General features: G+C 44.9%; 1 long non-coding RNA gene across 2 annotated transcripts; it reads right to left on the reverse strand.

The window, feature by feature from the left end:
* Positions 1 to 29,111: 29,111 nt before the first annotated feature.
* On the reverse strand, positions 29,112 to 58,226 carry LOC130358326 (uncharacterized). Of its 2 annotated transcripts, none has more exons than XR_008889469.1 (3): positions 57,618 to 58,226; positions 47,190 to 47,265; positions 29,112 to 29,250 (listed from the first exon to the last, which is right to left on the reverse strand). It is a non-coding gene; the product is annotated as an uncharacterized LOC130358326 (long non-coding RNA). The 2 variants fall into 2 exon arrangements; XR_008889468.1 differs by lacking the exon at positions 57,618 to 58,226 and adding an exon at positions 57,182 to 57,289.
* Between the last annotated feature and the right edge of the window lie 13,863 nt (positions 58,227 to 72,089).

Consider the following 72,089-nt stretch of genomic DNA (forward strand, 5'->3'; position numbering starts at 1 on the left):
AACTTACAGCATTGTTTTAAAGGGGTATTCGGGTACTGAAAAATATATCCCCTAGTAGGGTAAGTGTCAAGTGTCTGATCATGGGGGGTCTGACAAGGTGATCTCTTGCCTGGCACCACACCATGCATGGGGAGAGCTGGGGCAGTGGGCAGGAGATTGTGGGGGTCCCAGTGGTAGGAACCCCCCCCCCCCCCCCCCCCCATCATTCGGACACTTATCTCCTATCCTGTGCATACAGGTTAAGTTGTTCAGTAGCGCAGTACCCCTATGTCAGCTCTATTTGCTGAACTTTGCCGCTCTCTAGGTTTGACTCTTGCCTGACCTGTTTTGTCTCAGATTTTGTACTGTAATGCCCTCTTGGTCCTGACCCTTTGGATTGCTCCTGATTACTCTTTTGTCTTCTGATTTGTCACCATTTTTGCTCATGTGTTATTGACATGGACTATTTGATGCTACTTGACACCTCTAAACTTGGTGACAGTTGCCAAGTTGGGGGTCACAGTTTAATTGTTAAAGTAGGAAGGGACAGTGGTTGGGGCTAGATACAGATCTGCTTTGGACCTCACAGTGGGATCCTCTTTCAGCAGAATAATACCCTGATCTCTCTTCAAAAGTTGTTCATGAATGAGGAACATGACAGAGAAATCAAGGTGTTGACATGGCCAGCAAATTCCCCAGATCTCAATCGGATTGGTCATCTGTGGGATGTCCTGGAAAAACAAGTCCGAGCCATGGAGGCCGTACCTCAGAACTTACAGGTTCTTCTGCTGACATCTTGGTGTAGACAACACAGGTCAGAGCCTAAACGCATAAGACTCCTTTAAAGGGGTACCCCACCCCTAAACATGTTATCCCCTATTCAAAGGATAGGGGATAACATGTCTGATAATGGGGGGGGGGGGGTTACGGCCGCATGCACCCCTGGCGATCTCTGGGCCGGCACTGTGGTGTTACTAACACGGAAGCCTAGCCATCACGCCCCCTCCCATAGACATGAAACACTATGATCAGACATGTTATCCCCTATTCGTTGGATAGGGGTTAACATGTTTAGGGGCAGAGTACCCTTTTAATGGAAATGTCTACCATGTCTATTAATGTAGCAATTCACTCTCAGCTACACTTCTGACCGTAATCCAAAAATATGTGGCAGAATACTTGAAAGGAGACATAAAAATGAAATTTTTTCCCCTAATAATATAATCAATATAAATCTACTCTGAGGGTTCTGCATTCTGTGACAAGGGAAACTATTACATGCCTCTGCGATGGCCGCCACTCCTTGGCTTTCTCCCACGTACCGATGCTCTATTGTAAGAGCAAACAAAGTGGTCCCTGTCGAGTTATAAAATGAAATCCTCAAACAGGTAATTGAAGCGGAGCCCTCGTGTTTTTCTCATCAGGTAGGACGACTTCTCGCCTAAATGAAGAGAAATCCCTGAAGCTTCAAGTTTTTATTATATCTTGATGAGAATTAAACAAGGAGAACTGTTTGAATTCACTTTAAGGAATAGTAAAGATAACAGAGATAAAACTAACTTCCGGAAGGGGAAGGATTCATTTTTGGATTTAAGGTGGGCCTTCAGCTATAGCTTTGTTGGAAGAGGTCCGCAGCTTAAAGGGGTACTCCGGTGGATTTATTTATTTTTTTAAATCAACTGGTGATAGAAAGTTAAAGAGATTTGTAAATTACTTCTATATAAAAATCCTAATCCTTCCAGTACTTATCAGCTGCTGTATGCTCCAGAGGAAGTTGTGTAGTTCTTTCCAATCTGACCACAGTGCTCTCTGCTGACACCTCTGTTCATGTCAGGAACTGTCCAGAGTAGGATCAAATCCCCATAGCAAACCTATCCTGTTCTGGACAGTTCCTGACACAGACAGAGGTGTCAGCAGAGAGCACTGTGGTCAGACTGGAAATAACTAAACAACTTCCTCTGGCGCATACAGCAGCTGATAAGTACTGGAAGGTTGAAGATCTTTAAATAGAATTAATTTACAAATCTGTTCAATTTTCTGACACCAGTTGATTACATTTTTTTCCCCGCTGGAGTACCCCGTTACAATGTGTAGCTTTCTAATATGTTCCTCGAAAATACAGCTCTCTGTCAGCTGTCTATTTTGGGGATTTTGTACTGTACTTCATCTTGGATGTACTTTAAGGTTGAGCAGTTGCTCAATACAACAATTCCCAGAATGCATTGCTTTCCCTCAGCTCTTCATTACAATCCTCCCACCCATAGGCGTGCGCAGCCTATTGCATTAGGGTGTGCACCCTAAAGCACAAACTCACGCCGCGCGCGTGCATATATGTATATGTACGTACACATACACACAATTAGTATAGTTACCCCACATTAGGTGCAGTATAGTCCCCCCACATTAGGTGCAGTATAAGTCCCGCCACATTAGGTGCAGTATAGTTCCCCCACATTAGGTGCAGTATAAGTCCCCGCACATTAGGTTGGCAGTACAGTTCCCCCACATTAGGTTGGCAGTACAGTTCCCCCACATTAGGTTGGCAGTACAGTTCGACCACATTAGGTTGGCAGTACAGTTCCCCCACATTAGGTTGGCAGTACAGTTCCCCCACATTCGGTTGGCAGTACAGTTCCCCCACATTAGGTGCAGTTCAGTTCCCCCACATTAGGTGCCACCTAATGTGGGGGAACTGTACTGCACCTAATGTGGGGGAACTGTACTGCACCTAATGTGGGGGAACTGTACTACACCTAATGAAGGGGAACTGTACTGCACCTAATGCGGGGGAACTGTACTGCACCTAATGCGGGGGAACTGTACTGCACTTAATGTGGGGGAACTGTACTGCACCTAATGTGGGGGAACTGTACTGCACAGTACAGTTCCCCTACATTAAGTGCAGTACAGTTCCCCCACATTAGGTGTAGTACAGTTCCCCACATTATGTGCAGTACAGTTCCCCTACATTAGGTGCAGTACAGTTCCCCCACATTAGGTGCAGTATAGTTTCCCCACATTAGGTGCAGTATAGTTTCCCCACATTAGGTGCAGTATAGTTTCCCCACATTAGGTGCAGTATAGTTTCCCCACATTAGGTGCAGTACAGTTTCCCCACATTAGGTGCAGTACAGTCCCCCCACATTAGGTGCAGTACAGTTCCCCCACATTAGGTGCAGTACAGTTCCCCCACATTAGGTGCAGTATAGTTCCCCCACATTAGGTGCAGTATAGTTCCACCACATTAGGTGCAGTATAGTTCCACCACATTAAGTGCAGTATAGTTCCCCCACATTAAGTGCAGTATAGTTCCCCCACATTAAGTGCAGTATAGTTCCCCCACATTAGGTGCAGTATAGCTCCCCCACATTAGGTGCAGTATAGCTCCCCCACATTAGGTGCAGTATAGCTCCCCACATTAGGTGCAGTATAGTTCCCCACATTAGGTGCTGTACAGTTCCCCCACATTAGGTGCAGTATAGTTCCCCCACATTAGGTGCAGTATAGTTCCCCACATTAGGTGCAGTATATCTTTCCACATTAGGTGCAGTACAGTTTCCCCACATTAGGTGCAGTATAGCTCCCCACATTAGGTGCAGTATAGTTCCCCCACATTAGGTGCAGTATAGTTCCCCCACATTAAGTGCAGTATAGTTCCCCCACATTAGGTGCAGTATAGTTCCACCACATTAAGTGCAGTATAGTTCCCCCACATTAAGTGCAGTATAGTTCCCCCACATTAAGTGCAGTATAGTTCCCCCACATTAGGTGCAGTATAGCTCCCCCACATTAGGTGCAGTATAGCTCCCCCACATTAGGTGCAGTATAGCTCCCCACATTAGGTGCAGTATAGTTCCCCACATTAGGTGCTGTACAGTTCCCCCACATTAGGTGCAGTATAGTTCCCCCACATTAGGTGCAGTATAGTTCCCCACATTAGGTGCAGTATATCTTTCCACATTAGGTGCAGTACAGTTTCCCCACATTAGGTGCAGTATAGCTCCCCACATTAGGTGCAGTATAGTTCCCCCACATTAGGTGCAGTATAGTTCCCCCACATTAAGTGCAGTATAGTTCCCCCACATTAGGTGCAGTATAGCTCCCCACATTAGGTGCAGTATAGTTCCCCACATTAGGTGCTGTACAGTTCCCCCACATTAGGTGCAGTATAGTTCCCCCACATTAGGTGCAGTATAGTTCCCCACATTAGGTGCAGTATATCTTTCCACATTAGGTGCAGTACAGTTTCCCCACATTAGGTGCAGTATAGCTCCCCACATTAGGTGCAGTATAGTTCCCCCACATTAGGTGCAGTATACTTTCCCCCACATTAGGTGCAGTATAGTTTTCCCCACATTAGGTGCAGTATAGTTTCCCCCACATTAGGTGCAGTATAGTTTCCCCCACATTAGTTGCAGCATAGTTTCCCCCACATTAGGTGCAGTATACTTTCCCCCACATTAGGTGCAGTATAGTTTCCCCCACATTAGTTGCAGCATAGTTTCCCCCACATTAGGTGCAGTATACTTTCCCCCACATTAGGTGCAGTATACTTTCCCCCACATTAGGTGCAGTATAGTTTTCCCCACATTAGGTGCAGTATAGTTTCCCCCACATTAGGTGCAGTATAGTTTCCCACATTAGGTGCAGTATAGTTTCCCACATTAGGTGCAGTATAGTTTCCCACATTAGGTGCAGTATAGTTTCCCCCACATTAGGTGCAGTATACTTTCCCCCACATTAGGTGCAGTATAGTTTCCCACATTAGGTGCAGTATAGTTTCCCCCACATTAGGTGCAGTATAGTTTCCCCCACATTAGGTGCAGTATAGTTTCCCCCACATTAGGTGCAGTATAGTTCCCCCACATTAGGTGCAGTATAGTTTCCTCCACATTAGGTGCAGTATAGTTTCCCCCACATTAGGTGCAGTATAGTTTCCCCCACATTAGGTGCAGTATAGTTTTCCCCACATTAGGTGCAGTATAGTTTCCCCCACATAGTTTCCCCCACACCAGCTCGTGTTGGTCACTTACCATTCCGGCCGGCGCGCATCCTCTTCCTTGAATCTCCGCTCCTCTGTTGCTATGGGCGCACGCACGGGACGTCAATGACGTCCCTGCGTGCGCTACTTCCCGGCGGCCCCTGTGTTTTGAAAGTTAACACGGGGGCCACTGTAGAAAGGTAACCGGGACATCCTTGTGTCCCGAAAAGATCTTTCGGGACACAGGGATGTCCCGAATGTGACGGGGGGGTCCTCTGCGGGCTGCTCATCGTGGCCTCGGATGCCTCCCTGGGCTTGATTAGGGTGTGCCTGGGCACACCCGGCACACCCCGTGCGCACGCCTATGCTCCCACCCTGCCTAGTCCCCTTCCAAAGCACTTTTACCAGTTCCCCACCCAGAGCTGTTGCAGAACATCTCATTTCATAGCGGACTATGGCACAGTGAGGTTGCAGCAACTGCTGTATCCATTCCCTGTCTGCTCCTCTGCCTGTGGCTTTACTCAGACAAGGCAGAATGCTGTAAACACAAAACATTCTCCCCAAATGTCCCAATAAAAATATATCTGTAACGGGTATATATTTGGGTGGGGGTTTTAGATCAGAGACAAGATCCAGCCATGCATCCTGAGTGCATTGTTTTGGAAGAAAAACGGGGGGTGGGGGAGCCAGGGAGATGAATGATGAGACAGCACCACACTGACAATGAGAGAGCTACACAACTTCCTGTCTGAAGTGAATCATGTAAAAACATGCTGAAGTCAGTAGATTTTGCAATAACACCATATTAGTAATATTATTATTATTATAATCTTATTTAAGTGCAAAATAAATGGTCCTTCCCACCGTGGTAGGACAAAAACAGATGTCTGTGTTTCTTGCAAAGCGCATCTATGCTAATAGCTTTACGCGTTTTGTGCAATACATTGAGCGCTAACTTTGAAGATGGTGCAGGCTACAACAATATTTACACTGTGGAACAACTCATCAAACAAAGGAACAGTAGATTAGTGATGAGTGGCAGGGGCCATATTCGAATTTGCAATATTTTGCAAATATATGGACGAATATTCATCATATGTTCGTGAAATTTGCATATTCGCTATGTTCGTTCCCTTTTTTTTCCCATGCGAAAATCGTAAGGAAATTTGTATTGTGCGCATGTGCGATTATATCTTTCAACTAACTAACACTATACCCTACACTAGAACCTATCTGCTAAACTAACCTACCCTATCTAAAGCTAAAAGAAGAGAGGGATCAGTGTCCTCTGGAAGTGCCCGTATTTGCGAATATTTCCACATTCGCATTTACAAAATATTCGCACTCCACACCGTAAATATTATTGGACCCTTCTTTGGACCTCAAGCTGAAAGCAGGGAGGGATGATCCCTTTTTTTTTTTTTACACAGTACATATCATTGTTGTGATGTGTACTTTGAAGAAAAAGAAAAACAAATATTAATCATTACGAATATATTGTGCTATATTCAAAATATTTGCAAAATCGCAAAGTGCCAATATTTGCGGAGGAAATTCGCATTTTTAATACTCGCGCTCAACACTACAATAGATTAGTTGCCCATAGCTACCAATCAGATTCCAAATGTAATTTTTTTAAAAGGCTTCTGAAACATGAAAGCTGAAATCTGATTGGTTGCTATGGGCAACTGATCTATTGTTCTTCTGCACAAGGTTTGATCAATCTTCCACATAATGATTACAATATATGACCAAAAGTATGTGGACCCCCTCCCATCACACCTACAGTTGAAACTGCCGCCATATTGAGCGTGGCTTTTTAGTATCTCTTTATCCCACCCCCACCCCATACAACTACTGCTGTTTTTTTCAGTCCAGACAAATTAGCAGCGATGCATACACTATCCTATGTGTATCGCTGCTCACTACAGTACCTTCTTGAGATGAGAGCTCTCATATCTTTTCCAGCAAATGATGACATCACTAAGGGGGCGAGGCTAGAGCTCAGGGACAAGATCCGGCCACACCTCCTGAGACAGCAGATGATGATGTGTTGTCTCCAGAGAGAGGGAGGAGCCAGGTAGCTGCTGAGACATCTTCACTAGTGTTGAGCACGAATATTCGAAATGCTAATCTTTACCGCGAATATCAGCACTTTCCCGATTTCGCAAGTATTTAAAATATAGTGATATATATTCGTAATGACGAATATTCATTATATATATATATATATATATATATGCAAATTTATGTAAATATGTATGCGAATATCGGCACTTCCAGACTGGACACTGATCCCTCCCTTCATTAAGGTGAGATATAATTGCGCATGCGCACTATGGGGGAGATTTATCAAAACCTGTGCAGAGGAAAACTTGCCCAGTTGCCCATAGCAACCAATCAGATCGCTTCTTTCATTTTTCACAGGCCTTCATAAAAATGAAAGAAGTGAGCTGATTGGTTGCTATGGGCAACTGGGCAAGTTTTCCTCTGCACAGGTTTTGATAAATCTCCCCCATGTGAATTTCATTATGAATTTTCACATGGAAAAAAAAGAGAACGAACATAGCGTATATGCGAATTTCGCAAACATAGGACGAATATTCGTCCATATATTCGTGAAATATTGTGAATTTGAATATGGCCCCTGCCGCTCATCACTAAACTTCACACTGACAATGAGAGGACTACATAACTTTTTGTCAGGAAAAAGGTGGGAGCTGAGGAGCTGGAGACAACAACACCGAACTGACGAGAGGACTACACAACTTTTTGTCCGGAGAGAGAGGGAGGAGCCGGGGACCTGGAGACGACACCACACTGACATTGAAAGGACTATTAGGGGGAGATTTATCAGAACCCGTGCAAAGGAAAAGTTGTCCAGTTGCCCATAGCAACCAATCAGATAATTTCTTTCATTTTGCAGAGGCCTTGTTAAAAATGAAAGAAGCGATTTGATTGGTTGCTATGGGCAACTGGGAAACTTTTCCTCTGGACAGGTTTTGATAAATCTCCCCCAATATCTATCCCATGTGCATCACTACTACATCTGAACGTTTGTGAGATAAGAGCTCTCATATCTGACCTAGCAAATGATGGTGCTAGTCCATAAGGTGAACTAATTAGACTCATAAATGGGGTACTCCACCCCTAGACATCTTATCCCCTATCCAAAGGATCTCCCTGCTGCACCCAGCGTTCATTCAGAGCGTTGGGTGCAGCGATGACTGACGATGCAGGGCGGAGGCTCGTGACGTCACGGCCAGGCCCCCTCAATGCAAGTCTATGGGAGGGGGCGTGACGGATGTCACGCCCCCTCCCATAGACTTGCATTGAGGGGGCATGGCTGTGATGTCACGAAAGGGACGTGACCGTGCCCGCATGACAAACCTCCGCCCGCATCTCCAGTCATCCGGCACGGAGCGAAGTTCGCTCCGTGCACCGGATGTCTGGGGTGCCGCAGCGAAGATCCCGCCGCTGGAGACCCCCGCGATCAGACTTCTTATCCCCTACCGCTTGGATAGGGGATAAGATGTCTAGGGGCGGAGTACCCCTTTAAGTCAGTTCACACTATGTGCAGTTTTGATGCATTTTCTTAATCAAAGTGCGTTTTTTAAGAGAAATATTGCCATGAGGAGAAAGCGATTTGACATATAATCCCAACAGAGATTTTTCTTTATGAAGATTGGAAGTCTTTAGGCTGTGTTTACATGTTGTGTTTTTAATGCATAATTATTTTTTTGCATTCGGGCTGTTTTTGCATGCTGGGAGTTGTGATTTTGCAACAGCTGGAGGCACCCTGATTTGGAAACACTGGCTTAGCCCCTTTCTTTTTACCTGGTAGCATGAAAGCACTATGCAAAAAAATAAACAAAGACCTAGCTGCTCACCTAATGTATGGTCTTTTTCATAGCAAACACTACAACCGAACATATAATTTCCTATGTACGCTATGTTTATAGCGCTGTTTATTTTTATATATCTTCTGAATGCAGCATACAGGGAAGGAAGCCCAACTGCAAAACGCTTGTTAATGTGGTGGGATGCAGGAGTCCTCCATATGAATGGCGTATTAGTAAGCCGCGCCATTCTTTACAGCCTGTTCATGGGGATCGAATAGCAATTAAAATGGAAGTTTAGAATCTCGGTTGCATTTATACCGATACATTGAGTCATGGTTTCTTGTCAGCCCCAGAAAAAAAATTAGTCTCCCAGGGTACAGGCTAATACCAACTTCATTCCCATCTGACCTAAAAACGCATAATGATCTCATGAAAATCTATGATCGCTTTTCTTAAGGCTCCGCAGTCTGCAGCACGTAAAGCCTGAGAAATGGATCCGGAAACACAGTGGCCACAGTCTCAAATTGCCGGCAAAAAAAAAAAAAAAAAGAACCCTGATGAAGTTGAGTTATAGAGACTATGGAGACATTGTTTACATGATGTGAAAAGATTGCGAGTTCCCAAGAACGGCTTCATTATCTGTAGAGTTAAGGTTTCCTGAATACCAGACGGTCCAACAGGGAAATTACTATAGAAAGTCGGATTTAATACTATTTTATATATGTTAACCCATGTGCTGCCTGAACAGTCTGTCATCAGACCCATATATATATCAGAAGTCCATAGGGGTCCTAGAGGCTATGGGGCCTAATACAATGAGGGAAAATACAATTTTAGCTGGGATATGACACATTAGGTGAAAAAATAAAGGCTAGATGGTTTTGAGAATAGTCCATCTATCAGAAGTACACTTATGGGGATTTAATAACCTCCTCTGGGTAGATCAGGAAAAAAAACCTTAAAGGGGTTATCCACCATAGGGTGATTTTAGTACGTACCTGCCAGAGAGTAATGGGCATGCCTAGGAAGGATCTGTGCTTGTCTTGGGGCTAAATGGCTATGTTGTCAGTCCACCATAATGCTGCTGATTTTTTTTCTGTGATATGGTATTTCCTGTTGGAGTTCCCTCCCTCCAACTACAAGTCCCAGGATCCCTTGTTTGTAAGTGTAAGGTCATTTTTTACCCTCCTACACATCAGCTGCCCACCCCATTGCAGTACATCTGCAGCCCTGTGGAGAATGATCTCACCCCACCCCCAACCCAATGGTCACTCCCCCCCATTAAAGCAGATAGGCTGCCTGATTAGTGATGTAATGTCTCGGGACGCACTGCAACTTAGGAGAATCTGAGACAACACTTGTTGGGGCAAAGATCACATAAGAATTTTGAGACCAGCCATCAAACACAGGTACAGACACTATATTATGAACTACACTAACTTTACAACCCATTAAGCATAGTCAAACAAAAAAAAAATCCTAGAATATCCCTTTCAGTGAAGTGTCACAATACCAACCCCATCTCCTAAATTGTCATGTGCCATAGGTTATTTTTCCAAGTGTCTAAACATCTATCTGAGTATCAAGAAACAGGCATAAATAACCTGCTACAGTGTAGTATTAGGAAGTGAAAGGGTTAAACATCTTGCTCTTTACTAGTAACCAGTGGGAAATTGTATCTGTAAGGATGCATGGAACATTGATCAAATGACTCTTATTGGTTTCTATGTAGAAACTGCTAGAAAGTCTAAGGGAGGAGTTTCACTAAGTCCAACCCAGAGGGCTGGAACCAGTAAGTCTAGCCATAGCCAGAGTAGTGTCTGTCTCCTGCTAGGTCATGTGAGAAGAAGGAGGATTAGGCCTAGTATAGTAACCCTACTAAACCACAGACCCCTGACACCTCTCCCAAGTGTACCCCGGGGGCAAGTACTACTATCTACTTTGCAGACCCTCAGTTACAAAAGTTTTAATGGCTCACATTGGGATCTACAGGGTTATCCAGCCACAAACCTTCTGTAGGTGCCCTGGACTACTCCACCCATCTTTTCATGGGCACCACATAGAGGCTTTTGTACCACAAAGAATACGTGATAAATATTTTCAATGTAAAAGTCCAATCACTAGGACCGTCACCAATCATGAGAATCGTGATCCTGAATGCTATGAGTATGAATGGAAAGGTATCTACCTATGAGCATGGCTGCTGCATTTTAATTGTACCTAAAGTTTCTGCAAACTTCTGATATATCATAGACACCTATCTGATGTTTAAAGGGGTACTCCACTGCTCAACATTTGGAAAAAACTGTTCTGAAGGCTGGAGTGGACGCCGGGAGCTCGTGATGTCATAGCCCCGCCCCCTCATGACAACACACCCGCCCCCTCAATGCAAGTCTATGGGAGGGGGCGTGACAGCCGTCACGCCCCCTCCCATAGACTTGCATTGAGGGGGCGGGGTGTGTTGTCATGAGGGGGCAGGGCTATGACATCACAAGCTCCCGGCACCGGCTCCAGCGTTCGGAACAGTTTGTTCCAAACGCTGAGCAGTGGAGTACCCCTTTAAATCGGTAGGGGTCTGGTTGCTGAGGCCCCCACTAGTGGGAAATAAGCGCTCAGCTGAGCGTGCTGCCCTTTTGTTTCTGCTCGGCTCTCCTTGGAAAGCTGAGCATGTGGTGTACAGAATAAATTAAAAGCCTCAGCACCTGGACTCCTACCCAATCCAAATCTTACAGAAAGTTTTATTAATCTTTTTAGGATTGTTGACGATAGCTTGTTGATAGAGCGCTCTACCCAGCTGACTGTCTATAGCAGTGCCATAGGGATGAAGCAGCTGTATCTATACTTGACCACCACTCTATACAAACAGAGGCATTTAGGACTCTCGTTCTCAGTATCGGTGGAAGGTTCCAGTTGCCAGACCTATATATTCACTTATTACCTATCCTGTATATAGAATAAGCTTTCTGTTGACTGATGTGTGACATAAAGAATTTAAGGGTACATGTCCCCTATTACTTATGTATACAGGGGACCTGAAGGGAATTCAATTACATGAGGCCTCTCTCTTCTCTGTATTACCTTCTCTTGATGGTTGTTCCAGACTCTTCTGGAGTTAGCTTATCTCTGCAAGAAATAGGGATCGGGAAGTATAAATTATCCATATCCAAACCATCTCTAGCCTAACATTATATGTTGGGTACATTCTGGAGGCCCCTATACACACTAAATGGTTAGGTGGTCTTGTTAAATTTTGTGGGATCTGCTGACTCATGTCTAAAGTGGATCAGGTCCTTAAAGAGTACCTGTCATGATCTTGTTAAATTTTATAATCCTCCCAGTTCACTGCCCCATCATGATAAACCACCCCCTGCCTTTATTTTTATTATTTTTTTTAGTTTTCTTTCTTGATATTGCTCTGTATTTTCTGCTCAGTCTCAGTCAGATTCACAGACTGGGAAGGGGCGTTCCCCAGCAGGTGTGACATCATCTAAAGCCATACAGGGGAGAACTTCCTCCCTCACTCTGCTACACACAGCCCAGAACAGTTCAGTGTGAGATGAGCTATGATTGGCTGCATACCCCCCATTTTTCAACATAGACATTTAGCAGTGTACTCGGTGCAGCAGAATCCCATTGAGAAAATTGTGGTAACATTACAATTTTACAATTACAAAGGATCACGATGAATTTATATAATATAGATGGGGATGGGGGGGGGGCTGTGGATTCCTAAGCCAAATTTCCTATATTTCTAAATACACAGAGGCTGCTCATATCTTTATTTGGATTTTGTAAAACCCATAGCATAATGAAAAATATAAAACCAGAAGGCAGAAGCCTAGATAAGAGTGTTATATACCAGCCAAGAATAACGCGCAGCCCCTTCACGGTGGCTATCGGTGCTCTGCTGTCCGTCACAAGGTTACATTCTGCGGATAGTATATCAATATGGGAGACGGGGAAAGATAGTATGGTTTTCATTGGATCATAATACGGTATTTCTAAAATTATGAAATCATTTGCTTCGGATAACACGAAAAACAGAGACAACAAAGCTTTCTTATGCATATATACAATATACAGACCTAGCAGAGGGCGAGAGTGTCCCATGTATATAGAGGCATCCCATGTGGTTACTATCGGGGCCCCTGGATGTAAATTCTCAGTCAGGATTGTTTGTATACCTTATTTTATTTTAAAAGTTGGTGGTGAGAACATAAACCCTCACTGGCCATGTTATGAGATAAACATGTTCAATTGCTTGTTAACCCAAATAGCTAATCAGCCAATGGCAGCAACTCAATGCATTTAGGCATGCAGACATGGTTAAGACAACTTACTTAAGTTCAACTGAACATCGGAACAGGGAAGAAAGAGTATTTAAGCAACTTTGAATGTGGCATGGTTGTTGGTGCCAGACAGGCTGAATTTTTAAGCCCAGCCATATCTAGGGTTTACAGAGAATGGTCCAAAAAAAGAAGAAAATATCCAATGAGTGGCAGTTGTGTGGAGGAAAGTGCCCTATTGATGTCAGAGATCAGAGGAGAATAGGCAGACTGGTTTGAGATGACAGGCAGTAGTAACTCAAATAACCAGTGGTTACAACCAAGGTCTGCAGAATACCATCTCTGAGTTGCTCGCGAATATTCACAATACAAATTTTATATTCGCGAATTTGCAAATATTCGCGAATATAGCGCTATATATTCGTAATTACGAATATATATATTTTTTTTTTCACAGTACACATCACAGTGATCATCCCTCTCTGCTTCCAGCTTGTGTGGTGTAAAGAAGGCTCTAATACTACTGTGTGAGACAGGTCAGCGAACTTTCGCAAATGGGGAAAATTCGCGTATGCAAAAATTAGCATATGTACATTTTCGCATATGCGAATTTTCGCTTATGGTAATTTTTTTATATGCTAATTTTCGCATATGCAAAAATAAAACGTGAATATCACGAATATGCGAATTTAGCGAATATATGACGAATATTTGTCAATATATTCGTGAAATATCGCAAATTCGAATATGGCCTATGCCGCTCAACACTATACACCAGGTGCCACCCCTGTCAGAACGGGAAACTGAAGCTACAATTCACACTGGTCACCAAAATTAGACAATAGAAGACTGGAAGAAAGTTGTCTGGTCTGATGAGTCTTCATTCCAGCTGTGACAATCAGATGACAGGGTCAGAATTTGGCATAAACAACATGAAAGCATGGATCCATTTGGCCTTGCATCAGCGGTTCAGGCTGGTGGTGGTGTAATGTTGTGGGTGATATTTTCTTGGCACACTTTAGGCCCTTTAGTACCAATTGATCTGTGATGTCCCAATATGGGATATAGTCAGGGCTCAAGTCCTCCAGGAACTCATGGGAACGGAGTTCCTGCACTTTTTCCAAAGCAGAAACGCAGTTCCCATGAGCAGGAGTCCTGCAGGACCAGCCCTTAAAGGTGTACTTCCGCCCCTAGACATCGTATCCCCTATCAAAAGGATAGGGGATAAGATGTCTGAATGCAGGGGGTCCCCAGTGGCGGTTCTGGCACCCCAGACATCCGGTGCATGGAGTGAACTTCGCTCCGTGCCGAATGACTGGCGAAGGGGGGCAGAGGCTCCTGACATCACGGCAATGCCCCTCAATGCAAATTTATGGGAGGGGGCGTGACGGCCGTCATGCCCCCTCCCATAGACTTGCATTGAGGTGCTGTGGCCGTGACGTCACGAGCCTCCGGCGCTGCACCCAACGCCATGTCCATCCCTTTAGGACCACAGTGGACCCATCTATATGGGACCAATCAGAGGCTGTGATGTGATTTGCTGCTGGTTTGCTAGCCTGTTGCGGTAAAGTTTCGTCTAAATGAAATTTAAATGGGTCATCCATAGAGATGAGCGAACTTACAGTAAATTTGATTCGTCACGAACTTCTCGGCTCGGCAGTTGATGACTTATCCTGCATAAATTAGTTCAACTTTCAGGTGCTCCGGTGGGCTGGAAAAGGTGGATACAGTCCTAGGAAAGAGTCTCCTAGGACTGTATCCACCTTTTCCAGCCCACCGGAGCACCTGAAAGCTGAACTCATTTATGCAGGAAAAGACATCAACTGCCGAGCCGAGAAGTTCGTGACGAATCGAATTTACTGTAAGTTCGCTCATCTCTAGTCATCCGGTTTTTCAGAATTGATGACAGATTTAGTCATCTTACTGGCAGACAGATGTAAATAAAAATTAAAATGAAAAATAAATCCCTTTTAGAAGGTGGGGATGAAAAATAGGAAAACTGCTGTGTCAGGAAGGGGTTAACAGGTTAAGCATCTAGCTAATATGCCACGGGTCCCACTGCCAAATGTATTGCCTTTTTTTTTTTTTTTTTTTTTTTATATTTTCTGCTGCGTCGTTCGATACATCAAATGTTTCAATCCCCAAAAGCCAAATGCTTGGTGTCCATACATCTCCAGTAAATGTATGTTCTCGTCCACCAATGTGAATGCAAGTCGAATGCAAGAAGAAAACAATTATGTGAAAAAATGGGTGAAATAAATTATAGTTAAGTACAAGCAATGCAATAAAACCTTACACATAGACATTGCAGTAAATCAGACAGAACACACTATAAAAATATGATGTGACCAGCGAAATGACAAAATAAACCCGTGTTAGAGGCCTATCCTACAGCCGAATGCCATAAATATAGGTAGCGTGGTCAGGTTACAGGGGAGCGCAATAGTAACTAATGGACAAATGTATATTTATAAGGCACTGGAGATGGGAGATGGAATATGCATTTTGAACTATGATCATTTTCACTATAATAGGATGAAAAGAGAAAGAACTGAACAGGGGAGTAACTATAGAGGGTACAAAGATTGAGGTCATCCCTGGGCCTTGGAGCCGGGGGAGTTTCAAAAAGTGCCCTGGGACCCTATTATAAATTTGGGGCCCAGGAGCTTTGAGATGATTCTAAAGTATCACTTTTAGGGTCACCATCTGACCGGTATTTTACCGGCACAGCTGGTATTTTGGCTACCCTGCCGGTATTTTTATATTAAAAATACGGGCAATGCAATGATAGGTATTTATTTAAGTAATTCTCAAACTCCCGGAATGTTGTACCATATACTATACCAGTGTTTCCCAACCAAAGCGCTTCCAGCTGTTGTAAAACTACAACTCCCAGCATGCCCGGACAGCCAACGGCTGTCCGGGCATGCTGGGAGTTGTAGTTTTGCAACAGCTGGAGGCACCCCTGGTTGGAAAAGACTGACCTATACTATATACGTCTATATAGTCCAACATGCTGGGAGTTGTAGTTTTAGTTTGGGGCAGCTGCTGAGCCACCGGCTGTATCAGGGCATGCTGGGAGTTGTAGTTTAGTAACTATCTGCAACTCCCGAATTTAATTAGCGATCAAAAAGACCCATGAAAACAAAAATGGTGCTACTAAAAACTACAGGTCAGAGCGCAAAAAATGAGCCTCATACAGGCCGTGTAAGGAAATATAAAAAAGGTATAGGGGTCAGAATAGGAAAACATTTCCCCCACATATGTATATCCTGTGATGTTACACGTATACACTGCTCAAAAAAATAAAGGGAACACTTAAACAACACAATGTAACTCCAAGTCAATGACACTTCTGTGAAATCACACTGTCCACTCAGGAAGAACACTGATTGACAATCAATTTCACATGCTGGTGTGCAAATGGAACAGACAACAGGTGGAAATTATAGGCAATTAGCAAAACACCCCCAATAAAGGAGTGATTCTGCAGTTGGTGACCATAGACCATTTCTCAGTTCCTATGCTTCCCGGCTGATGTTTTGGTCACTTTTGAATGCTGGCGATGCTTTCACTCTAGTCGTAGCATGAGAAGGAGTCTACAACCCACACAAGTGGCTCAGGTAGTGCAGCTCATCCAGGGTGACACATCAATGCGACCTGTGGCAAGAAGGTTTGCTTTGCCTGTCAGTGTAGTGTCCAGAGCATGGAGGCGCTACCAGGAGACAGACCAGTACATCAGGAGACGTGGAGGAGGCCGTAGCAGGGCAACAACCCAGCAGCAGGACCGCTACCTCTGCCTTTGTGCAAGGAGGAGCAGGAGGAGCACTGCCAGAGCCCTGCAAAATGACCTCCAGCAGACAACAAATGTGCATGTGTCCACTCAAATGGTCAGAAACAGACTCCATGAGGGTGGTATGAGAGCCCAATGTCCACAGGTGGGGGTAGTGCTTACAGCTCAACACAGTGCAGGATGTTTGGCATTTGCCAGAGAACACCAAGATTGGCAAATTGGCCACTGGAGCCCTGTGCTCTTCAGAGATGAAAGCAGGTTCACACTGAACACATGTGACTGGTCTGGAGTCTGGAGACGCCGTGGAGAATGTTCTGCTGCCTGCAACATCCTCCAGCATGACCGGTTTGGCGGTGGGTCAGTAATGGTGTGGGGTGGCATTTCTTTGGGGGGTCACACAGCCCACCATGTGCTTGCCAGAGGTAAACTGACTGCCATTAGGTACCGAGATGAGATCCTCAGACCCCTTGTGAGACCATATGCTGGTGCGGTTGGCCCTGGGTTACTCCTAATGCAAGATAATGCTAGACCTCATGTGGCTGGAGTGTGTCAGCAGTTCCTGCAAGAGGAAGGCATTGATGCTATGGACTGGCCTGCCCATTCCCCAGAATCCGATTGAGCATTAGTGTTAAGCTGCATAGGCCATATTCGAATTCGCGAATATTCACGAATATATGAATGAATATTCGTCATATATTCGCAAATATTCGCATATTCGTAATATTCTCGTTTTATTTTCGCATACGCGAATATTCATGTATGCGAAAATTTGCATATGCGAAAAATCAGCATATACAAAATTGGCATAAGCATAAATTCGCATATGCGAAAATTAGCATATGCTAATTTTCGCATATGCGAAAATGCGCACACCGGTCTCACACAGTAATATTAGAGCCTTCTTTACACCACACAAGCTGGAAGCAGAGAGGGATGATCACTGTGATGTGTACTGTGAAAAAAAAAAAATATTCGTAATTACGAATATATAGCGCTCTATTCGCGAATATTCGCAAATTCGCGAATATGCGATATTCACGAATAAAATTTGCATTGCGAATATTCGCGAGCAACACTATTGAGCACATCTGGGACATCATGTCTCGCTCCATTCACCAATGCCACGTTGCACCACAGACTGTCTAGGAGTTGGTGGATGCTTTAGTCCCGATCTGGGAGGACATCCCTCAGGAGACCGACCACCACCTCATCAGGAGCATGCCCAGGCATTGTAGGGAGGTCAAACGGGCACGTGGAGGCCACACACACTACTGAGCCTCATTGTGACTTGTTTTAAGGACATTACATAGAGTTAGATCAGCCTGTAGTGTGGTTTTCTACTTTGAGTGTGACTCCATATCCAGACCTCCATGGGTTGATAAATTTGATTCCCATTGATAATTTTTGTGGGATTTTGTTGTCCGCACATTCAACTATGTAAAGACGAAAGTATTTCATACAATTAGTTCATTCCGATCTGGGATGTGTTATCTTAGTGTTCCCTTTATTTTTTGAGCAGTGTATAATTAATTAAGAAAATTAGCATGGCCAGAATTTTTTGGCAAGAAAGGTAGCAACCCTAGCTTAAACTATGGACAATTTCGGCAGGACCACACTTAGTTGCCTTCCCATCAACATGTGGTAACCAAACTTTTTGCTTCTATCCCCTTATTGTCCAGCAAATGTGAAAAATACACAGAATTGAGGACTCCCAGAAATTATTTTATCACTATTGAGGTCCTGAACCACCAAAACCAAAGACTGAGGCATCATCTCACTGGCAACCAGAAACCAATGTGTAAAACCACTTGGGAACATAGACTAAGGCATTTAGTCAATGGAAAAAAGGAACCAAGTTGCTAACCTACTGAACATATTGACTAGAGTAGGAAAACTTGGACCAATATTCTGGAGCATGGCATAAAGTCACTGTAGACCTGGAACCAAGATTTTGAAACACTTAAAATATGGACTAAAATGTCATATAATTTGGAAAAAGAAATCCAGGACTTTATCCACTAAAACCATGGACTGAGACATAAAATCATTGGAAACCCATAATTGAAATTTTATGCCTGGACTGTCCGACATCAAACCACTGGAAACCAGGAATCAAGATAGGTAGGAAACAGTGCAGACCTGTACACTCCAAAAACCAGTTTCCTATCTACTTGAATCATTAACCCTAAATGGAAGCCCCTAACAAGCCAGAGGGTCAAAACCAAAGTTCTGCTCAGTACACAATCAGAAGGCAAAAGCAAGATCAGGTCAAGGGTAGAAATCAGGTCAGGTCTGAAATGCAGGGTACAGGTATAAGGACGGGCAAGCTGGTGACAAGTAAGAACCACAATCTTACAATCTCAGCTAGGGAGATTCCCATTTAAATAACCCACTGCTGGGTTGTGCCCTCACCTAGGGATAAGCTGTGCCGGCCCTGTCACACAGCAATAAGAAATGCTGCCAGATGTGCCTAGTGAGTACAAGAGGCAGCATTGAAACCAAGAAATGTGACATCAAATTGTTTTGGGGAAACCACTAAAACCATGGACTAAGGCAATGATTGGAAAGGACCAAAGTCTTAAACCACTAGATTACAATCAGGGATCTTTTTCAAGAGGGCTCAGTGGCTACATACAAACAATGGATCAGCCATACTGTTAAGATATAGCGTGCTTACATTGGGGGATGGATGATTTTGTAAACAATCCACCTCCTATGGAAAACGTATGCAGATCTGACAAAAAATGTTTATGTTCCAATCCCTTCTAACCACAGATAATGAGTCTGCCCTTGAATAACTAGTATCAGAATATTCAGAATAATAAAGTATATTTTTGTGCCCCCGATTCCCCTGTGGGAGGTTTTGTTAATTATTCTTTTGGTGCTAATATATCATAAAACTTTCTGGAAGCAATTTTCTATGTTGAAGTTGATTGCCTCTTAAGCAGCGGTGGGTCTGAAGGTCAATCAATAGCCTTTAGTATTGCGCTAGGATACAATTACTTTGCAGCCACTTTTGTTAACAAGGTTTAGAATGACTTGATGATATGTTTTATTCTCCACATAAGGACCTGAGACTGACATTATTTCTTGTTTGCTTTGGAAAGGTAGTCCTGTTAAGTGGATCCACAAATTAGATCAATTTGCACTATGAGCACAGTACACCTACGAAACCCTCCAGTGAGGGCAAATGAAAAAAAAAAAAAAAGAATATTGGTTTTGTTTAACTTGAATACTTTGCATTAACAAAGTTTATCTCAAATTCAAGTATATCTGTATATGTCAGATGCCTACCAATCCCTAGAATGATTGGGAAGAAGGTAGCTGGCTAGCTAAGTAGGTAAGGAGGTATATAATCAAGTAGCTAGGTAGATAGGTAGGCAGCTATGTAGGTATTGAGCCAGACGGCAAGGTATGTGGATAAATAGGTAGGTAGTTAAAGGGGTTATCCAGTAATAGGAAAACAGACAGACAGTTTTTGAAATAAATGAGCTCTGTCTTTCTTTTTCTGGATAACCCCTTTAATTAAGTATGGGGGTAGTTAAATAGAAAGCTATGTTAGTATGTAGCCAGATAGCTAGGTAAGTAGCTATGTAGATAGGTACATAGCTAGGTGCGTAAATAGGCAGGTAGGTAAATAGGTAGGTTGGTAGATAAGTAAGTAGATAAATTATAAGGTATAACATATATAGGCACAAATGGCTCTCACCTCTGAGGAATTATCCTTCCTGCACAGATGACCTGGAACAAGGCCAACCATAATCCTTCACAGAAACAAAAGGTCCAGCAGAGCAGAGTTTCTTAACCCCTTAATGACCACGGACGTATATTTACGTTCGTGGCCAGCCCTGTTATGTGAAGCGCCATCAGGAGCTGAGCACACTTCATACCTGGCAGGTCCTGGTTGCTATCAGCAACCAGGACCCACAGCTAATACCGGACATCGCTGATCAGGCTGACCCTTTAGAACCCTTTAGATGCCGCAATCAAAATTGATTGCGGCATCTAAAACGGGAGAAAACAGTTGCTGGTTAGCTCAGTGGGCTGTTCGGGACCGCCACTGTGAAATTGTGGCAAACAGCTGAGAGGACAGCGGGAGGCTCCTTACCTTGCTCCTTGCTGTCCGATTGGCATTCTATTGCTCCAAGCCTAGCCATGCAGTCTGGAGCAGAAGAGCATCGATAACACTGATCAATGCTATGCTGTGGCATAGCATTGGACAGTGTATGCAATCAAAGAATTGCATGTAATAGTCCCTTATGGGGACTAAAAAAAAGTGTTAAAAAAAAGCCCTTCAGTAAAAAAAAGTTTGAATCACCCCCCTTGGTATCCCAGCGTGCGTAAATGTCCGAACTATAAAAATATAATGTTAATTAAACCACATGGTCAATGGTTTCTCCGCAAATTTTGTGTTGAAATGATTGATGTCATTACAAAGTACAATTGGTGGTGCAAAAAATAAGCCCTCACATGCGTCTATAGATGCAAAATTGAAAGTGTTCTGATTTTTAGAAGGTGAGGTGGAAAATTCGAAAGTGCAAAAATGAAAATGGTCCTTAAGGGGTTAAAACTTAATCTTTATTTCTGTCTATATAAAATCACAGGAGTCCACACAACGCTGTTAGAACTGACATGTTTTGGTCTTCAGTGTCCTTATTTATAGATCTATCTAACATGTCAGATCTACCAGTGTTTTGTAGACTCCTGTATGGATGGAAATAAAGAATATGATTTAATGAACTCTTTTCTGCTGGAATTTTTTTTTCTGTGAAAAATAAGTAGGTAGGTAGGTAAACATGTGGATATGTAGGTTGATGTGGGTAGCTCTGTAGCCAGGTAGGTAGCAATGCAGATTGGTAGCCAGATAGGTAGTTAAGCAGGATGGTATCTCCACAATCCCCACAGGTGTTGTTGTGCCTGTCCCACACACTGCACTTTGAATATACAATAAAGTCGCTGACATATATTGTAATAAATAAGACGTCAGATTAGACTCTTTTACACCAGGCCAATCCCACTTTGGTAAAATAGGTGCCCCTGCCATAAAGAGGCAAAAAGTTGCACACTTTTGTGCAAATTAGGGCTTGTGCAAACCTAGACTTTCTAAACCTGCTGAAATACTGTACCAATACAGATACTATGTAGATAAAGCTGAATATGACCAATTATCACCATATAAGGCCCAAATAATATTGTCACGCCAGGAACGCTTCTACTTAATAGTTACTGAATAATACAGCTGTACTGTTACTGTATGAAACCATCATACACAGACCAATAACCACCACACAGTGACCATGTAATGGTAAGTATCAGTGTTATATAGAGGGTCTCCAGCCAATATAAGTGATTACAGTGCAGTTTTAGGCACCTCCCTTGCACCATTATTTTTAGTTATTTCCAAGATTTTGTCTATGCTGGAAGCTTCTCACCAAGTGGGGTCTATCGTGAATGCAGTTAATTTCTGTAACATTTTCTGGACATTGCTGACCTGGCCTAGTGTAGAGGATTCAGATACTGGTAGTTAAGGCGTGGTAGATTTTGTGAAATCATTTTAGTTGGGCTTTCTTATTGAATCAAAACTTGTTGCACCATTTTTTTACTGAGTTCCGAGCTGAAATTTTGTAAAGCAAGTATTTGCATATGCAATATTGACGCATTCTTTATTGGGATTTTAGGAAATTTCTGTTAAAATTACACAATTGCAGTTAAACAGGCTATTATTAGAGCGATTTTGTTAATGATGTTAATTTTACTTTAAAACATGTGCATTTGTAGAATGCAATAATAATATCTTATTATGTGTGATATGCATTTACCCGCCCACATTTTTTTTTTATTCGAAATTTCCACAAAATGTAAACATTTTGGGGTGAAATTAAAAAAAAAAGTGTCTCGAAAGCAAATTTTTTTTTTTTTTTATAGTATTGCACCTATTTTAGCATTGATGCTGGATTAAAGGGATTTTACTATACATTTATACATATACATATAATCTAAAATATCTACAAATTGGCATATACGCAACACTCGAGAATACTTCGGCCCCTTCTACTTATAATTACAACCCTTGTATAAAAAGTCTTTAGTTGTTAATTCTTCTAGAGTATTTAATGTGATTTCATCGTTTATTCCTCAGCGGGGGTTCTCCGGTTGCCAGGTTAGTTAAAATGTTTTCAGAGTTGTCAAACAGCAGGGAGAGTTCACAGCTTTATATAAATACTGCACGTCAAAGTCATGGTACTACCTCTACATGTAAAACTTAAAGAGGCTTTTGATATATTTTGCCAAAAAATGAAGGAAGCGATGAAGAAAGAAGTGTAGAAGAAAGGGAAGTAGGAACAGAAGCAGTGAAAGAAGCAGATGATAAGGAGGCCATGACACTGAGCCAAAAGTATGCGCCCCCTTTAAGGAGTACTCTGACGAAAATGTACCTATCTATTATCCACAGGATAGGTTATAAGCAGCTGGGGCCCACCACGATCTCCAGGATGGGACCTTGGCACTCTCAGTGAGGAGCACGTGTCATCTTCCGGGAGGGCCACCATCAGGGGGGGTACAACCCATACTCCTGTAAGGGGCCCGGAGCTTCAGGGAGGCCCGGCCGACCCTGTCTTTTTTTTTTTTTGCTTGTAAGTGAGTGACTGTGTCTGTCACTCACTGACTGCTGGGGGCCCGACACTGTACACTGCATGCTGATTGATTGACTGACTACATACAGTCAGAATGCAGCAGCGCTCCTCTGCCACACATACCTCCGGGGCCGGCGGCCACTGCCTCTTTAAATCTGCAGTGGCCGGTGCATTGCCATAGAATGTAATTTGCCATAGAATGAAATGTTCCGCCTTCATCACATCCTATTGGCTCACACTTGTCACGTGACATATTTAAACGTCACGCATCGTGCACAGCAGTCTCAGTTTGGCTATCACAGGGAGAGGATCTCCTCTCCCTGTGATAGCTGAGGCTGCACGGAGCTCACATGGGCTCCCCTCCCCATCGTCTGCCCACTCGCCGGTAAAAAATAAAAAAAAACAAGCACAGTTCACACTGCTGCTGTCCAACTTCCTCCAGCCACCGGCGCCGGTGTGAGCTGTATACAGTTTAGAGCAGGCCATGACCTCTGCCCCGAGCCGATGACATCAATCATCAGCGCCTGCCCTGTGGAGAAGATAGGACGCGACTCAACTGTTAAAGATGGCTGCGTGGGACATGGTGTGTATCTTTTTTTTTGTTATTTTTTGTACGTGGGGTCGGGGTGTATGTATGGGAACCACACACATCATGTTACACCAGTGTGCCCCCAGCTGTTGCAAAACTACACTCCCAGCATGCCCAAACGCTGTCAGGGCATGCTGGGAGTTGTAGTTTTGCAATAGCTGGAGGCACACTGGTAGGGAAATACTGTCCTAGCCTATTCAGAATACACATCATGTTACACCAGTGTTCCCCAACCAGTGTGCCTCCAGCTGTTGCAAAACTACAACTCCCAGCATGCCCTGACAGCCTTTGGGCATGCTGGGAGTGTAGTTTTGCAACATCTGGAGGCACACTGGTTGGGAAACACTGTGCTAGCATATTCAGCATACACATTATGTTAAACCAATGTTTTCCAACCAGTGTGCCTCCAGCTGTTGCAAAACTACACCTTCCAGCATGCCCAAAGGCTGTCAGGGCATGCTGGGAGTTGTAGTTTTGCAACAGCTGGAGACACACTGATTGGTAAACACTGTTCTAGCCAATTCAGTATTTCACAAACAAAGAGAAGTGCTTCCCAACCAGGGTGTCTCCAGCTGTATCAAAACTACAACTCCCAGCATGCCCAGACAGCGTTTGGCTGTCCGGGCATGCTGGGAGTTGTAGTTTTGCAACAGCTGGAGACACCCTGGTTGAGAAACACTGTATTACCCATGCTACTTTCTGAGAGTTTTATTCCACCGCCTGCTGCCTACCTACCTGAGTGTAATCCCACCTACGTATCCACCAGTCTTCCTGTCTTCCTACCTAGCTACCTACCTACCAGGCAACCTAGCTAACTACCTACCTACATGTCTTCATACCTACCTGGCAATCTATCTATCTACCTACCTGGCTATACCTACCTGTTTTTATACCTGACTACCTACCTGGCTATCTTTCTACCAAATTACCTGCCAACCAAGCTACCTAACTATTTGGCTACCTGGCTATCTTTCTACCAAACTACCTGCCAACCTAGCAACCTACCTATTTGGGTACCTGGCTATCTCCCTGGCAACCTAACTGCATACCTACCTGGCTGTCTTTCTTCCTTCCTACCTACCTACCTAACTAGCTAGCTACCTACCACACTACCCAGGGAAATGTTTTGCATCGAAGCCCTGTGGTTTCAAGCTACTCCCCTGGGGAGCAATATGAGGGGGGTAATATAGAAAGGGGAGCAATATCAGGGGGTAATATAAAAAGGTGGAGCATTATGAGCAGCATAATATACAATGGGGACAAAATGAGTGGGGATAATATACAATGGGGGCAATATGAGGAGATAACATACAATGGGGGCAATATGAGGGGGATCATATACAGTGAAGGGCAATGTGAGGGGCATAAAATACTATGGGGGCAATATGAGGGGCATCCCAGACTACAAGCTGTGTAAGGGGCCCCAAAATTTCTGATGGCAGCCCTGTCTACCGGTAGATGGCACACACTCTATTCATTTCTATGGAGCACCGATGATGTCTGAGTGCTGTACTCTGGTCTTTTTGGCGCTGCCATATAAATCAATGGAGTGCATGCCGGCTGCAGATGGAGCTCCTCACTCATCCTCCCGCGATCATCCCCTATCATGGGGAGACAGTAAACCTAGGCACTGGAAGGAACACTGGAAACACATGCATGGAGCATACGTTATAATCTGCACCACACTGCAAAGGCCAGGGTTTTTTATGGGCTGATTAGAAACAGCACTCTAAACTAGCCTTGAGCTGAGTAGTGATGTTTACTGATGAGTCACCTTTTCAAAAATACGGTTTTACTGGTTTGCAAAAAGTTCTGATTCTGACCAAACCAGTTCTGTCCGAACCCGTGCTTCACCAATAGCCCAAATACATGTTTATAACACTGTCTAGGAGCCCTAAAAGCCTTGTATAACACTGTATGGTGTATGGTCACCTAGGATGGTGTCTTTGGACCTCTAAGCTGTTTGTAAGGCAAAGTTAATTTCAAAGTTTTTGAAACATGTATGGCTATGGGTACATTGATGTTACCCGGTGGTAACTAACAGGTTGAATAAAACACACACTGCATTTTGATGTTGTTTAAAATATATATCCAAAAATGCTTGCTGCCTTCCAGTGTTTCTATGCACACAGGAGTATCGGTAGAAACAATGTTTTTTTTCTGAGTGGTCCAAAAATGATACCTTTTTTGAAGTAGCAACGGGTTTTGTGCCTGGAAACTAAAGGAGAAATGAGGTTTTACAAGCTGTGAAAAATTATTCCCATTTTGGGATGAAGCAAAACGATTGGTGTCCTAAAAAGTCCCCAAATATAACAACAACAACAAAAAAAAAACCTTTATGCAGCTTCTTCACATTAAATGAAACATGTAAAACATAAAACAACCTGGGACACTTAAACTTTCAGTGAAAACAGATTTTGCATTGACAGAACAGATGCATAACAATCTTAGCTACTTAACTTCAATTATTATATATGTAGCTCCTACTCTTATCTGTGTTGTTCACTGCCTCCTGTCCCTCATAGAGATCTTCACCTAACACCTGTTATCTCTAAAATGGCTGCTGGAGCTATGTGCATAGATTTAGAGAACTGTTTGAAAGGTCATGTCATTCTTCCTCTTTCTCCTTTCTGATGGGTAGCTGATATTATTTTAACAGGATCTGCCGAACTGAACCGTCCGAAGTTTGAGTTTTTGTCGAATAACTAACCTGTGAGACAACTGCCCTGAACAAACTAACAGACAAGGGAAGACTAGTTCCTTTTTTTGCTCCCTACTCACCAGCATACAATCTTGTCTATAAAAAATATGACTAAGAAGAGTCATAAAATGAGTCAAATCTAATATTGTTGTATGTACATCACATCTGCCAAGCTCTATAATCCTAATAAATTAGATGAAATTTGTGTGTTTGTCACCTTCTCATAAGGTTATGCTTTTTTTTTCAGTGCAGGGAGATAGAAAGTCAGGATGTTATCATTTATCTCTATGTCTCATACAGGGAAATTGTAGAACTTTATTGGAAAAATCAAGTACCGATTGCTGTAAAAACAAATAGATAATTAAGAAAAAAAAGTTAAAGAAGTCTCATGCCTGAAATTACAGAAAAACGTATCCCCTATCCTGCGGATAGGGGATACGTTTTTCAGTAATTTCAGGCATGAGACTTCTCTTTTAATGCAAAATGTTGGACCTACCCTAACAAAGGTCATAAATAACCCCACAGTATATATAGGCCCTATGATTATAAAACCTGCCCGTATTTACTACATAAACAGAAAACTATTTTAATATTAAAGGGGTTATCCAGGAATAGAAAACAAAATATTTAAAAAACCAACACCCGTCTGTCTACAGGTTGGGTGGGGTTCAGCAGCTCAGTTCCATTGAAGTGAATGGAGCCAAGTTGTAATACCACAAACAACCTGGAGACAAACGCGGAGCTGTTCCTGAAAGAAATTAGCTCTGGTTTTTCTATTCCTGGATAACCCCTTTCACTACATACTAGTAATGAATTCTGTAATTGTCTTTAAAATTATGTCTTATTTGAGTCTTTATTTGGAAAACTGAGCAAATATTAGAACCTGTATCATTGATTCCGTTGCCTTACATAGCGCATCAGATGAATGGCCCGAGAGTATTGCTTTCGATAGCCTCTGTATTCTCCACGGATCTCATTATCCAAATTGTTGAATTTGTGTTGACGTAAGGCTTCTTATAAAGCTCTCATTGAGGGAACAAGGCCCAATTACAAGAATTAGGCCTTCTTTTTAGCATTATTCTGAAGTACGGACTTCATCTCGCACATGTGTTTTTGTAATTCTGGCTTAAAAAAAGACATCAAATAAATATTTGTAGCGTCTGAACCAAGTTTATGTTTGTTCTTTGATGTTTTCCTATAGGAAATAATTATATGTAGAAAATTGGCATCTAATCATTTCCAATGTAAGATCACCTGGCTTATGATCTGCACAGACTCCCAATTTACTTTCTCAAAATTACGGCATAAACTATTGGTGAAACTTCACACTAACAAAATATAACCAATGACCCCCCACCCCCACCACCACCCCCCAAAAATATAAATAAAAATAATTTTTACTATTGTCAAATCTGTCATGGAGCTGTTAGTGTCTTCTACTTTAACACCTTGTTGTCTTCTCATTCTGTCAGTGGACAGCAAGGCTCTGTCTATGGCCTAGGCCTAGTGTTTGGCCTAGACCAGCTCAGTATCATTTTTACCCTGTAAAAATTTCCGTTTTACCTCCCTGTTGATGTTACCTCTCTGCTATCTGGAGTTTCAGAGGGTGTCTTTAAAGGGAATATCCTGGTTTTTAAAAAAAAATGCTTGTCATCTATCTCCAGGTTGAGTGTGGTTCTGGAGCTCAGTTCCATTAAAGTGAATGAAGCCAAGTTGTAATACTACACACAACCTGAGGACAGGTGGGGAGTGTTTTTTTTAAAGAAATTAGCTCTGCTTTTCTATTCCTGGATAACCCCTTTAAGCTATCTTCACTCTGTAGAGTTTCTATTAGCTATACACTCTTTCTAGGTTGCCTACTATCAACTATCCCCACCTTCCAGAGCGCATCTCACATATCTATTTCAGCTACCTCCATCTTCTAGAGCATCTGTCAACTCTCTCCACCCTCTAAAGTGTCTAGAGTATTCTTTCTATCTCTAGACAATCTCTGTACTACCTCAACCTTCGCAAGAGTTCCCGAACCCAGTCCTCAATATCCACCAACATTTCAGGATTTGAACTTGTTGTAGAAAAGCATTAAACAGCGAAAAAGAGGACCAGTATGCGGCGCTTCATCGGAATAACAGTGAGTATCCAAGATAAATAAAAAATCTAGTTTAACAACGCGTTTCAAATCGTATTGAATTCTTCGTAAGCCTGTCTTGTCTGATGAAGAATTCGGTACAAATTTGAAACGCGTTGCTAATAAACAGGATTTTATATTTACCTTGGATACTGTTATTCCGATGAAGCGCCCAATACTGGTCCTCTTTTAGCGCTGTTAAGTGCTGGCGTATTCACGGTGGATCCAAAGCATATTACACGAGAGCGCACGTCTTCTTTCTCTTTTTCTTTTCAGATTTTGCAGGATTTGATTTTGTCTCTGTTTTATTCCAATAGATTAACTGGAAAACAAAACGAAATGTTGGCGTGCCTTTAGGATTAGGTTGGGGAACACTAGAGTACCTATCAGCTATATTTTTCTTTTACAGTATATTTTAGATATCTCCAGAGGTTCTATCAGCAGAGGGTGGTCACGTGTAGAGAATCTATCAGCTATCTTCACCTTATAGGATGTCATTGTTATATAGTGAGCAAGGTGGAAAAAAAACACATCACAATCAACCAAGGAGGAAAGAAGGTGGATAAAGGAAAGGGATATGGATGCATAAAGGGAAGGGGATGTGAGCAACCATAGATATGATCTTTATTTCTGCATATGCATTAACATTATTTACATTCCTTAGCTGTTTTCTGGTAACTAGACCACAAAATGGCAGTATATGTTCAAACCTCACCAAAACAGTGGATATTTTCAGAGTATTTTTCCAGTGGAGGGGCTTGTTCTCATCTTAAAAATGTAAAGGATTACTCCACCCACAGACATCTTATCCCCTATCCAAAAGATAGGGGAAAAGATGTCTGATTGCGGGGGGCCTGATGCTGGGACCCCCTGCGATCTCTGTGCTGCATCCAGCATTCTACACAGTATATTTAGATTTCTTGGTTTCCGTGGCCAGAGATGTCATGCCACGCCCCCCCCCCCCCCCTCCAGTCATGTCTATGGGAGGGGGCTTGGCGGCCGTCACGCCCCCTTCCATAGACATGAATGGAAGGGGCGTGGCATAGTGCAAGGGGTGGCCTGGAGTGATGTCTCCAGCAGTGGAAACCCAGTGTTCTGCACATACTGTTTAGAATGCTGGCTGCTACAGAGACTTCAGGGGGTCCCAGCAGCAGGGCCCCTGCGATCAGACATCTTATCCCCTATCCTTTGCATAGGGGATAAGATGTCTGTGGGCAGAGTAACTCTGTAAATGTTAAGTTTGCAAAAAAATCTTTGTACATGCCCTCATCATCATCCTCCTAGACCACAACCTCTTCTGTGGCCTTCCCTGTAGAACTCTTCTGCTGCTCCTATCCTTCCTTTACTCTTCTGCCTGACTACTCCACCTCTTCCATCATTCCTTTTACCTCTTAACTCTGCCTGTCCCTTCACTAACTATCCATTGCCCAACAAATTATTAAACTTTATTACAACTGACAGTAAGGTACAAGGGTGTCTACAACATGAACCTTCCTGATGCCTCCGCCCTGGCCCTCGAACTTTCCCCTCCATACATCTCTGCCTTGATCTCCTGATACCTTCCTAAATGTGATCTCCTGTCTAAAACCTGCCTGCCCCATTTATCTCTGCCCTAAGTACATTACCACATATAATTCCAATCCCCCTTCCATAGACCTCTTCTCTAATCTTCTAATAACCTGCAAACATAATATCCAGTCTCCTGTTCCCAACATGTCTGCCCTATTGTCCTCCTGATACCTCCCACCCAGGGGCGTAGCTAAAGAGGTCACACCGGGCCCTGGTACCTAAGGGGACCACAAAGCACATCTTCCCCATAAGAGACCAGTATTATAATTGGCATATAGGGGCCCTGTTGCAGGTTTTGCATCAGGGCCCAGAAGCTACAAGCTAAGCCTCTGCTTCCATAATCGCTGATCTTTGATGACTTAGTTCACTCCTCTCCAACTGGCTACTCTATCTATCACCATCTTCAAAATTCCTCTTGTAAATAGGAAGGAGATGGAGAGGAAGGGCAATAAGAGTCAGACTGTGACAAGGTCATAAGACATATGACTTGATTTAGCTGGGCCAACTCCATGAACTGGTCCACAAATAGTTTTTAGTGTGGGGAGGGGGGGGGGGATTCTGGCCATTTATTAGATGTTCCTAGTAGTTGGGTCTTAAAGGGGTACTCCGGTGGAAAATGTTTACTTTTTTAAATCAACTGGTGCCAGAAAGTTAAACAGATTTGTAAATTACTTCTATTAAAAAATCTTAATCCTTCCAGCACTTATTAGCTGCTGAATACTAAAGAGGAAATTATTTTCTTTTTGGAACACAGAGCTCTCTGCTGACATCTCTTTCCATTTTAAGAACTGTCCAGAGTAGGAGAAAATCCCCATAGCAAACATATCCTGCTCTGGACAGTTCCTAAAATGGACAGAGATGTCAGCAGAGAGCACTGTGCTCGTGATGTCAGCAGAGAGCTCTGTGTTCCAAAAAGAAAATAATTTCCTCTTTAGTATTCAGCAGCTAATAAGCACTGAAAGGATTAAGATTAGAAGTTATTTACAAACCTGTTTAACTTTCTGGCACCAGTTGATTTAAAAATAAAGTTTTCCGCCGGAGTACCCCTTTAAAGCTATCACAGACTACATACAGTATAAAGTCTGTGAAATCTTGGATTCATGATTTTGGAGTATTATGGTGGGTCTTGAAGGTCTAGATTTTGTCTTCCAAAATATTGCTAACTAAAGGTGAGAAAACTTTTCAAAAGTTTGGTTCTGCAGTTTCCCCACACTCTGACCAAAAATTCTGGTCTTGACTGAACCTGTACCTAACCAATAGCCAAAAATGTGTGTAAAACACTCTCTAAGAGCCCTAAAAGCCCTTTATAACACTGTTAGGTCACCTAGGATGCTTCTGTTGACTTCTGAGCTGCTTTTTAGGCAAAGTTAACTTCAAAGTTACAACAACATGTATGGCTATAGGAGAACGGATGGTACCCGGTTGTAACTAACATGTTAAATAAAAATACCCTGTACTACTAGAGTTATATATATAAATTTTTTTCTTTTTTTTTTTTTTTCTTTTTTATAAATCCAAAAATTATCCTTTTTTGGAGAGAGATGTCTGCCGGTGTTTATATGCACACAGAGGTATTGAAAGAAGCAATAGCTTTTTCCAAGTGGTCCAAAATGTATCCCTTTTGGGGAGTAGCAACAGGTTTTGTGTCTGGAAAGTGAAGAAGCGGTGGGTTTTTACAAGCTGTAAAACATGATCCCCATTTTGGGGTATAACAACAGGATTGACATCCAAGAAAGTGCACTAAAGTGGCATGAAACCATTCATGCGTCTTTTTCAAAATTAGTGCAAAACAAAAAAAAAACTGTCACACTTCACTTCCAATGAAAACAGATTTTGAACTGACAGAACAGATGCAGAATGCTCGCTGCTGCTTTACTACAATTATTATACAGGTGAAACTCGAAAAATGTTAATATAGTGCAAAGTTCATATCTTTCAGTAATGCAACTCAAAAGGTGAAACTAATATATGAGAGACACTCATTACATGCAAAGCGAGATAGTTCAAGCTGTGATTTGTCATAATTGTGATGATTATGGCTTACAGCTCATGAACCCCCCCCCATGGGAAGCCATGTCATCTGCTGGTATTGGTCCACTTCATTAAGGCCAGGGTCAACGCATTCATCTACGAGGAGATTTTGGAGCACTTCATGCTTCCTTTTTCTTTTAAGTTGCATTAATGAAACTGGATTTTTGCATGATATTTACATTTTTTGAGTTTCACTTGTATATGTGGCTCCTACTCCTATCTGTGTTGGTCATTGCTCACTGTCCCTCACAGAGATCTTCACCCAACACCAGCTAACTACAGGGTGGGCCATTTATATGAATACACCTTCATAAAATGGGAATGGTTGGTGATATTAACTTCCTGTTTGTGGCACATTAGTACATGTGAGGGGGGAAACTTTTCAAGATGGGTGTTGAACATGGCGGCCGTTTTGAAGTTACATAGTTAGTACGGTTGAAAAAAGACATATGTCCATCAAATTCAACCAGGGAATTGAAGGGTAGGGGTGTGGCGCGATATTGGGGAAGGGATGGGATTTTATATTTCTTCATAAGCATTAATGTTATTTTGTTCCAGGAATGTATCTAATCCTGTTTTAAAGCTGTTAATTTTTCCTGCTGTGACCAGTTCCGGAGGAAGTTTGTTCCATAAGTTCACAGTTCTCATGGTAAAGAAGGCGTGTCGCCCCTTGAGACTAAACTTTTTCTTCTCCAGACGGAGGGAGTGCCCCCTCGTCCTTTGGGGGGATTTTAACCTGGAACAGTTTTTCTCCATATTTTTTGTATGGGCCATTAATATACTTATATACGTTTATCATATCCCCCCTTAAACATCTCTTCTCAAGACTAAACTATTGTAACTCCTTTAATAGCTCCTCATAGCTAAGATGTTCCATGCCCCATATTAGTTTAGTCGCGCGTCTCTGCACCCTTTCCAGCTCCACAGTGTCCCTTTTATGTACAGGCGACCAAAACTGAACAGCATATTCCAGGGGAGGCCGTACCAATGCTTTTTAAAGGGGGAGTATTATGTCCCTGTCCCTCGAGTCCATGCCTCTTTTTATACATGACAATATCCTGCCGGTTGGCCATTTTGAATCCAACTTTAGTTTTTTCAATAGGAAGAGGGTCATGTGACACATCAAACTTATTGGGAATTTCACAAGAAAAACAATGATGTGCTTGGTTTTAACGTAACTTTATTCAGTCATGAGTTATTTACAAGTTTCTGACCACTTATAAATTGTGTTCAATGTGCTGCCCATTGTGTTGGATTGTCAATGCAACCCTCTTCTCCCACTCATCACACACTGATAGCAACACCGCAGGAGAAATGCTAGCACAGGCTTCCAGTATCCGTATACACTGCTATATACTACTATATACACCGCAGGAGAAATGCTAGCACAGGCTTCCAGTATCTGTATACACTGCTATATACTACTATATACACCGCAGGAGAAATGCTAGCACAGGCTTCCAGTATCCGTAGTTTCAGGTGCTGCAAATCTCGTATATTCACAGCATAGACAATTTCCTTCAAATGACCCCAAAGATAAAAGTGTAAGGGAGTGAGATCGGGAGACCTTGGGGGCCATTCAACTGGCCCACGATGACCAATCCACTTTCCAGGAAACTGTTCATCTAGGAATGCTCGGACCTGACACCCATAATGTGGTGGTGCATCATCTTGATGGGAAAACTCAGGGAACGTGCCAGCTTCAGTGCATAAAGAGGGAAACACATCATCATGTAGCAATTTCACATATCCAGTGGTCTTGAGGTTTCCATTGATGAAGAATGGCCCCACTATCTTTGTACCCCATATTCCACACCATACCATCAATTTTTGTGTTCCAACAGTCTTGGAGGGATCTATCCAATGTGGGTTAGTGTCAGACCAATAGCGGTGGTTTTGTTTGTTAACTTGACCATTCACATAAAAGTTTGCCTCATCACTGAACAAAATCTTCTGTGTAAACTGAGGGTCCTGTTCCAATTTTTGTTTTGCCCATTCTGCAGCACCTGAAACTACGGATACTGGAAGCCTGTGCCAGCATTTCTCCTGCGGTGTTGCTATCAGTGTGTGAAGAGTGGGAGAAGAGGGTTGCATTGACAATCACACACAATGGGCAGCACATTGAACACATTTTATAAGTGGTCAGAAACTTGTAAATAACTCATGAAAGAATAAAGTTACGTTAAAACCAAGCACATCATTGTTTTTCTTGTGAAATTCCCAATAAGTTTGATGTGTCACATGACCGCCTTCATGTTGGATTCAAAATGGCCGACTTCAAAATGGCCGCCATGGTCACCACCCATCTTGAAAAGTTTCCCCCCTCACATATACTACTGTGCCACAAACAGGAAGTTAATAACAACAACCATTCCCATTTTATTAAGGTGTACCCATATAAATGGCCCACACTGTATAATATAGCTGCTGAAATTCTGTGCATATGCTTTAATAGTGACTTTGACATTACCCCTATACTGTCTCCTGATTGGCTGGGAAAGCTGTTTGATTAGGCATTATGGGATTGTCTGAGGTAATGTGATCCTTTCTCCTTCAGCCCTTGGATTTTCGAGCATGCTGGGAGCTGTAGTTTTGCAACAGCTGGAAGTCCACAGCTTGGTGACCATTGCTGTAGACCTGTAGATTTACATAGAACCTGTATACACAGAACTGTATCAACAAATCCAAGCTATGGTTTTATTTATTTAGTTTATTTATTTATTTTAATTATCTGTATGGTAAGTGTAAATAAATGATCGGGGTTTACATCATTTTTTTTAATGGCAATAGATACATACAAATGAAGGATGGGAACAAAATATTGAATATCAGTCGCAATATAGTAACTTTTTCAAGTAAGTAGTTAAAAATGAGCGTCCTAAGTGTCGTATTCTTCGCATTTTTACCACTATCCAAAATTTTGCTCTGGAATCGATCTGGGACTCAACCACAAACTGTGTTTATTCAGCACTGGACATAATGTATATTCCATGCTGTGAAAAACACCATATAAAAATAAAACAGCTGTAGACTGTTGGCGCCAGACAGGTCAGATTAACACTACAGGAAAGTATCACACAATAGAAAAAAATATTTTAGGGGGGAGTTTAGCAAAGTAAAATATACACTAGTAATGCAGCATCATATAGGTACAGATCATGGCACATATGATATAGAGGAGGGGGATGCGTAGGATATAGCTACGCGCAGTCCTTGTACTATGACATAATTGTGTATTTTCCCTGTACTGTGACATCACTGTGTGTATTATCCCTGTAATGTGACATCACTGTGTATTATCCTTTTACTGTGACATCACTGTGTATTATCCCTGTACTGTGACATCACTGTTTATATTCTCCCTGTACTGTGACATCACTGTGTTTATTATCCCTGTACTGTGACATCACTGAGTATTATCCCTGTACTGTGACATCACTGTGTGTTATTTCTGTACTGTGACATCACTGTGTGTATTATCCCTGTATTGTGACATCACTGTGTATTATCCTTTTACTGTGACATCACTGTGTATTATCTCTGTACTGTGACATCACTGTGTATTATCTCTGTACTGTGACATCACTGTGTGTATTATCCATGTACTGTGACATCACTGTGTGTGTCATCCCTGTACTGTGACATCACTATGTTTATTATCCCTATACTGTGACATCCCTGTGTGTTATCCCTGTACTGTGACATCTCTATGTTTATTATCCCTATACTGTGACATCACTGTGTGTTATCCCTTTACTGTGACATCACTATGTGTATTATCCCTGTGCTGTGACATCACTGTGTGTATTATCCCTGTACTGTGACATCACTGTGTGTATTATCCTTTTACTGTGACTGTCACGATGCCGGCTGGCAGGAGGTGGATCCTCTGTGCCAGAGAGGGATTGGCGTGGACCGTGCTAGTGGACCGGTTCTAAGTCACTACTGGTTTTCACCAGAGCCCGCCGCAAAGCGGGATGGTCTTGCTGCGGCGGTAGTGACCAGGTCGTATCCACTAGCAACGGCTCAACCTCTCTGACTGCTGAAGATAGGCGCGGTACAAGGGAGTAGACAGAAGCAAGGTCGGATGTAGCAGAAGGTCGGGGCAGGCAGCAAGGATCGTAGTCAGGGGCAACGGCAGAAGGTCTGGAACATAGGCTAGGAACACACAAGGAAACGCTTTCACTGGCACAATGGCAACAAGATCCGGCGAGGGAGTGCAGGGGAAGTGAGGTATACATAGGGAGTGCACAGGTGAACACACTAATTAGAACCACTTGCGCCAATCAGCGGCGCAGTGGCCCTTTAAATCGCAGAGACCCGGCGCGCGCGCGCCCTAGGGAGCGGGGCCGCGCGCGCCGGGACAGGACCGACGGAGAGCGAGTCAGGTACGGGAGCCGGGGTGCGCATCGCGAGCGGGCGCCACCCGCATCGCGAATCGCATCCCGGCTGGAGGCGGTATCGCAGCGCACCGGGTCAGTGGATCTGACCGGAGCGCTGCAGTAGCGAGAGTGTAGCGAGCGCTCCGGGGAGGAGCGGGGACCCGGAGCGCTCGGCGTAACAGTACCCCCCCCCTTGGGTCTCCCCCTCTTCTTAGAGCCTGAGAACCTGAGGAGCAGACTTTTGTCTAGGATATTGTCCTCAGGTTCCCAGGATCTCTCTTCAGGACCACAACCCTCCCAATCGACCAAAAAAAAAGTTTTCCCTCTGACCTTCTTGGAGGCCAGTATCTCCTTTACGGAGAAGATGTCCGAGGAGCCAGAAACAGGAGTGGGAGAAACAAGTTTGGGAGAGAAACGGTTGATGATGAGTGGTTTAAGAAGAGAAACGTGAAAGGCATTAGGAATACGAAGAGAAGGAGGAAGAAGAAGTTTGTAAGAGACAGGATTAATCTGGCACAAAATTTTGAAAGGACCAAGATAGCGTGGTCCCAATTTGTAGCCAGGGACACGGAAGCGGACATATTTAGCGGAGAGCCATACCTTGTCTCCAGGAGAAAAAATGGGGGGAGCTCTTCTTTTCTTATCAGCAAACTTCTTCATGCGTGATGAAGCCTGTAAGAGAGAATTTTGGGTCTCTTTCCATATGGTGGAAAGATCACGAGATATTTCATCCACAGCGGGCAAACCAGAGGGCAAGGGAGTAGGGAGGGGGGGAAGAGGGTGACGGCCGTACACCACGAAAAATGGGGATTTGGAGGAAGATTCAGAGACTCTGAAGTTATACGAGAATTCGGCCCATGGTAGAAGATCTGCCCAGTCATCCTGGCGGGAGGAAACAAAATGCCGTAAATAATCACCCAGGACCTGGTTAATTCTTTCTACTTGCCCATTGGATTGAGGATGATAGGCAAAAGAAAAGTTTAATTTAATCTTGAGTTGTTTACAGAGAGCCCTCCAGAATTTAGACACGAATTGTACGCCTCTGTCCGAGACGATCTGCGTGGGCAACCCGTGAAGACGAAAAATGTGTACAAAAAATTTTTTGCCAACTGAGGCGCTGAAGGAAGACCAGGAAGAGGGATGAAATGTGCCATCTTGGAGAATCGATCAACGACCACCCAAACAACAGTGTTGCCACGGGATGGGGGTAAGTCTGTAATAAAGTCCATACCAATCAGAGACCAAGGCTGTTCGGGGACAGGCAGAGGATGAAGAAGACCAGCGGGCTTCTGGCGAGGAGTCTTATCCCGGGCACAGACAGTGCAGGCTCGCACAAAATCCACAACATCCGTCTCCAGAGTCGGCCACCAATAGAAACGAGAGATGAATTGCACGGATTTCTTGATGCCCGCATGACCTGCGAGATGGGAGGAGTGACCCCATTTGAGGATTCCGAGGCGTTGGCGTGGAGAGACGAAGGTCTTCCCTGGAGGAGTTTGCCTGATGGAGGCTGGAGAAGTGGAGATCAGGCAGTCAGGAGGAATGATGTGTTGCGGAGAGAGCTCTACTTCCGAGGCATCCGAGGAACGAGAGAGAGCATCGGCCCTAATGTTTTTATCGGCAGGCCGAAAGTGAATTTCAAAATTAAATCGGGCAAAGAACAGAGACCACCTGGCCTGGCGAGGATTCAGCCGTTGGGCAGACTGGAGATAGGAGAGGTTCTTGTGATCGGTGTAAATAATAACTGGAAATCTTGATCCCTCCAGCAGATGCCTCCATTCCTCAAGTGCTAATTTAATGGCTAGTAGCTCTCGATCCCCGATGGAGTAGTTCCTCTCCGCCGGAGAGAAGGTCCTAGAAAAAAAACCACAAGTAACAGCATGCCCGGAAGAATTTTTTTGTAGAAGGACCGCTCCAGCTCCTACTGAGGAGGCATCAACCTCCAATAGGAAGGGTTTAGATGGGTCAGGTCTGGAGAGCACGGGAGCCGAAGAAAAGGCAGACTTGAGCTGTTTAAAGGCGTCTTCCGCTTGAGGAGGCCATGACTTAGGATTGGCATTCTTTTTGGTTAAAGCCACGATAGGAGCCACAATGGTAGAAAAATGTGGAATAAATTGTCTGTAATAATTGGCGAACCCCAAAAAACGTTGGATAGCACGGAGTCCGGAGGGGCGTGGCCAATCTAAGACGGCAGAGAGTTTGTCTGGATCCATTTGTAGTCCCTGGCCAGAGACCAAGTATCCTAGGAAAGGAAGAGATTGACATTCAAACAGACATTTCTCCATTTTGGCATAAAGTTGATTGTCACGAAGTCTCTGAAGAACCATGCGGACATGCTGGCGGTGTTCTTCTAGGTTGGCAGAAAAAATCAGGATATCGTCCAGATACACAACAACACAGGAATATAAGAGATCACGAAAAATTTCATTAACAAAGTCTTGGAAGACGGCAGGGGCGTTGCACAGGCCAAAGGGCATGACCAGATACTCAAAGTGTCCATCTCTAGTGTTAAATGCCGTTTTCCATTCATCCCCCTCTCTGATGCGGATGAGATTATAAGCACCTCTTAAGTCCAGTTTGGTAAAGATGTGGGCACCTTGGAGGCGATCAAAGAGTTCAGAGATGAGAGGTAGGGGGTAGCGGTTCTTTACCGTGATTTTATTAAGACCGCGGTAGTCAATGCAAGGACGTAGGGAGCCATCTTTTTTGGACACAAAGAAAAATCCGGCTCCGGCAGGAGAGGAGGATTTGCGGATAAAGCCCTTTTTTAAATTTTCCTGGATGTACTCAGACATAGCAAGAGTCTCTGGGGCAGAGAGAGGATAAATTCTGCCCCGGGGTGGAGTAGTGCCCGGGAGGAGGTCAATAGGACAGTCATAAGGCCTGTGAGGAGGTAGAGTCTCAGCTTGTTTTTTGCAAAAAACATCCGCAAAGTCCATATAGGCCTTAGGGAGACCGGTTACAGGGGGAACCACAGGGTCACGGCAAGGAGAACTGGGAACCGGTTTAAGGCAGTCCTTGAAACAAGAGGAACCCCAACTCTTGATCTCCCCAGTGGACCAATCCAGGGTTGGGGAATGGTGTTGAAGCCAGGGTAGTCCGAGGAGAATTTCGGAAGTGCAATTGGGGAGGACCAAAAACTCAATTTTCTCGTGATGAGGTCCGATGCACATTAGGAGGGGCTCCGTGCGGAAACGTATGGTACAGTCTAATCTTTCATTGTTAACACAATTGATGTAGAGGGGTCTGGCGAGACTGGTCACCGGGATGTTGAACCTGTTGATGAGAGAGGCCAAAATAAAATTTCCTGCAGATCCGGAATCCAAGAAGGCCATAGTAGAGAAGGAGAAGGTAGAGGCAGATATCCGCACAGGCACAGTAAGACGTGGAGAAGCAGAGTTGACATCAAGGACTGTCTCACCTTTGTGCGGAGTCAGCGTACGTCTTTCCAGGCGGGGAGGACGGATAGGACAATCCTTCAGGAAGTGTTCGGTACCGGCACAGTACAGGCAGAGATTCTCCATGCGGCGTCGTGTCCTCTCTTGAGGTGTCAGGCGAGACCGGTCGACCTGCATAGCCTCCACGGCGGGAGGCACAGGAACGGATTGCAGGGGACCAGAGGAGAGAGGAGCCGGGGAGAAAAAACGCCTCGTGCGAACAAAGTCCATATCCTGGCGGAGCTCCTGACGCCTTTCGGAAAAACGCATGTCAATGCGAGTGGCTAGATGAATGAGTTCATGTAGGTTAGCAGGGATTTCTCGTGCGGCCAGAACATCTTTAATGTTGCTGGATAGGCCTTTTTTAAAGGTCGCGCAGAGGGCCTCATTATTCCAGGATAGTTCAGAAGCAAGAGTACGGAATTGTACGGCGTACTCGCCAACGGAAGAATTACCCTGGACCAGGTTCAACAGGGCAGTCTCAGCAGAAGAGGCTCGGGCAGGTTCCTCAAAGACACTTCGAATTTCCGAGAAGAAGGAGTGTACAGAGGCAGTGACGGGGTCATTGCGGTCCCAGAGCGGTGTGGCCCATGACAGAGCTTTTCCAGACAGAAGGCTGACTACGAAAGCCACCTTAGACCTTTCAGTAGGAAACTGGTCCGACATCATCTCCAAGTGCAGGGAACATTGAGAAAGAAAGCCACGGCAAAATTTAGAGTCCCCATCAAATTCATCCGGCAAGGATAGTCGTAGGCCTGAAGCGGCCACTCGCTGCGGAGGAGGTGCAGGAGCTGGCGGAGGAGATGATTGCTGAAGCTGTGGTTGTAGCTGCTGTAGCATCACGGTCAGTTGAGACAGCTGGTGGCCTTGTTGCGCTATCTGTTGTGACTGCTGGGCGACCACCGTGGTGAGGTCGGCGACAACTGGCAGAGGGATTTCAGCGGGATCCATGGCCGGATCTACTGTCACGATGCCGGCTGGCAGGAGGTGGATCTTCTGGCGTGGATCGTGCTAGTGGACCGGTTCTAAGTCAATACTGGTTTTCACCAGAGCCCGCCGCAAAGCGGGCGCCGGGTCTCTGCAATTTAAAGGGCCACTGCGCCACTGATTGGCGCAGTTGGCTTAATTAGTGTGTTCACCTGTGCACTCCCTATTTATACCTCACTTCCCCTGCACTCCCTCGCCGGATCTTGTTGCCATTGTGCCAGTGAAAGCGTTTCCTTGTGTGTTCCTAGCCTGTGTTCCAGACCTCCTGCCGTTGCCCCTGACTACGATCCTTGCTGCCTGCCCCGACCTTCTGCTACGTCCGACCTTGCTCTTGTCTACTCCCTTGTACCGCGCCTATCTTCAGCAGTCAGAGAGGTTGAGCCGTTGCTGGTGGATACGACCTGGTTGCTACCGCCGCTGCAAGACCATCCCGCTTTGCGGCGGACTCTGGTGAATACCAGTAGCAACTTAGAACCGGTCCACCAGCACGGTCCACGCCAATCCCTCTCTGGCACAGAGGATCCACCTCCTGCCAGCCGAAGCGTGACAGTAGATCCGGCCATGGATCCCGCTGAAGTCCCACTGCCAGTTGTCGCCGACCTCACCACGGTGGTCGCCCAGCAGTCGCAACAGATAGCGCAACAAGGCCACCAGCTGTCTCAACTGAACGTGATGCTACAGCAGCTACTACCACAGCTTCAGCAATCATCTCCTCCGCCAGCTCCTGCACCTCCTCCGCAGCGACTGGCCGCTTCCGGCCTACGATTATCCTTGCCGGATAAATTTGATGGGGACTCTAAGTTTTGCCGTGGCTTTCTTTCGCAATGTTCCCTGCACTTGGAGATGATGTCGGACCAGTTTCCTAATGAAAGGTCTAAGGTGGCTTTCGTAGTCAGCCTTCTGTCTGGGAAAGCTCTGTCATGGGCCACACCGCTCTGGGACCGCAATGACCCCGTCACTGCCTCTGTACACTCCTTCTTCACGGAGATTCGAAGTGTCTTTGAGGAACCTGCCCGAGCCTCTTCTGCTAAGACTGGACCTTTAAAAAAGGCCTATCCAGCAACATTAAAGATGTTCTGGCCGCACGAGAAATTCCTGCTAACCTGCATGAACTTATTCATCTGGCCACCCGCATTGACATGCGTTTTTCCGAAAGGCGTCAGGAGCTCCGCCAGGATATGGACTTTGTTCGCACGAGGCGTTTTTTCTCCCCGGCTACTCTCTCCTCTGGTCCTCTGCAATCCGTTCCTGTGCCTCCCGCCGTGGAGGCTATGCAAGTTTACCGGTCTCGCTTGACACCTCAAGAGAGGACACGACGCCGCATGGAGAATCTGTGCCTGTACTGTGCCGGTACCGAACACTTCTTGAAGGATTGTCCTATCCGTCCTCCCCGCCTGGAAAGACGTACGCTGACTCCGCACAAAGGTGAGACAGTTCTTGATGTCAACTCTGCTTCTCCACGCCTTACTGTGCCTGTGCGGATATCTTCCTCTACCTTCTCCTTCTCTACTATGGCCTTCTTGGATTCCGGATCTGCAGGAAATTTTATTTTGGCCTCCCTCATCAACAGGTTCAACATCCCGGTGACCAGTCTCGCCAGACCCCTCTACATCAATTCTGTTAACAATGAAAGATTGGACTGTACCATGCGTTACCGCACGGAACCTCTCCTAATGTGCATCGGACCTCATCACGAAAAAATTTAGTTTTTGGTCCTCTCCAACTGCACTTCCGAAATTCTTCTTGGATTACCGTGGCTTCAACGCCATTCCCCAACCCTTGATTGGTCCACAGGAGAAATCAAGAGCTGGGGTACTTCTTGTTTCAAGGACTGTCTTAAACCGGTTCCCAGTACTCCCTGCCATGACCCTGTGGTTCCCCCTGTAACCGGTCTTCCTAAGGCTTATATGGACTATGCTGACGTGTTTTGCAAAAAGCAAGCTGAGACTTTACCTCCTCACAGGCCTTATGACTGTCCTATTGACCTCCTCCCGGGTACTACTCCACCCCGGGGCAGAATTTATCCTCTGTCTGCCCCAGAGACTCTTGCCATGTCTGAATACATCCAGGAAAATTTAAAAAGGGGTTTATCTGCAAATCCTCCTCTCCTGCCGGAGCTGGATTTTTTTTTGTGTCCAAAAAAGATGGCTCCCTACGTCCTTGCATTGATTACCGCGGACTTAATAAAATCACGGTAAAGAACCGCTACCCCCTTCCTCTTATCTCGGAACTCTTTGATCGCCTACAAGGTGCCCACATCTTTACCAAACTGGACTTAAGAGGTGCTTATAATCTCATCCGCATCAGGGAGGGGGACGAATGGAAGACTGCATTTAACACCAGAGATGGACACTTTGAGTATCTGGTCATGCCCTTTGGCCTGTGCAACGCCCCTGCCGTCTTTCAAGACTTTGTTAATGAAATTTTTTGTGATCTCTTATATTCCTGTGTTGTGGTTTATCTGGACGATATTCTGATTTTTTCTGCCAACTTAGAAGAACACCGCCAGCATGTCCGCATGGTTCTTCAGAGACTTCGAGACAATCAACTTTATGCCAAAATGGAGAAATGTCTGTTTGAATGTCAATCTCTTCCTTTCCTAGGATACTTGGTCTCTGGCCAGGGATTACAAATGGACCCAGATAAACTCTCTGCTGTCTTAGATTGGCCACGCCCCTCCGGACTCCGTGCTATCCAACGTTTTTTGGGGTTCGCCAATTATTACAGACAATTTATTCCACACTTTTCCACTATTGTGGCTCCTATCGTGGCTTTAACCAAGAAAATTGCCAATCCCAAGTCCTGGTCTCCCCAAGCGGAAGACGCATTTAAACGTCTCAAGTCTGCCTTTTCTTCTGCTCCCGTGCTCTCCAGACCTGACCCATCTAAACCCTTCCTATTGGAGGTAGATGCCTCCTCAGTGGGAGCTGGAGCTGTCCTTCTACAAAAAAATTCTTCCGGGCATGCTGTTACTTGTGGTTTTTTTTCTAGGACCTTCTCTCCGGCGGAGAGAAACTACTCCATCGGGGATCGAGAACTACTGGCCATTAAATTGGCGCTTGAGGAATGGAGGCATTTGCTGGAGGGATCAAAATTTCCAGTTATCATATACACCGATCACAAGAATCTCTCCTATCTCCAGTCTGCCCAACGGCTGAACCCTCGCCAGGCCATGTGGTCGTTGTTCTTTGCCCGTTTTAACTTTGAAATTCATTTTCGTCCTGCCGACAAGAACATTAGGGCCGATGCCCTCTCTCGTTCCTCGGATGCCTCGGAAGTAGAGGTCTCTCCGCAACACATCATTCCTCCTGACTGTCTGATCTCCACTTCTCCAGCCTCCATCAGGCAAACTCCTCCAGGGAAGACCTTCGTTTCTCCACGCCAACGTCTCGGGATTCTCAAATGGGGACACTCCTCCCACCTCGCAGGCCATGCGGGCATCCAAAAATCCTTGCAACTCATCTCTCGTTTCTATTGGTGGCCGACTCTGGAGACGGATGTTGTTGATTTTGTGCGGGCCTGTACTGTCTGTGCCCGGGATAAGACTCCTCGCCAGAAGCCTGCTGGTCTCCTTCATCCTCTGCCTGTCCCCGAACAGCCTTGGTCACTGATTGGTATGGACTTTATTACAGACTTACCCCCATCCCGTGGCAACACTGTTGTTTGGGTGGTCGTTGATCGATTTTCCAAGATGGCACATTTTATTCCTCTTCCTGGTCTTCCTTCAGCGCCTCAGTTGGCAAAACAATTTTTTGTACACATTTTTCGTCTTCACGGTTTGCCCACGCAGATCGTCTCGGATAGAGGTGTCCAGTTCGTGTCTAAATTCTGGAGGGCCCTCTGTAAACAGCTCAAGATTAAATTAAACTTCTCTTCTTCTTATCATCCCCAATCCAATGGGCAAGTAGAAAGAATTAACCAGGTCCTGGGTGACTATTTACGGCATTTTGTTTCCTCCCGCCAGGATGACTGGGCAGATCTTCTACCATGGGCCGAATTCTCATACAACTTCAGAGTCTCAGAATCTTCTGCTAAGTCCCCATTTTTCGTGGTGTACGGCCGTCACCCTCTTCCCCCCCCCCCCCCCTCCCTACTCCCTTGCCCTCTGGTTTGCCCGCTGTGGATGAAGTGACTCGTGATCTTTCCACCATATGGAAAGAGACCCAAAATTCTCTTTTACAGGCTTCATCCCGCATGAAAAGGTTTGCCGATAAGAAAAGAAGAACTCCCCCCATTTTTGCTCCCGGAGACAAGGTATGGCTCTCCGCTAAATATGTCCGCTTTCGTGTCCCCAGTTACAAACTGGGACCACGCTATCTTGGTACTTTCAAAGTCTTGTGCCAGATTAACCCTGTCTCTTACAAACTCCTTCTCTTCGTATTCCCAATGCCTTCCATGTCTCTCTCCTTAAACCACTCATCATTAACCGCTTCTCTCCCAAACTTGTTTCTCCCACTCCTGTTTCCGGTTCTTGTCCTCAGGTTCTCAGGCTCCAAGAAGAGGGGGAGACCCAAGGGGGGGGGGGGTACTGTTACGCCGAGCGCTCCGGGTCCCCGCTCCTCCCCGGAGCGCTCGCAACATCCTCGCAATTGCAGCGCCCCGGTCAGACCTGCTGACCGGGTGCGCTGCAATACCTCTCTCAGCCGGGATGCGATTCGCGATGCGGGAGGCGCCCGCTCTCGATGCGCATCCCGGCTCCCGTACCTGACTCGCTCTCCGTCGGTCTTGTCCCGGCGCGCGCGGCCCCGCTCCTTAGGGCGCGCCGGGTCTCTGCAATTTAAAGGGCCACTGCGCCACTGATTGGCGCAGTTGGCTTAATTAGTGTGTTCACCTGTGCACTCCCTATTTATACCTCACTTCCCCTGCACTCCCTCGCCGGATCTTGTTGCCATTGTGCCAGTGAAAGCGTTTCCTTGTGTGTTCCTAGCCTGTGTTCCAGACCTCCTGCCGTTGCCCCTGACTACGATCCTTGCTGCCTGCCCCGACCTTCTGCTACGTCCGACCTTGCTCTTGTCTACTCCCTTGTACCGCGCCTATCTTCAGCAGTCAGAGAGGTTGAGCCGTTGCAGGTGGATACGACCTGGTTGCTACCGCCGCTGCAAGACCATCCCGCTTTGCGGCGGGCTCTGGTGAATACCAGTAGCAACTTAGAACCGGTCCACCAGCACGGTCCACGCCAATCCCTCTCTGGCACAGAGGATCCACCTCCTGCCAGCCGAAGCGTGACAACTATGTTTATTATCCCTGTACTGTGACATCACTGTGTATTATCCCTGTACTGTGACATCAACTTTTAATTATCCCTGTACTGTGACATCAACTTTGTATTATCCCTGTACTGTGACATCACTATGTTTATTATCCCTGTACTGTGACATCACTGTGTGTTATCCTTGAACTGTGACATCACTGTGAGTTTTATCCCTGTACTGTGACATCACTTTGTATTATCCCTGTACTGTGACATCACTGTGTATATTATCCTTGTACTGTGACATCACTGTGTATATTATCCTTGTACTGTGACATCACTGTGTGTATTATCCTTGTACTGTGACATCACTGTGTGTATTATCCTTGTACTGTGACATCACTGTCTATTATCCTTGTACTGTGACATCACTGTGTATTATCCTTGTACTGTGACATCACTGTGTATATTATCCTTGTACTGTGACATCACTGTGTATATTATCCTTGTACTGTGACATCACTGTGTGTATTATCCTTGTACTGTGACATCACTGTGTGTATTATCCTTGTACTGTGACATCACTGTGTATTATCCCTGTACTGTGACATCACTGTGTGTATCGTATCTGTACTGCAACACCACCTGTGTATCATTTCCATACCATTCTGTATCATTTCCATACGTGTTATCATTGTTCCATCACTCTGACATCACTTCCTTAGGGTGGGGCCTTTAATCTGCATAAAAAAAAAAAAACATTTTAAGGGGATAGATCGGCAGCGGAAACACCCCCCTTACACCTCATTATAAAATGTCCAACTAATTAACAGTATTTTATGTTCTCTCCATTTTTAACAACTGAATCAAATGTCCCTTTATTTAATGCAGAATCCTGTCATTTTATTATATAGAGAGGATGGAAATTGACTTTCCATTTTTAAGCTTTTAATTCTTTTTTTTTTTCTTACATTTCAACAGCACTTAAGTTAATGACATTTTGGGTGAATGTTCCGCGGTTGGATCAATGCTGCACTTTTTTTGGAACCATATGTGCAAAATTTCTGTCATTTAAGCTTAAATCTCTTTCACAGGTAAACAAATGCAGAGGATCTTCAGAAAATTGTGCTGGAAGTAAATGACCTTTTAGAATGATAAGATTAAACCATTAATCTCATCTCCTGAAATCTTTTTTAGTTTGATATGATCAGCACATTTATAGAATAGACGGCTGTCGTGTTCTTTATCAGGAGCTTCCAAATTTAGTGCTAAATAGGAATATTAACCGGTATATATGCCGAATAATCCAAAGGCCGAGAGCGAGTAAAATATTCCAACGCTTTGAACCAGAGGAACCACACAAAAAAAAAAACACCCATAAAAGATTCGGGATCTCAATGGGGTAGCCTTATGATGAGACTTTCAAAAATAATAAATACATCTAAAGGGGTACTCCACTGACCCAGCGTTTGGAACATTTTGTTCCGAACTCTGGGTGTGGGCTGCGCGGGTCGTGATGTCAAGGCCACGCCCTTGTGACGTGATGCCATGCCCCCCCAAAGCAAGTCTATAGGTGGGGTACTCAACTGCCCCAGCGTTCGACCCTCATGACGTCCTGCCATACCCCCTCAATGCAAGCCTATGGGAGGGGGCGTGGCAGCCACCACGCCCCCTCCCATAGACTTGCATTGAGGGGCATGGCGTGACATCACGATTGGCGTGGCCTTCACGTCACGCCCCCCACAGCCCGCGCCCAGCGTTCCGAACAAAATTTTCCAAACGTGGGGGCAGTGGAGTACCCCTTTAAACCCCTAAAAGACCCAACCAATTTATTTTTTTTTGTGTGTTTTTATTCCTTCCTCCCCACATAGCCGTAACGCTTTAAATTTTTCCACCTACATTCCTCCTCTACTAGCCATAACGCTTTCAATTTTCCACCTACAGACTCATATAAGGGCCTGCTTTATGCAATACCGATTACTCTTTGTAATGAGCCTTTCATCTTACCATAAGATATACTGAAAAGCAGAAAAGTTTAAATAAAATGGTAAACATTGGTAAAAAGTAAGGTGAAATGGAAAAAAATAAAAGATGTTGTTACCTTGCTAATTGTGTGTGGTGGTGGTGGTGGTGGTGGGGGGGGGGGTTCTTGGGGGCTATTAGAGCACTTCATGCCACTCCCTGTGCATTAAAATTGTGGAAACCTGTGTGAGGCTCATTTTTGGCCCCATAATCTGTAGCTTTTATTGCTACCATTTTGTCATTGATCAGACTTTTGATTTATTACTGACAAAAAACAACAACATTTTTCTTATATTATTTATAATTATTTATTTTTTATATTTTGTTACATCCTTCACCATGTGGGGTCATTAAAGGTGTTACCAAGGATTAGAAAAAGAACTCAGGTTGTGTGTGTTATTTCAACTTGGAAAGAGTCTCCTAGGACTGTATCCATCTTTTCCAGCCCATCGGAGCACCTGAAAGCTGAACTAATTTATGCAGGAAAAGTCATCAACTGCCGAGCCGAGAAGTTCGCGACGAATCGAATTTACTGTAAGTTCGCTCATCTCTAGTTAAGAGTTTATCTTAGGAATGAACATTATGAAGAATTGTTTTGCTGAAATATTAGATGCCTTGCATGTCTCTCTACCCCATCTGTCCCCTTCAGGCAAGCGGGCTGCGCAGCACCACTTGAAAGTCCTACAGGCAGAGCGGAAGTTTGCTAACAAGCAAGTTGAAATCTGCAGAGTACGAATTCAAGACATCAGGTCAGTGACCTTACAACCCAACACAGAGACCATCATCTGGTATCATGCACATACCGGAGTCAAGAATAGGGACTATCAAGTACTGCTGGAATCTATGCAATTGTAAGATCATACTCTTGTTCGAGCTGCGAGAAGTCTTGTCACTGTCACCAACGGGAAAGTCCCGGTGCGGTTAGTAAACCTGTCTGATTGTGCTACTGTCTTACCCAAATACACTCCTGTAGCCCAGCTGTACCTCCTAGAGTCGAAAGACATTGTGACAGAACATCTGGTGGCCTGACAGCATGCAGCTCCAGTGGCCGAAGGATCCAGTGTGAGCCCTCCAGAGCCCTGGTGGGCGCAACTCCAGGTTGGAAACGACACTACCCCAAGGAACCAAGTCAATGGAATCATTAATGTCTCCAAGAGGTACCATGAGGCTTTCAGCAAGCACCCCACAGACTTCGGGCAGACTTCAAAGATCTAGCCCCGTTTCCTCACAGGTGACAGCCCACCTATCAAGGAAAGATACCGCCGGTCATGCCAGGAATGTATCAGACTGTCAAGAAGATGCTGGCTGACATGAAAGAGGCAGAGCCCCTGGGTGGCACCACTTGTTCTAGTCAAGAAAAAGGATGGAACCATCTGCTTCTGTGTCGACTACAGGAAATTGAATAATGTCACACACAAGGGCCCTTATCCATTGCCAAGGATCAAGGAGTCACTCATCACCTTTGGGTCGGCTGATTACTTCTCAACCCTAGACTTCACCAGTGGATATTTGCAAGTGACCATGGATGTGGAGGATCGGGAGAAGACTGCCTTCATGACACCTATGGGACTGTTCGAGTTTAAAAGTATGCTGTTTGGGCTGTGCAATGCCCCTGCTATGTTCCAGCGTTTGATGGAATGGTGCCTGGGCCATCTAAATTTTCAGTCATCTGTCAGACGTCTTCCAAGTTTTGATTAAGTATGGGCTGAAGATCAAGCCGTCAAAATGTCACTTGCTCAAACCTCAGGTACACTACCTGAGTCATGTTGTCAGCGCCGAGGGAGTCCAGCCCAATCCTGAAAAGGTGAAAGTTGTCAAGAACTGGCTTACCCCGCACACGGTGAAAGATGTGAGGAGCTTACTGGGATTTGCCGGCTACTATCGCTGTTTCATTCCCCACTTCACCCACATTGCAGAATCCCTCACAGCACTCTTACGGGGTACGGCGAAGGAGAACTACAATGGAAGACTACCTATTGAATGGGCCGAAGAGCAAGAGACAGCATTCCAAGCTCTTAAACGTCTGCTGACAGAACCCCACATCTTGGCGTATCCGGACTACAGTCAGCCATTCTGGCTGTATACTGATGCCAGTGTTGAAGGTCTGGGAGCTGTCCTGCCCCAAGTCCAAGAGGGGCAATAGAGAGTGATTGCTTGTGCCAGTCATAACCTGAGAGGCAGAGAAGAACAATGCAAATTACAGCTCATTCAAGTTGGAACTTCTCGCCCTGGTATGGGTCGTGACCGAAAAGTTCAAAGGCTATATGACTGCCATGCCATTTACTGTCAACACGGATAATAACCCGATGGCCCACCTAAATACTGCCAAGTTGGGTGCCATTGAACAGAGTTGAGCTTCAAGATTAGCCAATTACTGTTTCACCATTAAGTACAGAAGCGAGAAGTTGAATATCAATGCTGACGTACTGTCTAGGATGACCCCCGTTGAAGAACCTCCTGTGGAAGACGTTTGGGAAGACATGGAGATGACCCCATTTTACCAACGGTTCATAAACCAGAATGCTGTGACCGCCCTCATGGACAGTGAACCAAGGTCCGAAAAGGTAAAAGAAGACCAATACACCTGGAAGACTCTTCAAGACAAAAGTCAAGTCATGGGGGATCTGTTGGACTATCTTCTGGCGAAAAAGGTACCAACACATCTACGCCGAGCCCAGTGTGACTACGAGCTGAAATGTCTGTGGCGACAGAGGAATCGACTGTTTATGCACAAGGGACTGTTGTACCAAAATTCTTTGGATCCCGTCCCTGATGATCGACTTTATCAGATTCTGGTTCTCCAAAGAGACGCGGCGATGGTCCTCAACGCATGCCATTATCAGTTGGGACACTTTGGAGTCCACAAGACCGAAGCTACTGTCAGGCAAAGATTCTATTGGATCAGAATTTGGAGTGACATTGAGAAATGGTGCAGTGAATGTGCAGTTTGTAACATCACTAAGAATGTGCGCAAGGACGACAGAGCACCCCTCCATTCCATCCAGAGTGAAAAGCCTAACCAGTTGGTCGCGCTAGACCATGTCAAGTTGTCTGCTACCCGGTCCGGGCACACTTATGCTCTCACCATGGTGGATTACTACTCTAAGTGGGTTGTCATTGTACCCATTAAAGACCTCACAGCCAAGACAACAGCCCAGATGTTCTACTCCAATTGGGACCATTGAATTGAACGGCCTTTGAGGCTCAACTCTTGCAAGAGCTGTGTCAATTCCATGCCTGTAAGAGACTCTGGACTACTGCTTATACCCCCAGGGGAACAGGCTCTGTGAGCGCATCAATCAAGTCTTTATCCACATGTTGCAGGCGGCCTCTGTGTCAAGATAAGAGTGGCCCCATCTGCTGCCCGAACTGTTGGAGATTTATAATAATACAGTCCATTGTTCTACAGGATACACCCCTTTCTATTTGATGATGGGGCAACATGGGCAGCTGCCTAAAGACCGAACATTTGGGCTCAAAGCCCAAACAACAACTCCCTGCAAGCCTCCCTGGAGTGGGTCTCTGACCACCTGAGGAGAATCCAGGAAGCCAAAGAAATTGTCAGCAAGAAGATGGGTGAGGCTCAACAGAGACAACAGGAGGATTATAATCGCCATGTCTCTGCCAACCCACATCAGATGGGCGACAAAGTCTGGCTGCGGAAGTTTCCAAGGACCCACAAGTTACACTCTATCTGGGAGACAGAACCGTACACAGTGACGGCCATACCCTATTGGTACTCTGATGTATACAAGGTACAGAAGCCTGGGTATGAGCCACAAGTTGTTCACAGAAATCAGATCAAGTTGTGTCTGAAAGAAGATCTAACAATACTCCCAGTGCCACCTCCTCCAGCTGTCAGACCTGTGAGAGAGTACGTTCCAGGCGAAGGGATCCACCAATCTATATGGATTTTCCCATGCTCTCTCCAAATCAGCCTGCGGTCTTCTGTGTCGCACCAACCCCAGGGCTGGTTCAACCCACGCTAGTCTCTACACCCATACCAGCCTTTTCACCATTGGCTCCGGCCTATACGCCAGTCTCCAGAGTACCAACTCTGTCCCCAGTCTCCCCAGCGCAGATGCCAGAAACTCTGGGTCCCTCCAGCCCTGGACCAATACCCGCTCTTGAGTTCGTCAAGAAAGAGTTAGCTGCAGCTTCAGGGGTTCCAAGAGCTCCAGAAGACGCAAGAGTTCCAGATTCCCCCGAAGTGGTGTTGTGTATGTCCCAAAATTCGACACAAGGACAAATTCTCACAAGGTGCAAAGATTAGCTCACAATATATTGTGTAAAGTTATGTACTACACATAGTTAGTCTATATAAAATCAATATAGTCTACACTAAATCTAAGTTGGGACTGTACCATTACTTGAGGTCTCAGTCCACATATATCAAGTATGTATAAATATTTGAGATTTTCTTCTGTCCAGTGTACAGGGTTCTCTACTGGCCAGAGGGTTCCCCTGCAAGATAAGATAAACAAATAGAAGGGCAGAGTACAAGTTGTAAAGGTAACACTGTTGTATTGCATGACAATGTATATCGAGTTCTGGGGAGAAGTGATGTAATCCCGAAGTGCCCCAGCAGCCAAGGCATTGGGCAGATAGCCTCGGGCAATCCAATGGACAACGTGGTTTCACTGTGGTGGTCCCAATCAGCTCCGCTGAGCTGCCGGGATAGATTTTTTCTATTTTAGACACCTCAATCAACTTTGATATTGGCGTCTAAGAGGTTAATGCCGGGCATCACCAGGATTGGTGATGACCAGTATTATCCATGGGTCCCAGCAGCTGACCACCCTGCTATGATGCGTCATAGAAAGGGACCAGGACGAGGGCGTACAGGTATGCCCTTCATCCTTAAGGTGTTAAAGAAATGTTTACATATTATGATCTGTTATTGTATCAGTGAGTTATGAAATAATTCATGTTATGTAATAAGGAATATAATAATAATTAAAACAATTAATACAATAGAAAAATCAAATATTAAGAAAATAATAATAATAAAAAATACACAATATTTTATTCAGCCGTAAAACAAAAAACATTAGAGTTAAGTTTTTTTCTTTTTTGTTTAATGCTCTTTTTCTTCATTTCTTCTTAAGTAGAATAAAAAAAAAACCTCATCTCCAACTATACAATGAAGATCTGCTCACAGTTTGGAGTCTGCACAGCAGTGAAAGTGTTTTTGGATTTCAAGGAAATTCTTCCTGGCACAAGGCACGATTCGTAACGCAACAGAAACTGTTTGCAGGCGAATGAGCGTAATAAAATATCTTTGTGTTCCATCCTGTTTTTAATATGGTGTCGGCGATAGCAATGCATGAACATAAGGACGACATTTGTTTCTATGTAAGGAGACGAGAATCCTTAACCTGAACAAACTGGAGCATGTTGGTGTCTTACTCAAATATTTTTGGCTCATTCTAAGCTGGCATCACCGTAATACTGTATTACTGAGCCGCGCCAACATTTATTTAACGATAACATGTTCTAGGAAAACATAGTATCAGAAGCTTTCTCAGCATATATTCTTCAAAGAAAACGTGTTGCCAAAGAAATACAAAAAGTTAAAAATACATTTTCCTTATTCTGGTGTGTATGTAGGGAAGAACTGTTTTAACATTTGTATCTCTATCTGCTGCCTATTAACCCTATTTAGGGTAAGAATGCCCTATAATTAAATATTCCCCCCCGCACCCCCTCATATTAAAATGGTGCCTGTCACATCAATAAAATTTGATGTTATAGCTAACGTAATGTTTGTAACTTTTCTAATTGATATCCATTAAAAATTGTGTTATTTTATGTGTGTAACCCAGCTTGGAAGTTTTGGCCACTAGGTGTCCTACTTTGTGTCCGCCTGCACTGCCGGATTGTCTCCTGAAGCAGCCTGGCAGAGACAGTCAGAAGTCCTAAAGCTGAGAAGACACTGCGACTCTGCACAGCGATCCCTCTCTCTGTCTGTCAATCAAGCCGGTGAGAGCGTGCGCTGTGCCCTCTCTTCTGCACTGGATTCTATCAGACTGCCATGATTAGATCCCTGTTACATGCATGCTTGCAGCATAGAATAGGGAGGGTGGATATTCTCCCTGTAAAAGCTACAGATGACATTGAATCTGCCAGGGTACGCCCCCTCCAGCAGTCCGCAGCTCACAGTGGGTGAGCTGAAGAAATAGGGCACAAAGTAAGTCTAAAAGGAAAAAAAAGGCAGCGGTAAAGGGTAAAGTATAGAAGCAGAAAAAAAAGCGGTTCACTTGGTGACAGGTACTCTTTAAAAACATCCCCCTGTGTCTTCCTCATATATAGAAATTATGCCCCCTGTATATTAATATGCCCAAATAGAAAAAATAAAAGCAATAATACTTCCCTGGTCCAGGTTCTCATGATGTACGCTGCTCTCCTTCTCAGCTCTGCAGCCTATGAGCCACAGTGCTGGGATTCCCCGGCCAGCGCAATGTTGTCACAGAGGAAGATCAAGTTGCAGAGGCTGATAGCCTGCAGAGCTGAAGTGCCTGCAGCCTGTGACAGTAAATGGCGGAACAGGAAACTGACAGCCCTGCCCTCACTGTATCGCATCTGCATCCAGGGGAGCCTGGGGTGACACCACCATGGGATGATTTTTTCCCACTTGGTGGTGTCACCCTGCTTGGGGGTGACATCCGGTGCAGTCTGCGCACCCCCTCTCCCTAGCAACGCCACTGAGAGCTAGAGAGAAGGTGTTTAACTACTATATATCGTGATCCTATAGACATAGCAGCAGCAGTATACAGGTAGAGCTGGGGAGGAGGTATATAACTACTATATATCCTGATCCCATAGAGATAGCAGCACCAGTATACAGATAGAGCTGGAGGGGAGGTGTGTAACTACTTTATATGCTGATCCCATAAAGATTGCAGCAGTATACCGATAGAGATGGTGGGGAGGTGTATAACTACTAACTTTATATCCTGAGCCCATAGAGATAGCAGCAGCAGTATACAGATAGAGCTGGAGGAGAGGTGTATAACTACTTTATATGCTGATCCCATAAAAATTGCAGCAGCATACAGATAGAGATGGTGGGGAGGTGTATGACTCCTATATAGCCTGAGCCCATAGAGATAGCAGCAGCAGAATACAGATAGAGCTGGAGGGGAGATTTGTAACTGCTATATATCATGATCCTGTAAAGATAGCAAATGGAACTGGGAGGGGAGAAATCTGGTAGGTTATAATGTCATCTTGTAGTTTACAGGAAGTCAGACCCAGAACTGACATCCTGTTCTGACATACAAAGCACTGGAAGATTAAGAGAGTCAAACTGGAGATCACATGACCCAATTACAGTCATGAAACACACAGATGACAAAGCAAAGGGCTTCTTTAACAGGGTATACGGTACTGTTGGAGGACAATGTGAAAGTAGTTAGACACACAAGGTTCCAGTAACAGTGGTCAGAAGGTGACAGTAAACGTGGTATGGGAGGTCCAAAAAAAAAAGGAATTAAGGTACATACTCCTTTATCTGTCACTAGACCAGTGTACAATCCATCCCGCACCCTTGCTGGTCCCACATAGAAGTTGAAAGAAAGAAGAGATGCTGCAGGAACGCAAGAGGTTAAGTACATCAAAATAATTTATCGAAAAAGTAGCCAAAGTACTGTCATTTGGCCCGGAAAGAACACAACTAAAAAAGTACCGGGGAAAATTCTAATGTTATCAGAGTAATATAGAAGGAAAAAGCCAGAAACTTCCAGAAGACCTCATTGATGTTCTCTGAGCGCCCTTCGCCAATTTACGCCTCATAATGTTAAATGCTCAGTGAGGCTGAAACTCCACAATCACATTGACAAACAAACGGTCATTGGGACCTGCCAACTATGATAAATACCCCACACTGAGCCGAGAGGAGACGCTGAAGGGTACCCGCTCTGGAAGACAGTGCGCAAATTCTTTTGATTCATAGGACGGTCAAAAGGGGATTTTTCTATTTTTGCAATCCAGCTGTTCAATGTGTTCAGAGCTGTTATCAGATCTGCCAGAGACGCATCACAACCAACAGCAGCAGATGTTTACTAAGAAAGAATGATAAAAAGAGAACGCGGCCGAGGAAACAAATGGATCTATAAAGGAAACGGCCAGACAACATCTGGGAGGGGATAATGTCTTCATTACTTACGTTATATCCCAGCGCCAACCATCGAAGAGAAGGTAGAAAGATAGACAGATGATAGATAGATAGATATGAGATAGATAGATATGAGATAGATAGATATGAGATAGATAGATAGATAGATAGATAGATAGACAGATAGATATGAGATAGATAGATATGAGATAGATAGATAGATAGATAGATAGATAGATAGATAGATATGAGATAGAGATATATGAGATAGAGAGATATGAGATAGATAGAGAGATATGAGATAGATAGATAGATATGAGATAGATATGAGATAGATATGAGATAGATATGAGATAGATAGAGAGATATGAGATAGATAGACAGATAGATATGAGATAGATAGATATGAGATAGATAGATAGATATGAGATTGATAGACAGATAGATATTAGATAGATAGATAGATAGATAGATAGATAGATAGAGCAGACTAATATGCACATTTTTGAGATCTTTACTTTGTCAGGCTCAGTATACAGTTGCTTGGTCTATGGTTATTTCTTGTCTGACTACTCCGCTGTCATTTGACTTCATTTCTGATTCTAGGAGATTGTGGGGGAGATTTATCAAAACCTGTGCAGAGGAAGAGTGGTGCAGTTGCCCATAGCAACCAATCAGATTGCATCTTTCATTTTCCACAGGCCTCTTTAGAGGCCTGTGGAAAATGAAAGAAGCAATCTGATTGGTTGCTATGGGCAACTGCACCACTCTTCCTCTGCACAGGTTTTGATAAATCTCCCCCTATGTCTTTTTCTATCTCCGGACATGTTAATATCTGATGGCTCATTCTATTCCTGTATCTTTTTCAGTATTTCTCCACCTCTCTCCCCTGCCCATCTACTGAGGACTATCATGGTCACTGAACCTGGTGATGCCCTGCAGATAAGTTCCTACCTTCTGGAGGGCATCGAGGATGAACATCAATCCACTTCCTGCCATCCCGGCCAATTCTGTTACTTCACCTTCTGTCACACTACAAGTTCCAGCTGTTATCCTGCGAGCCCAGTGCACATTGCTGTTTACTATCTGTCACACTGGTTACACTGTTATGACTATGACTAGTAGGGGACCGGCCTCAACATACACTGTGAAAGGGAGTGTGACACCAAAGAGTGTGATGGTGGTTATTAGGAGGCCTGGACAAAGTCATTCACTGTGGTGTTTTGGTGCAACATGGTGCACGTATCCTGCACAATTCAGCTGACCATAATTTACTATGAGGGATGAGCCTTGTAATAATTCCAGCTAATTGTAAAGTGTTACATTACTTTGCTGTTTGTCTCACAAAACTGTGCACATGGCATATATGCTACACTTTCCAAAGAGAGAGCAATGGTTAAAGAACAAGCAAAATTTGGAACATTATTTGCCCATTTTATGGAAAGTGAGTCTGGGAAGGAGGCTTTGGAAACTGGAGATGGTGTTGAAGCCTTAGGCTTAGGTTTGGGACCCTTTGCAGCACCAATGGCTCCAACCAGTGAGAACTTGTCACAAATGCCTGTAATTTAGCTTTAGGCCAAGTTGCCTGTATTTTTTTGGTTTAATCAAACATACAGTAATTCTACCTGGATTTAACATAAATAAGTATTAAATGGTTTATCGGGAATGAGCAATACGCATTTTAGGCCAAGTTTCCAGTATTTTCTGGGTTTAACATAAACCTGTGTTTCACATAAATATGCGTTAAAAGCATTGAGAGTGTTTTCTTTGGTTTAGTTAAACAGATAGCATTTCTACCTGTGTTTAACATAAATCCACATTTCTAGCACTGAGAGTGAAAATTTACCAGCAGTTTCTCCGTCACTTGACTACTTGGTCCGTGACAAATCACCCCAAAACATGACAGTAACTTTCAAATTTTTTTTTTATATAAAAGTCTCTTAAATGGGCAGTCATTAAAAAAAACTTATTTTTGTTATTGCACTCCTTATGGCGAATAAAAAATCTTTCTAATGTACTTTGTTTTTTAAAAAGAAAACTGAAGTTTTCTGTTTTATTTGTGTTTAAAAAAAAAAAAATAAGCTGCCACTAGGTATCTCCTAACTTGTCCAGAGCACATTTCCCCCCCCCCCCCCCCCCCCCCCCCAATCTCTTGCACAGACTTTGGACTCCTGCTGGCCTGGCAGAAGTACACAATCAGGAAATGCAGTCTGGAGTGCACAGGAGGGGGGGGGGGGGGTACAGCCTTAGCCAATCATAGCTCATCTCACACTGAACTGCGCTGGGCTGTGTGTACCAGAGTGATGTCCTGCCTGCTGGGGAATGCCCCTTCCCAGTCTGTGAATCTGACTGAGACTGAGCAGAAAATACAGAGCAATTTCAAGGTAGAAAACTAAAAAATAATAAAATTAAAGGCAATGGGTGATTTATCATGATGGGGGCAGTGAACTGCAGAATATAAAATTTCATAAGATCATGACAGGTACTCTTTAAAGGAAAGGTTGGCAGAGGAAGGGGTAGAGGAAAGAGCACCTTTGCTATTGCAAAATGATTCCTTATTAACTATTTTGGGACAACATTCCTGTTGCAACTCATAAACAGGGCCGGACTGGCCTACCAGGATACCGGGAAACTTCTGCGATGACAAGTTGTCACGATGCCGGCTGGCAGGAGGTGGATCCTCTGTGCCAGAGAGGGATTGGCGAGGACCGCGCTAGTGGACCGGTTCTAAGCCACTACAGGTTTTCACCAGAGCCCGCCGCAAAGCGGGATGGTCTTGCTGCGGCGGTAGTGACCAGGTCGTATCCACTAGCAACGGCTCACCTCTCTGACTGCTGAAGATAGGCGAGGTACAAGGGAGTAGGCAGAAGCAAGGTCGGACGTAGCAGAAGGTCGAGGGCAGGCGGCAAGGATCGTAGTCAGGGGCAACGGCAGGAGGTCAGGAACTCGGGCTAGGAACAGACAAGGGAACGCTTTCACTAGGCACTAATGCAACAAGATCCGGCAAGGGAGTGCAGGGGAAGTGAGGTAATATAGGGAAGTGCACAGGTGATCACACTAATTGATAATTGGGAAGATTGGGCCAGGCACCAACATTGGTGCACTGGCCCTTTAAATCGCAGAGACTCGGCGCGCGCGCGCCCTAGGGAGCGGAGCCGCGCGCGCCGGGACAGGACCGACGGAGAGCGAGTCAGGTACGGGGACCGGGGTGCGCATCGCGAGCGGGCGCCACCCGCATCGCGAATCGCATCCCGGCTGGAGGCGGTACCGCAGCGCACCCGGTCAGTGGATCTGACCGGGGCGCTGCAGCAACGAGAATGAGGCGAGCGCTCCGGGGAAGAACGGGGACCCGGAGCGCTCGGCGTAACAGTACCCCCCCCCTTGGGTCTCCCCCTCTTCTTGGGGCCAAAGAACCTGAGGAAAAAAAACTTAATTTTTCCGAGATGAGGTCCGATGCACATTAGGAGGGGTTCTGTGCGGAAACGCACGAGACAGTCCAATCTTTTATTGTTAAAACAATAGATGTAGAGGGGTCTGGCGAGACTAGTCACAGGGACGTAGAACCTGTTGATAAGAGAGGCCAAAAAAAATTTTCCTGCAGATCCGGAATCCAAGAAGACCATGGTAGAGAAGGAGAAGATAGAGGCAGATATCCGCACAGGCACAGTAAGGCGTGGAGAAGCAGAGTTGACATCAAGAACTGTGTCACCTTTGTGCGGAGTCAGCATACGTCTTTCCAGGCGGGGAGGACGGGTAGGACAATCCTTCAGGAAGTGTTCGGTACCGGCATAGTACAGGCAAAGATTCTCCATGCGGCGTCGTGTCCTCTCTTGAGGTGTCAAGCGAGACCGGTCAACTTGCATAGCCTCCGCGGCGGGAAGCACAGGAACGGATTGCAGAGGACCAGAGGAGAGAGGAGTCGGGGAGAAAAAACGCTTCGTGCGAACAAAGTCCATATCCAGGCGGAGCTCCAGACGCCATCCGGAAGAACGCATGTCAATGCGAGTGGCAAGATGAATGAGTTCATGTAGGTCAGCAGGAGTCTCTCGTGCGGCCAGAACATCTTTAATGTTGCTGGATAGGCCTTTTTTAAAGGTCGCGCAGAGAACCTCACTATTCCAGGACAACTCGTAAGCAAGAGCACGGAACTGAATGGCGTACTCGCCAACGGAAGAAACACCCTGGGCCAGGTTCAGCAGGGCAATCTCGGCAGAAGAAGCTCGGGCAGGCTCCTCGAAGACACCACGGACCTCAGCGAAGAAGGACTGGACTGTGGCTGTGGCAGAATCATTGCGGTCCCCATCAAATTTGTCCGGCAGGGACAAGCAGGGGTTAAGAACGGCCGGTTGCTGCGGAGGAGTTGCAGGAGCCGGCGGAGGAGATAGTTGTTGCAGCTGTAGCTGTGACTGAAGTTGCTGTATCTGCGGCAGCAGCTGCTGTATCTGTGACTGATGACGCTGTGTCTCGGAGATCAAGTATGCCAGCTGTTGATCTCGTTGGGCGATCTTTACGCCAAATTTGTCCGGCAGGGACAAGCAGGGGTTAGGAACGGCCGGTTGCTGCGGAGGAGTTGCAGGAGCCGGCGGAGGAGATGGTAGTTGCAGCTGTAGCTGTGATTGAAGTTGCTGTATCTGCGGCTGCAGCTGCTGTATCTGTGACTGAAGACGCAGTGCCTCGGAGGTCAAGTATGCCAGCTGTTGATCTCGTTGGGCGATCTTTAGGGCTAGCTGGGCGACCAGTGTAGGATCTTCAGCGGGATCCATGGCCGGATCTACTGTCACGATGCCGGCTGGCAGGAGGTGGATCCTCTGTGCCAGAGAGGGATTGGCGAGGACCGCGCTAGTGGACCGGTTCTAAGCCACTACAGGTTTTCACCAGAGCCCGCCGCAAAGCGGGATGGTCTTGCTGCGGCGGTAGTGACCAGGTCGTATCCACTAGCAACGGCTCACCTCTCTGACTGCTGAAGATAGGCGAGGTACAAGGGAGTAGGCAGAAGCAAGGTCGGACGTAGCAGAAGGTCGAGGGCAGGCGGCAAGGATCGTAGTCAGGGGCAACGGCAGGAGGTCAGGAACTCGGGCTAGGAACAGACAAGGGAACGCTTTCACTAGGCACTAATGCAACAAGATCCGGCAAGGGAGTGCAGGGGAAGTGAGGTAATATAGGGAAGTGCACAGGTGATCACACTAATTGATAATTGGGAAGATTGGGCCAGGCACCAACATTGGTGCACTGGCCCTTTAAATCGCAGAGACTCGGCGCGCGCGCGCCCTAGGGAGCGGAGCCGCGCGCGCCGGGACAGGACCGACGGAGAGCGAGTCAGGTACGGGGACCGGGGTGCGCATCGCGAGCGGGCGCCACCCGCATCGCGAATCGCATCCCGGCTGGAGGCGGTACCGCAGCGCACCCGGTCAGTGGATCTGACCGGGGCGCTGCAGCAACGAGAATGAGGCGAGCGCTCCGGGGAAGAACGGGGACCCGGAGCGCTCGGCGTAACACAAGTCTTGGCCTGGAGAATTCTTCATGATGCCCAGGACAGATGGAGAAGACAAAAAAAAGTAAACGACTCTGAACAAAGAAGACGTCACCTGTGATTCACTGGATGTAACTGTAACCACTTGGTATGCCGAGCTTGTGGAGTGTTGGTGCCTCCCTGTATATGGTCACAGTATGGGAATATCGGTCTTTGCATAGTGGAGTCTTAGTAGTGTGGGGATATTAGTCATTCTGTGGTAGTAGTGGTCATGGTGTGGCGGTTTTATTTGTCCCTTGTATACTGGTATTATTGATAATATCGTTCCCACAGGATTTGATCAGTAACAGTATTATGGTAAAATGTATGGTGATAATGTTCTTCCTTGTATACTAGTGATATTGGTCTCGGTATACTGTATTTAAACATTGCTGCCATCTTTCTCTATAATCAAGTGTTGCGCCATTTTACTATTTGAATTTGTGACATATATGTATATATATATATATATATATATATATATATATATATATATATATATATATCTCCATGTAAAGTAAAACGCCCGTGCACACGGTGGCCGATGGCTGGCACAATGTGTTGTGGGGCTGGCGTGCAATAATTTCCAGGGTTGGTTTTTATCCCCAGTCCGGCCCTGCTCACAAAAAGAGATAATTTTTGGAACGCTTGGAAAAATCCATTTCAATACCTGTTTGCATTTTAACACCGGCAGGCATCTACCACCAACCAGGAATAATTTATTCAGCTTTATTTTTTATTTAGTGTTAAAAAGCATAAAAGATCCACTTAAACAAGCTGTCAGTTACCATGGGTTACCTCATGTCTCCGAAACTTTGACATTAACTTAGACTTAAAGGAGTACTCCGCTGCCCCACGGCCCTCGCGATGTGACACCACGCCCCCTCAATGCAAGTCAATGGAAGGGGGCGTGATAGCCACCATGCCCCCTCTCATAGACGTTCATTAAGAGGGACTCTGCCTGACGTCACAAGGAGCATGGCAGTAACATCACGACCCACCTTATTTCATTGCCGGTTTGTGGAGAACCAAACTTTTTTTGAAGAATTTGGTGAGCCCACCAAAAAAGTTAACACAATGATTACCTTTAACAAAGGGAAAAAATATATACTAATTTATTCCTAATATATTTTTGGTGGAATTCCTGTTTTTCGAGAATCAGATTTTATGAACCAAACTATTTGTTTTTTATGAATCATCCTCGGTACATAGCAGATCTGATCCATGAACGTAATTTAACTTTGAGAAGTCACACATGATTTCCCATCCATTTTACGTGTCTGACAGCTGAATTGCTAAGGAGTACACTTTGCATGATAACAATAACAGAGTACGTCTGGACTACTGATAGGATAGGAAGGACCTGACCACCTGTGTTTAACCCAGTTAAAGGGGTAATCCGGTGCTCCAGCCCTCTGAACATTTTGTTCAGAATACTTGGAGCTGGAGGCCACAATCATGATGTCACAGCCACACCTCCTTGTAACATCAAGCCACACCCCCTCCATTTATATCTATAGGAAATAGCGTGTCAGCATATGACAGTCTTGGTTTTATGGGGATCTGAAAGGTATGCTTTAACCCCTTAACGACCAAGGACGTACCGGTACGTCCTTGGTCCTGCTCTTCTGATATAACGCGGGGTTACACAGTAACCCCGCATCATATCACGGCGGGCCCAGCGTCATAGTAAAGCCGGAATCCGCCTCTAATAGCGCGCAGTGCCGATCGCGGCGCCGCGCGCTATTAACCCTTTAGCCGCGCGCTCAGAGCTGAGCCGCGCGGCTAAAAGTGAAAGTGAAAGTTCCCGGCTAGCTCAGTCGGGCTGTTCGGGATAGCCGCGGCTAATCGCGGCATCCCGAACAGCTGACAGGACAGCGGGAGGGCCCCTTCCTGCCTCCTCGCTGTCCGATCGCCGAATGACTGCTCAGTGCCTGAGATCCAGGCCTGAGCAGTCATGCGGCAGAATCGTTGAGCACTGGTTTTTAATGAGAAACCAGTGATCAGCATAGGAGATCAGTGTGTGCAGTGTTATAGGTCCCTATGCAAAAAAAAAGTGAAAAAAAAAAGTGAATAAAGATCATTTAACCCCTCCCCTATTAAAAGTTTGAATCACCCCCCTTTTCCAATAAAAAAAAAAAACACAGTGTAAATAAAAATAAACATATATGGTATCACCGCGTGCGGAAATGTCCGAATTATAAAAATATATCATTAATTAAACCGCTCAGTCAATGGCGTGCGCGCAAAAAAATTCCAAAGTCCAAAATAGTGCATTTTTGGTCACTTTTTATATCATTTAAAAATGAAAAATAAGTCCTATCAATGCAAAAATGGTACCGTTAAAAACTTAAGATCACGGCGCAAAAAATGTGCCCTCAAACCGCCCCATATACGGAAAAATAAAAAAGCTATAGGGGTCAGAAGATGACAATTTTAAACGTATTAATTTTCCTGCATGTAGTTATGATTTTTTCCAGAAGTCCGACAAAATCAAACCTATATAAGTAGGGTATCATTTTAATCGTATGGACCTACAGAATAAATATCAGGTGTCATTTTTACCGAAAAATGTACTACGTAGAAACGGAAGCCCCCAAAAGTTACAAAACAGCATTTTTTTTTTATTTTGACGCACAATGATTTTTTTTCCTGTTTCACCGTAGATTTTTGGACAAAATGACTGACGTCATTACAAAGTAGAATTGGTGGCACAAAAAATAAGCCATCATATGGATTTTTAGGTGCAAAATTGAAAGAGTTATGATTTTTTAAAGGCAAGGAGCAAAAAACAAAAATGCAAAAACGGAAAAAACCCCGGTCCTTAAGGGGTTAAAATGTATAAATGTGGCTCATGTCTGTTACTGTGGTTTTCCTGTTATAGAGCGCAGTGGCCCTGATTTACTATTGAAAACCCGACCCTGTTTTGTCAGGTTGTGCACCAGATTCTGTCTCATTGCGCCAGAAATGAAAAAAAAACCTGTCCAACTCTCCATTTTACTGAGAAAACCCGGAAAAGGGGCGTGGCCATCTGGGAAAGGGTGTGTGGTCACCGAAAAGGGACATGTCCTAAACAGTTTCACAAAAACCCAACATATTTACTAAGTTTTCCACAGAAAATTTTTTGGATTTCCCTACAGGACAGAGCATGTGTAAATAAAAAAGAAAAATGTGGGGAAAGGAGCAAAATATAGTAAATGCCGTGGAAAAAAAATTGTAGGGAATTAAAACCCATAAAGAAAACTTCACCCCACTCTTAGTAAATCAAGGCCAGTGTGTGAGAACGTGAGTGTGAACTGGGGCATCCTGTCTGCCGTAGTGACAGGTGATGGCAGTGGTCGGTGTGTGGGTGTGTGGACAGGTTTTGGGGTTTTAAGGGCCTTCACAATTGATTTGTATAAAAGTGTGTATGGAAGCAGAGTACCCCTTTCTATTAACATCCATAGGACATGTTTGCAGGGAAGACACGGGGACCTATGAACTGTTGTTTGTGAAGTATTAGGGTATTAGAAAGATCTTTGATTAAGGTGATCGTGTGCTCGAGCTAGTGGAGAGTACATGATAGAGGTATTATGACTATAGATACTCAACCTCTGTCCCCTAAAAGTGGTTTTAATGTATATGTATGGTTTACACATTTGACACTTTTTGTTTGTATCACTACGGTGCCCCTTGGTCGTTTGTGTATATAAGTTTACTCACCACTTCAGGTAGGCCTACACTTTGGCTGGAAGAAGTGTCTGCTAATGACGTGAACCTAGTAGCCTCCAGCGGTGTGCCCCCGTGTCCGAGAGTGGCTGCTCTCACTCCCCGCATATGAAAGCTATGTTTCTGTGTTAAAGGGGGACTCCGGTGCTCCAGTGTTCTGAACATTTTGCGGCCAGAGGCTGCGATCATGATATCCCGCCCACGCCCCTCATGATGTCATGCCACGCCCCCTCCATTCATGTCTATAGGAGGGGGCGTATCAGCAGACATGCCCCCTCCCATCGGCATGAATGGAGGGGGCGTGGTATAACATCACGACCACTGCTGCAGGAGCCCGGTGTTTAGAACGCCGGGTGCTGGGGACCCCCAACATCGTATCCCCTATCCTTTGAATCTCAAGATGTCTGGGTGAGTGTGACTGGATTTCTTTATTCATTACCCCGTCTCCTAAGTTTTTTAAATATTTTCTTTTTCATCATTTTGAATATATAAAAATGTCTTTCTTATTTTCTACTAGGTTTTTGGCCTCCGGAGACCATTTCGCATCTTTGCACTTTCAATTTTGAGTGAGCAGCTCAACCAATTTCTAAAATTGCTAGGTGCCCATGCCACTTTATCTGCCAGTACTTACAGCCCATTGTGATGCCTTGCCCTACTAAAGAGATTTGGCTGCAGGTTGCAGCAGGTTTTTAGGTTACAGCCAATTTTTAAAACTGCCCAGGCACAGTAGATGGTAAACATGTGCATTCTCTGGGGGAAAAAAACACAGGAATGCCATATAGCCATATTGCTATCTCTTCTTCATTCATTTACTGAATTATTATCACAAAAATATCACCTTGGTGAACCCCCATTAGCAACTGTATTAAATGGTGAAAAAAAATGTCATAGATGGTAGGAATTTCCCATTAGATGTCGCCCAACGTGTTTCATTATGCAGGGGTGACCCTTGGTAGCTATTTGCCTGTAGGTTTCTAGTGCAACGTCAGCCTAACTCCCAACAGTCAGAGCCGAACTCCTGCAGTCTCTGCACACTGCCTTATTCTACACCTGTTGTAGAATAACACTAGTACCCTTAATGATGGTCATTAAGAGGTTAATTACTGTGCACTTGATGGTGTAACATACCAACTTACTTGATGGAGTAGGGTCCCAGAAGTCCCATAGATTTGCATAGGACTTTAAACAAAAACCGCCCACCCTCACAAATGGGGGAGAGTTAGGGTTAATTTAACTATCCTATAGTTTTAGTTGACTTATAAGTAACATGGGACCAAGTTTCATTGAAATATCTCCAACCGTTTGGGAACACTTAAACACCACAATGTAACTCCAAGTCAATGACACTTCTGTGAAATCACACTGTCCACTCAGGAAGCAACACTGATTGACAATCAATTTAACATGCTGTTGTGTAAATGGAACAGACAACAGGTGGAAATTATAGTCAATTAGCAAGACACCCCCAATAAAGGAGTGGTTCTGCAGGTGGTGAACACAGACCAATTATCAGTCCCTATGCTTCATGGCTGATGTTTTGGTCACTTTTGAATGCTGGTGGTGCTTTCACTCTAGTGGTAGCATGAGACGGAGTCTACAACCCACACAAGTGGCTCAGGAAGTGCAGCTCATCCAGGATGGCACATCAATGCAAGCTGTGGCAAGAAGGTCTGCTGTGTCTTTCAGCGTAGTGTCCAGAGCATGGAGGCGCTACCACTAGACAGGCCAGTACATCAGGAGACATGGAGGAGGCCATAGGAGGGCAACAACCCAGCAGCAGGACCACTACCTCCGCCTTTGTGCAAGGAGGAACAGGGGGAGCACTGCCAGAGCCCTGCAAAATGACCTCCAGCAGGCCACAAATGTGCGTGTGTCCACTCAAATGGTCAGAAACAGACTGCATGAGGGTGGGCCCACAGGTGGGGGTTGTGCTTACAGCCCAACACCGTACAGGACGTTTGGCATTTGCCAGAGAACACCAAGATTGGCAAATTTGCCACTGGCGCCCTTTGCTCTTCACAGATGAATGCAGGTTAACACTGACCACATGTGACAGATGTGACAGAGTCTGGAGACACCATGGAGAACGTTCTGCTGCCTGCAACTTCCTCCAGCATTACCGGTTTGGCCGGTGGGTCAGACCATATGCTGGTGTGGTTGGCCGTGGGTTCCTCCTAATGCAAGACAATGCTAGACCTCATGTGGCTGGAGTGTGTCAGCAGTTCCTGCAAGAGGAAGGCATCGATGCTATGGACTGGCCCGCCGGTCCCCCAGACCTGAATCCGATTGAGCACATCTGGGACATAATGTCTCGCTCCCTTCACCAACACCACGTTGCACCACAGACTGTCCAGGAGTTGGCGGATGCTTCAGTCCAGGTCTGGGAGGACATCACTTAGGAGATCTACCCACCTCATCAGGAGCATGCCTAGGCATTGTGGGGAGGTCATACGGGCACGTGGAGGCCACACACACTACTGAGTATCATTTTGACTTGTTTTAAGGACATTACATCAATGTTGGATTAGCCTGTAGTGTGGTTTTCCACTTTGATTTTGAGTGTGACTCCATATCCAGACCTCCATGGGTTGATAAATTTGAATTCCATTGATAATTTTTGTGTGATTTTGTTGTCAGCACATTCAACTATGTAAAGACAAAAGTATTTCATACGATTAGTTCATTCATTCAGATCTAGGATGTGTTATCTTAGTGTTCCCTTTATTTTTTTGAGCAGTGTATATACATTGGACGTTTGTGGACTGGGACTACAAGTAATGTTACAGTCCTAACTTAAGTGTTTACATATGAGTTGACTGTGTGTGGTACATAACCTTGTACACTAAATTATGAGCTAATCTTTTTACCTTGCAGGAATTTGTCCTTGTGTTGACCTTTGTGACCTGCGCAACACCACTTCTGGAGAGTCTGTAACATCTTCGTTTTCGGGAGTTCTTGGGACCTCTGAAACGGCAGCAGGCTCTTCCTCAGCGGACTCAGGAGCTGGGATTAGTCCAGGAGGAGTTGGCACTCTAGAGATGAGGGTATAAGCTGGAGCCAACGGTGACAAGACTGGGACTGGTATGGAGATTAGTGTCAGTTGGACCGGCCCTGGGGTTACACAGATGATCGCAGGCTGACTCGGAGAAAACATGGGGAAATCCATAGCTGAATGGATCCCTTCGCCTGGGACGTACTCTCTTGCAGGTCTGACGGCTGGAAGAGATGGTGCTGGGAGCACTGGCAAATCTTCTTTTAGACACAACTTGATCCGGTTTCGGTGAACAACTTGCGGCTCATACCCATGCTTCTGTACTTCATACACATCAGAATCTGGATAGGGTATGGCCATCACCATGTACAGTTCTGTCTCCTAGATAGAGTCTAACTTATGGGTTCTCGGAAACTTCGGCAGCCACACTTTGTCGCACAATTGAAGTGCTTTGGCAGAGGCATGATGATTATAGTCCTGTTGTTGTCTTTGCTGAGCCTCGCCCATCTTCTTGCCAACAATTTCTTTGGCTTCTTGGATTCTTCTCTGGTGGACAGAGACATACTCCAGGTAGGCTTGCGGAGAGTTGTTGAACGGGGCTTGGAGGCCAAATGTTTGGTCTTTAGGCAGTTGTCCATGTCGCCCCATCATCAAGTAGAAAGGGGTGCACCCCGTAGAACAGTGGACTGTCTTATTATAGATCTCCAATAGTTTGAGCAGCAGTCGGGGGGACACTCTTCTTGTCTTGACACAGAGGCTGCTTGCAACATGTGGATAATGACTTGAATGATGCGCTCACAGAGCCAGTTCCGCTGGGAGTGATAAGCAGTAGTCCGGAGTTTCTTGCAAGAAGGGAATTGACACAGCTCTTGGAAGAGTTGGGCCTCGAAGGCCATTCCATGGTCTGTTAGGACAGACTCCGGACACCCAAGGGTTTGCACCCAATTGGAGTAGAACATCAGGGCCGCTGTCTTGGCTGTGAGATCTTTGATGGGGACGACAACCCACTTAGAGTAGTGATCCACCATGGTGAGAGCATAAGTGTACCCGGACCGCGTAGGAGACAACTTGGCATGGTCTAGCACGATCGACTGGTTAGGGCTTTCACTCTGAATGGAATGGAGCGGTGCTTTTGCATCCTTGTGCACATTCTTGGTGACGTTACAGACTGCCCATTCACTGCACCATTTCTCAATGTTGCTCCACATTCCGATCCAATAGAATTTTCACCTGACAGTAGCTTCGGTCTTGTGGACTTCAAAGTGTCCCAATCATTGTATGCATTGAGGACCATCGCCACATCTCTTAGGGGAACCATAATCTGATGAAGCTGATCACCAGAGACCGGATCCAAAGAATTTCGGTACACACAGACATTTCAGCTCGTATTCACACTGGGCCTGGAGTAGATGGGTTGGTACATTTTTTCGGCAGAAGGTGATCCATCAGATTCCCCATGATTCGACTTTCGTCCTGAAGAGTCTTCCAGGTGTATAGGTCTGCTTTAACCTTTTCAGACCTGGGTTCCCCATCCATGAGGGCGGTCACAACATTCTGGTTCCTGAACCTTTGGTAGAATGGGGGCATCTCGTCTTCCAACATGTCTTCAACAGGGGGTTCTTCACCGGGGGTCATCCTAGACAGCACGCCGGCACTGACATTCAACTTGCTGCTCCTGTACTTGATGTACAACCTGGAATTGCGCCCACAAGGGCTCTGAAGTGCTCACACTGGATCCTTTGGCCACTTGAGCTGCATGATGTCGGGCCACCAGATGTTCTGTCACAATGTCTTTCGACTCTAGGAGGTACAGCTGGGCTACAGGAGTGTATTTGGATAAGACAGTAGCAGAATCGGACAGGTTTATTAACCGCACCGGGACTCTCCCGTTGGTGACAGTGACAAGGCTTCTCGCAGCTCAAACAAGAGGATGATATTCCAATTGTGTAGGTTCATGCAGGCCTTGATAGTCTCTATTCTTGACTCCGGGACGTGCACGACACCAGATGACGGTCTCCGTGTTGGCTTGTAAAGTCCCGACCTGATTTCTTGAACTCGTAGTCTGCAAATTTCACCTTATTGTTGGCAAACGTCTGCTCCACCTGTAGAACTTTCAAGTGGTGCTGCACATCCCGCTGGCCTGAAGGGGACATATGGGGAAGAGAGGCATGCAAGGCATCTAACACTTCAGTGAGACAATTCTTCATAATGTTCATCCCCAATATAAATTCAGCAGACCCCTTATCTGTCACACTAGTTACAATCAATCCCTGCCCTTCCTTCCTGTTTTGGTCTGGTCGGCTTGCTTGATTGAAGAGGCGTCACTGCTGGGGACTGACGAGGCTGCAACCACTCGCACTCACGGGAAGCACCGGACCAACTTAACCCCTTCAGATACTACCTCTGTACAGTTCACAGTAGCAGATAACAGTTGTCATGTCTGTAGTGGTCTGTGTTCACACACAGCTATTGCAATGCTTGTGTGTGAACAGCTTTATCTTCCCTGGTTAGGGAAGAGTTAAATGTCTCTGGCCTCTGTCAGCCAATAGCTGTTTGGATGTGTCTATTTAATGTCAGCCCAGGCTAGCCTCTGGTTGCTGGTTATTGAGATCTTGACCTCCTGATGTCTTGCTGCTAATGGAGGCTGGGTGAAACTCTCTTTGTTTGATCTTTTATATCTACTATATCTGTTTTAGGATGCATTTTGTAGTTTCAGGTTTTAGCCATGTTTTGGCATGCTCTTAGTAGATTTTAAGCTATGTTTGTTTAGTCTGTTATAGGATTTATTATCCTTTCTGTTATTTGTCTGTTCACACTATGTCTGACTCTTGCTTGTTACCTATGCTCTGTACGTTATATTCTTGTTCAATATTCTGGAGTCTATTCAGACTCATCCTAGTTGTGTCCCAGTGTGAACTGTGTCCTATATTTATATCATGTTTGGTTGATCCGATCCTTTGTCCTTTGTACTTGTACCTGCTTGTGATAGTTCTTAGTAACTTACTTGTTCAGTTTAGTGTTTTGGCTCTCAGTGCTTTCGCTATCCCCTTAATTTCCTGGATTCTGCTATTTACTCATATCATGCCATGTCTTGTTCATTTTTATCATGTCTGCCGTTTATCTTATATCCGTTTTTGTGAACTGTTTGTTAATTCACTATATTCTGCTCTGTTTGTGAGTTATGTTCTGCTTTGTTTTCTGTTTCTGGCCTGTGACC

This window comes from Hyla sarda, chromosome 2 (genome assembly GCF_029499605.1).
Source record: "Hyla sarda isolate aHylSar1 chromosome 2, aHylSar1.hap1, whole genome shotgun sequence".
Taxonomy (NCBI): domain Eukaryota; kingdom Metazoa; phylum Chordata; class Amphibia; order Anura; family Hylidae; genus Hyla; species Hyla sarda.